Below are 72,089 nucleotides of genomic sequence, written 5' to 3' on the forward strand. Positions count from 1 at the left end.
TTAATAACACACTAGTTTATATAGCAGCAGCTTTGCTATATAAGAACTTTGATTAACTCTCAAAGTAGGTGAGATATAAAAGTATGTAAGTATGTATGTGTATATGTATATATATGTGTATATATGTATATATATATTATATATATAATATATATATATATATATATATATATATATATATATATATATATATATATATATATATATATATATATATGTGTGTGTGTGTGTATATGAATATATGTATTTGTATACAGGATATGTGGAAGCTGGTCAGAATTGCATTTCACCTTTGTAAACACATATTAATGACATTATGTAAAAAGACACATTGAACACTTTATGTAGGGCAGACGTAAATCTGTGTATTTATGTATTTCTGTATGTAGGTTAGATTAGCATTTTATAAGAACTATAATCACCTTCTGTGGTTGATTGTTCAATAAAACACTGAACTATATATCTCACCCTGTCCATGGAGGTCAGAAGAAAATGTATATATGCTGGTTAGCATTGTAAATGTGCGGCCACGTTTGTGGTAGAAAATGTAAATAAAATCGCCATGATTGAGGAAAGATGTATAGGTTTCGTAAGTAAATCTTTCATGAATCTTGGTCCAGTTTACGAGCTTGTGAAGGCTGCGAGGTGGTTCTGGGTCAAAGGTTACACAGGCCAGCATATGACTGGAATATCTGCTGGACGGGAGCCTTGCAGAGATGCCTGGCCTTAAAGCAGTGATTCTGACGTTGTCCTTGATGGCATCCCTTCCAAACCTCGGGCCATCCTCACGCGTCTAAGAACTCTCCACGCACCCCCAGCAAGACCAAGACAGGGAGTGTACACACCAGAGAACACTAGCACGTCGCTGTGAGTGAGCCGTGAGGGTCAACACCAGCCCTCCACAAGGACCTGGTGGGCGGGACACGCCCTCACTCACAACACACTCCGCCACACAACGCTGCCTCGCCAAGAGCGCCAAACTAGCTCGCTGCCGCTCCTGTCGTGTTTATACTTCTCGCCTGCCTGGGGTCCAGGGCAGGGTATGGTGCCCCTCGTGCTGTGGGTATACCAAGCCTGCCTGCCTGTGGCCCAGGAGGGTGTCCAGGGCAGGGTATGGTGCCCCTCTTGCTGTGGGTATACCAGGCCTGCCTGCCTGGTATACCCACAGCACGAGGCCCGTAGCACCGCCAGGAGGCCCGTAGCCCCACCAGGAGACCCGTAGCACCACCAGGAGACCCGTAGCATCACCAGGAGGCCCATAGCACCACCAGGAGGCCCGTAGCACCACCAGGAGACCCGTAGCACCACCCGGAGACCCGTAGCACCACCAGGAGACCCGTAGCACCGCCAGATCACAATGGAACAGGTAATGTCAATTCCAACAGCCTCACAAGCAACATACAATGGAAAACATAATATATAATTAGACTCTAAATCATAGGTCATGCAAGCAGCAGTGTGAGGCGGCATTAATCATGCAGCCCGTCCTCATAAATAAAGGCCAAGTGCTCGTTAATCCTCCCGCCAAACACCCTGTTTGTAAATGAAAAAAATATTTCACACACAACCTGTCCTCAGGCTGGACTCGGACGTGCCGCTGCTGACCACAAAGATATATTCGTCAGTGTTCATTTACCGTGTGCTCAAAATCGTTTATTTTTTTCTCATATACAGATTAACGTTATTATATATTTGACTTTAATATATGGTTAGGCGTGTGTTTGTAAGTGTAAGGGAGTGAGTGCGTGTGTTTGTAAGTGTAAGGGATAGTGAGTGTGTGTGTAAGTGAAAGGGAGCGAATAATTGCTACAAACTATAGATTATTGTTCTTTTGATCCCCCAAAAATCTGCAGCCAGAGTATATTAGTAGCTTTGTGTATGCTAGCCACGGCGGCCATAATATTCTGCAGGTGTGCTCTCACCGCCACACTGCCACAGTGGAGGGCTGGTGAGTAATAGTCTCCTGGAGGTATTACCCAACCGTTGCTACTTGGCTGCAAGCTTAGGCTCTCTACACTTACCGACACATACATTTAACCATGAGGATGTTTATATGCATCGTATGTGTACAACTGTGTAGAACACAGAGAAGATTCAAGCGTTCGGGAAGAGGCTACATGTTACTTTTTTTCGTTTTATTTGTAAAACAAAGTAATTACAGCATAAAAGGTACCGAAGCACACAAAAAAACGAGCACAAACTTCATACCACACATTAACAAACACCATAGTACAGAAATGCAACATAGAACAAACACAGGAACATCTCACAGAAAAACACAAAATAACAAGGAACACAGAATAACAATAACACAGATAACATGGCGCACAGAGCAATATAACATAAAAGTGAAAACAGAGCAATTAAAAATTACATAGGAACAAACAAGAAAACAAAAAAGTCGCACTACCCAAACGGGGCGTGCCAATGGTAGACAGTAACGACAAATATATACAAAAGAAAACACAATGAAGCCTAAGGTAAAAACAGAAAAAAATATTATACAACGGAAATCAAACATAAAACACACGCATCATGTGTTAACCCACACAACAGTGGACACCATACCACAGAACCATGAAACACAGCACAGACGAAAGAATACAAGCCACACTGTACACAGAAATAAAACAATATATCACCACCAATGGGAAAAAAGAATGAGATACATAACCGATAACACAGGAAGCAGAACATAGTATATATATAACATAGTATAAATAACACAGTAAATAGAACATAGTAACATAACACAGTAATATATAACATGGGAAATAAAATACAGGAAATATAACTCGTTGAAACACAACACAAAACACATAAACAGATAACCCGCACCACCCATACGGGGCGTGCCAACAGGAAACATAAAGGGAAAACACATAACACAAGACAGCAAATACATAATGACTGTGAGTACAAGCATACAAATTTCGCATCAACGGAACACACACGGCGGCTGCATGTTATTGTGGGCCGAGGAGGCTCGAAGCTGGTGCATGAGGCTACATCTGTAGCAACAGACTGTCGCAGCCAACTATATTTTTTTCTATAAAAACTGTACTATATATTTTGTCGCAGCTATATTTTTTTAATTGTCACAACTTATCCATAAAACTTTTGTGATTGTTATTCATACTTTTATGGTGCTTCGGAGCTCATAAATTGTTAAATAAATGTAAACAAAGCCGCCGAAGATTTAAAAAAAGATGAACAGGTTCCTAATTATTTGCGTAACTTCATGATGAATTGGGCTGTAATCAGCATGTAAAGAGGTTCAGAATTCTTTGAAATTTGAACCCTGTTAGTAGGAGGTTGGGGGAGGGGGGGGGGGGTGTGATGTGCCACAACCAATGAGAAAATTCGATCAATTATGACGTTATTTCTAGTAGCCAATGGCAGGCCTCAAATTTTTACCAAAAAGCCCGGGAGGCGACACTGAGGTTGGTGACAACTGCCGTCATTATGGAACAGTCGTATTTGACCAGTTACCGGATAATGTGACTGTGCGCTAAGAGGAACACGGTAGTACGGACACCGGTTATTTGACTCGTCATATATGGATTCTTTGCAGTACGTCAATAGGAACGTGGAGCTCCAGGACGTAAAGTGTCTTCTCAACGCGACGGAAACTGTGAATGATCGGAGAAGACTCGACGCTGGAGATATCCGGCTCGACGCTCAAGATATCCGGCTCGACGCTTATGAAGAGGTAAGATTTACAAAGGTGTTGTGTGAAGAGTCAAACCTTTTATGACTTTATTTGAGGAGTTGTAACGAATTTGGTGGTTGGTGATGAGGGGGGTCATCACCCCTGCCCTCCCCCTCCCTTGCTTTTTTCAACCATGGAAAACTTCAACCAAATATTGACAAAATTACCCCACGGGAATGTAGAGCAACGTAGTCCATGGGTGTGGTTGATGACCGCCACCCCACCCGTCCCCCCTCACACACCCCTTCGTCAGCCCCATCACCCCCTCGCCTACCCTCTTCCTCGTGTCTTCCACCTGGGTGAACTTAGTCGTTCCAATGGCTCATAATAGAGTGGCATCTCTTTATAATTACTTTATGATAAATCTTTGTTTAATTAATGATAAACTAAGTTTTTTATACAAATTTGTTATCTCTTACTTTCGTTGGTTTTTCTGTTTGAGAATGTGTTTAATGCTGAAAACATCATGTATATTGTGCACTTGTTTGATAAACTAAAAAATACGTAAGGTAATTATGAGGAGAACCGGCTAAGCCAATACGACCATATAGCATTGGGATGGGATATGACAGGGACCTGGGATAGGGTAGAGGGATGGCATGAGGCCTCATCACTTTGAGGCTGGAGCATTGGGAATTGAACACTGACCTGGAAGAAGTAGATCGTCGCTCTACCGACCAGTCTAAGTAGAACAAATAGTTCACGCACTCGGCTCGTTTGTTTAGGTCTACTGTCTGTATCCGACGCACATTTAACGGTGTGTGGTTAAGTTGAACTGAAGACCATTCGACTGAACTCGTTTTATATCTGTGAAACCCGTATACAGTATATGGTTTGGTTAAGAAGATTTAGCTTAGGTTTAGCAGTTAGGCTGGCTTGTATTGGGTTAGGTTAGATTGGATGCTATTTAACCCCTTGGGACATTCATCTTAATGTCCCAAGGGGTTAATATGAATGCCAAGAATGTAATCCCAAGATGAATGTGAATTACATAAATGAATATAAATGTTATAAATTACATAAATGAATATAAATGTTCGTGAAATGCCTGACATTTCACGAACGCTGTAGCCTGGATTCGTATCCTGGCCGGGGAGGATTGACTGGGCGCCAGTTATTAACTGTAGCCTCTGTTCACCCAGCAGTGAATGGGTACCAAGGTGTTAAACGATTTGGCGGGTCGTATTCTGGGGAAAATTAGAATTAAGGACCTGACCAAAACGCTATGCGTCCTAGTGACTGTACAAGAATGTAAGAACTCTTGTATATATAAATAAATAACTCGAGAACATTTACTATTCTACCCTCTGACCCCCTCAGCTTGAGCTGCATACTGATGGCCCAGTTCTAACAAAGTTATCTGGGGCCGGGAAGCTCACCGAGCAGTTTTCCTCGCCATCAATAGGCTGTATAGAGCATGTGTAATTAGGCACCTGTCATGCTAGTATGCAAATGTGGTCAATATCTAATTTGATCAGGCACGTGTAGGGACGCCTTGAATACTTAGGCGAGATGTTAGACTATGATTTGAGACCATGGAGGCATTGCTTCTATGTAGACGCCGCGGCATTCCTTGCACACGACGTAACTAAGACGCTATTACGTCTTAGAACGTCAATTAACGTTGTTACGTATTATGTTGAATCTTGTTGGGTAGGGCCGGATTTAAGCATGATCAATGCTAGTGCTTGCCCTTCTAGGTCCGGGGGCTGGGGGTCCGCGCCATCTGGCCTGGCGGTTGAGGTTAGTTACCCCCCGCAAAGAGTTTAGAAAATGAAAAATAGTATTCAAGGAAATGCTGAAGACTAAATAAAAATTAATTCAAATAAATATACTTTTAAATGATGTAAAATGTTTATTTTATTAAATCATTTTGTATATTATAAATTTAAACAAGACTCGATAGAAAAAAATTATTTTTTATTATAATTTTAGTTTTTATTATATAATGTATTCGAATTTGTAGAATTTAATAAATAAATTTACAGTACAACGTGAAAAAACTCTGTATCTGCTCATTACATTCAATGCTAAAATTTTAGACGCCCTTTAGATCGAAACGATCTTTAGGGTGGTAATAAAACTATATTAGGAATTAATTATGCAAAGTACGCCGCGTCTATTTCTGTATAACGAAGTAAATTTAGTTGCATATAAATATTGGTAACAGTCTTTCTTAAAGTATATGTTATCGAATTCTATTTTAATTGTTTTTCTTCACTTGACAAGTTGGAAAATTAAGTCTCCAAAGTTTATTTTAAAATTTATTATGACCTGAAGGTAAAAAATGCATATCTTAACCCTTGTCAACATTATCAGAGGCAAAGTTCTAGTGGACACAAGGTGATTGATGAGGATTAAGCGGGGCCAGGCACTGTAGCCTACTAAAGCCTCCAATTTTTGTAAATCGTTTATAGGTAAATAAGAATAACATTCAGGTTTTTTTTTTTAAAGATCTTGTTCTGTACTACTGAAACACTTGTTCACTAAGAATTGTAATGTATAATTGCCTTGTAAAACTTATGTACATGTAATTTATATTGTGTTTTCTTAAAGATAAAAAAAAATTACATTCGAACTTGTTCTTAAACAAAGCCTCGTGCTCTATACACTCCCTGCGCTCAGTACACGTCCAGCAAGGGCGGAGCGGTGTTGTTTCTTCCCCATAACCATTATAATTGTGTATTCTACCGGTGTCCGGAACGCTGGTCTTAATCTCATCCAAATTCCCTTTGCTGGTGGCATCCTGCTGCTGCTCTGTTGCACCAGATCAACAGCCTTGCACATGTTGCTGCAAGCCACACTGCCTGGCATGGAAGGATGTCTCCCTCCCCATTGTAGCATCTTGGAGTTCGTAATATATTGCAGAAAAGAAGATCGAAAATGATGACATTTTGACCCAAAGTTATATTGCTGTGTTATTTCTGTAATGAGCTGTCTGCAGAGAGGCAATGTTGTCCTCTGATGGTGTGTGGTGGTGGGGACCCTGCTCCTGCTTCATCCCCCCCCCCTTCCTCCTGCTGCTTCCCCCTCCCTCCTGTTGCTTTCTCCTCCCCCCCCCCCCTCCTGTTGCTGCTTCCACCACCCCTCCTTCTCCTGTTATTTTTCCCTCCTGCTGCTGCTGTGTAAACGCGTCTATATTTGGCCCACTTGTGTCGTTCACATTCACGGCAGGTACACTAGGGCAGGTGAAGAGCAGCCCAGGCTAATATGCTCTTATAACGAGACCATATTATAGGGAGAATGTTAGGGGGGGGGGAAGAGAGACTGGGGCAGGAGACGGGATAGTCAGGTAAAGCAAAGGATTTGGGAAACCACTTACGACACCTGTGCATCTTTCTTTGATAACTTTGGGTTTATTTACATTTATTAAATAGGTTACGAACTTGGAAATTTCACAACCCAAGGTTGTTGTGGTTATTAACAACCACGTTGTGCTTCGGAGCTCATAAGCTGTTTTATGAAGCCGCCATAATTGAGGAAAGATGTACATGTGTCGTATATGGTTGTGTAAACATTTGATGAATCATGGCCCTGGACTTGATGACGCACTGTACGGTAGGGTAAAGGTGTATCGTGATTGCTTCAACGTGACACACACACACACACGAACGTCTCGCGAGAATGCCGAGCACTGAATCTTCAACTTTGGAGAAATGTGGAGTAAAACTCACTACCAGTAACAAGGCTTGCTCGCATTAATATATCTTCGGTGAATAAGAATTACTTCCACTAATAAAGCTCTTTTCTGTGAATGAAGCTTGCTACCACGGATGAAGCCACAGGTCGCATCCTTTGCCTCTGTATTGTAATATTGTGTTACAGAGCTTCAAAAGCCTTCGTGGTAGAGGACCTGTGGATGTCTGTCAACATCTTAACTCCTGGGGATTAGCACTCAGCGTGCGCTTAACCTTACCTCAGGTACCCTGCTGAGGTACCAGGTGGACGGCCGGCCCACACACACACACACACACACACACACACACACACACACACAGGGAAAAATCCGAGAAGCAACAGAAGAATCCATGGTATAATAGGGCATGTATGGAAGCGAAGAAACTGAACAAAAAGGCGTGGAGGAACTTCCGGAATAACAGAACACCAGAAAGCAGGGAGAGATACCAGAGAACCAAGAATGAGTACGTCAGGGTGAGAAGAGAAGCAGAGAAAAATTTTGAAAATGATATAGCAAACAAAGCCAAGACCGAACCAAAGCTACTCCACAGTCACATCAGAAGGAAAACAACAGTGAAAGAACAGGTATTGAAACTTAGAACAGGCGAGGACAGGTATACAGAGAATGACAGAGAGGTGTGTGAGGAACTCAACAAGAGGTTCCAGGAGGTCTTCACAATAGAACAGGGTGAGGTCACTGTGCTAGGAGAAAGGGAGGTAAACCAGGCGGCCTTGGAGGAGTTCGAAATTACGAGAGAGGAGGTCAAGAGACACCTGCTGGATCTGGATGTTAGAAAGGCGGTTGGTCCAGATGGGATCTCACCATGGGTACTGAAAGAGTGTGCAGAGCCACTCTCCACTCCACTCCACTTGCCACTCTCCATAGTGTATAGTAAATCACTAGAGACGGGAGACCTACCAGAAATATGGAAGACGGCGAATGTGGTCCCAATATACAAAAAGGGCGACAGACAAGAGGCACTGAACTACAGGCCAGTGTCCTTGACTTGTATACAGATGCAAGCAAGGTACCATGCAAGGTGATGGAGAAGATCGTGAGAAAAAACCTGGTAACACATCTGGAGAGAAGGGACTTCGTGACAAATCGCCAACATGGATTCAGGGAGGGTAAATCTTGCCTTACAGGCTTGATAGAATTCTACGATCAGGTGACACAGATTAAGCAAGAAAGAGAGGGCTGGGCGGACTGCATTTTCTTGGATTGTCGGAAAGCCTTTGACACAGTACCGCATAAGAGGCTGGTACATAAGCTGGAGAGACAGGCAGGTGTAGCTGGTAAGGTGCTCCAGTGGATAAGGGAGTATCTAAGCAATAGGAAGCAGAGAGTTACGGTGAGGGGTGAGACCTCCGATTGGCGTGAAGTCACCAGTGGAGTCCCACAGGGCTCTGTACTCGGTCCTATCTTGTTTCTGATATATGTAAATGATCTCCCGGAGGGTATCGATTCATTTCTCTCAATGTTTGCGGACAATGCTAAAATTATGAGAAGGATTAAAACAGAAGAGGACTGTTTGAGGCTTCAAGAAGACCTAGACAAGCTGAAGGAATGGTCGAACAAATGGTTGTTAGAGTTTAACCCAACCAAATGTAATGTAATGAAGATAGGTGTAGGGAGCAGGAGGCCAGATACAAGGTATCATCTGGGAGAGGAAATTCTTCAGGAGTCAGAGAAGGAAAAAGACTTGGGGGTTGATATCACGCCAGACCTGTCTCCTGCAGCACATATCAAGCGGATAACATCAGCGGCATATGCCAGGCTGGCCAACATACGAACGGCATTCAGAAACTTGTGTAAAGAATCATTCAGAACTTTGTATACCACATATGTCAGGCCAATCCTGGAGTATGCAGCCCCAGCATGGAGTCCATATCTAGTCAAGGATAAGACTAAACTGGAAAAGGTTCAAAGGTTTGCCACCAGACTAGTACCCGAGCTGAGAGGTATGAGCTACGAGGAGAGACTACGGGAATTAAACCTCACTTCGCTGGAAGACAGAAGAGTTAGGGGGGACATGATCACCACATTCAAGATTCTGAAGGGGATTGATAGGGTAGATAAAGACAGTCTATTTAACACAAGGGGAACACGCACAAGGGGACACAGGTGGAAACTGAGTGCCCAAATGAGCCACAGAGATATTAGAAAGAACTTTTTTAGTGTCAGAGTGGTTGACAAATGGAATGCATTAGGGGGTGATGTGGTGGAGGCTCACTCCATACACAGTTTCAAGTGTAGATATGACAGAGCCCGATAGGCTCAGGAATCTGTACACCTGTTGATTGACGGTTGAGAGGCGGGACCAAAGAGCCAGAGCTCAACCCCCGCAAACACAACTAGGTGAGTACAACTAGGTGAGTACACACACACACACACACACACACACACACACACACACACACACACACACACACACACACACACTGGTCACTACTAGAGCAACAGGTAATGGTGTTTTGCCAGACTGTCTTGCCTCGCTCAACATGATCATTGGCCTCACCAGACCCCTGTGGTGACCCTTCACCAAGGTCTGAGATTTGTGCACCAACGCTTATTAGTTTCTTTTTTTTTTTACACAGGAGGGTACAGGAGCAGACGACTGCTGACTCCTGTTAGCTGGCTGAGAGCTTTCCCTTCCCATAGCTCATGGTAAGCCTTACCCTACTAGTTTTACACACAGGAGGGTACAGGAGCAGACGACGGTTGACTCCTGTTAGCAGGCTGAGAGCTTTCCCTTCCCATAGCTCATGGTAAGCCTTACCCTACTAGTTTTACACACAGGAGGGTACAGGAGCCGACGACTGCTGACTCCTGTTAGCTGGCTGAGAGCTTTCCCTTCCCATAGCTCATGGTAAGCCTTACCCTACTAGTTTTACACACAGGAGGGTACAGGAGCAGACGACGGTTGACTCCTGTTAGCAGGCTGAGAGCTTTCCCTTCCCATAGCTCATGGTAAGCCTTACCCTACTAGTTTTCCCTGGAACACGACCCGCTGATCGTTAACAACCATGTCCCAAATTACTGCTGGGTGAATAAGGGCGAACAGTTAAAGACTGGCGCCCGGGCAATCCGCCCTGGTTAGAACTCGAACCTAGAAGACAACGCTCTCGGGGCGATTGTGCTACCACTTCGCCACCAGGCACTTATGGTGGTTTCTTAGGCTTGTTAGGGTGATCGGGGTACCTTCAGCGCACGGCTGGTCATTTCCGAGCATGTCTGCTCACTGCCAGGTAACTAGCGGCATCGGGTCTAAGGAAGCGTTGCCCAAACGTTTCGACTCGACCGAGAATCAAACCCAGTCCCGATTCGCCGACACGGAGGACACGTTTGGTGGCCGAGACATGTGGCTCCCTCTGAGACCACCGGAGATGAACACAATACCATCATCAACACTGAATAAGATAGAGATAAACAGATACATAAAACAGTGTGGGCGAAAGATTAAATCGGAGCTCATTCAGGACGATAAAGCAGACGGGGAGAGACAGAACGCCAGGCAGAGACGGAGAGGGAGAGACGGGGAGGGAGATAAGAGACGGGCAGGCAGAAACGGGGGGGAGAGACGACATGAAATATTAGGCTAAAGAGGCGAAACGGATGAATGAAGACTTTTAAGTTTTACACATAAAAAGACAATGTACAAGATAATTCCCAGATAGTCTACATTGGGGGATCGAGCTTAGGAACAGTAGAGGCGCGAGGGTCCCCGGAACGCTGTAGGGACCGACGCACCTGCCCTACACTCCCCGCTGGAGGGCGAGTCTTCAGGTACTGTGTAGGGGTTGGTGCTTGCCTTTCATAAGCACTTGGTGTGGTGAGGACTCCCAGGGTGTCTTTCCGGAGTTTAAAGGTGTTTGGTGCTGTAGAGGAAGCAGTGTGTGGTGGTCCCGAGCGTCATACTGAGGGACCTACGAAGCTGGTCTCTTCTTTGTCCGTCGGGGAGATCTTCGCAGGGAAGCGGAGTGCGGAGTTTTGGACTGGCTGGATCTTCACTCTGAGGAATGACTGCGAGAGTTTGGACTCTCTACACAAGGAGCTGCATGGTCGTAACATCATTATTTAAGGATGTGATGGTTCACAAACGTGAGGTATCCACCATACTGCCCGCTCTCTTGACTTGCCACTCCGTCAGACAATCCAACCTCCTAACTTAACCAGAAACGTATGAACCCAAGACACCTCCCTGACCTATCGAGTCAGAGGCATTGAGAACGTGGATATTTGTGAGCTGTTGCATTTGTAACGGTTACGATAATGTTATAAATGCACGACCCGTCCGGCGCACGCCCCGTCCGGCGCACGCCCCGTCCGGCGCACGACCCGTCCGGCGCACGCCCCGTCCGGCGCACGACCCGTCCGGCGCACGACCCGTCCGGCGCACGCCCCGTCCGGCGCACGCCCCGTCCGGCGCACGCCCCGTCCGGCGCACGCCCCGTCCGGCGCACGACCCGTCCGGCGCACGCCCCGTCCGGCGCACGCCCCGTCCGGCGCACGACCCGTCCGGCGCACATCGCCCAGAACAAAGCCCCGACATAAGGACCACACAGGGGGCACAACACGACCAGTGCACGTCACGTGGTGCAGCTCCCGGCCCCCTGCCCATGTTAGTATAACATAAACATGGACACCGGGCACAGGGGCACCGGGCACAGGGGCACCGGGCACAGGAATGCCCACAATGTCACTCCGCGTTTTGAAATGAAGCCACAGCTGTGGTTGGCGTTAAATGGTAATCTTGTGTTTTTTTTAATATTAGTTTTCATCTCCACAAAGTTACATTCCTGCGATACTTTGCTTTTGTATGTTTGTGTAAATTGCTTTCAGTGGTCCTTAATATTTCTTTGTATTATACAGGTTGTAGTTAGGTATTAAAATTGTTTTGTTTTAATTAGGAAGAGTTGGTGCGTTGGCAGTTGAAAGATTTGTGGGTATGGGTGGGTATGGGCGGGTATGGGCGGAGAGTGGGAGAAGGTGGGGAGTGTGTGTGGGTGAGAATTAGTGTCAGGAAGCAGGGAGTGTGAGAGGAGGCAGGCGGGGAGGGTGTGTGTGTGTACTCATCTACTTGAACTCACCTATTTGTGTCTGCAGGATCGAGCATTGACTCTTGGATCCCGCCTTTCGAGCATCGGTTGTTTACAGCAATGACTATGGTCCTATTTCCCTATCATACATAGTTTTAAAATTATGAATAGAATTGGCTTCCACAACCTGCTCCTTAAGTTCATTCCATTTTTCCACTACTCTCACGCTAAAAGCAGCCCGTGACAACTGACTAACTCCCAGGTACCTATTTACGCATAGGTAACAGGGGCATAGGTAACAGGGGCATAGGGTGAAAGAAACTCTGCCCATCGTTTCTCACCGGCGCCCGGGATCGAACCCGGGACCACAGGATCACGTGCCCAGCATGCTGTCCGCTCGGCCGCCTGTGTGTGTGTGTGTGTGTGTACTCACCTAGTTGTACTCACCTAGTTGTGCTTGCGGGGGTTGAGCTCTGGCTCTTTGGTCCCGCCTCTCAACCGTCAATCAACAGGTTTACAGGTTCCTGAGCCTACTGGGCTCTATCATATCTACACTTCAAACTGTGTATGGAGTCAGCCTCCATCACATCACTTCCTAATGCATTCCATTTGTTAACCACTCTGACACTAAAAAAGTTCTTTCTAATATCTCTGTGGCTCATTTGAGCACTCAGTTTTCAGTGTGAGTGTGAGAGAGGAAGCAGGCGGGGGGGGGGAGTGTGTGAGTGTGAGAGAGGAGGCAGGCGGGGGGAGTGTGTGAGAGAGGAAGCAGGCGGGGGGAGTGTGTGAGAGAGGAAGCAGGCGGGGGGAGTGTGTGAGTGCGAGAGAGGAGGCAGGCGGGGGGGGGGGGGGAGTGTGTGAGTGTGAGAGAGGAGGCAGGCGGGGGGGGGAGTGTGTGAGTGTGAGAGAGGAGGCAGGCGGGGGGGGGGAGTGTGTGAGTGTGAGAGAGGAGGCAGGCGGGGGGGGGGAGTGTGTGAGTGTGAGAGAGGAGGCAGGCGGGGGGGGGGGGAAGTGTGTGAGTGTGAGAGAGGAGGCAGGCGGGGGGAGTGTGTGAGTGTGAGAGAGGAGGCAGGCGGGGGGGGGGGGAGTGTGTGAGTGTGAGAGAGGAGGCAGGCGGGGGGGGGGAGTGTGTGAGTGTGAGAGAGGAGGCAGGCGGGGGGGGGGAGTGTGTGAGTGTGAGAGAGGAGGCAGGCGGGGGGGGAATGTGTGAGTGTGAGAGAGGAAGCAGGCGGGGGGAGTGTGTGAGTGTGAGAGAGGAGGCAGGCGGGGGGGGGGAGTGTGTGAGTGTGAGAGAGGAGGCAGGCGGGGGGGGAATGTGTGAGTGTGAGAGAGGAAGCAGGCGGGGGGAGTGTGTGAGTGTGAGAGAGGAGGCAGGCGGGGGGGAGTGTGTGAGTGTGAGAGAGGAGGCAGGCGGGGGGGGGGAGTGTGTGAGTGTGAGAGAGGAGGCAGGCGGGGGGGGGGGGGAGTGTGTGAGTGTGAGAGAGGAGGCAGGCGGGGGGGGGGAGTGTGTGAGTGTGAGAGAGGAGGCAGGCGGGGGGGGGGAGTGTGTGAGTGTGAGAGAGGAGGCAGGCGGGGGGGGAATGTGTGAGTGTGAGAGAGGAAGCAGGCGGGGGGAGTGTGTGAGTGTGAGAGAGGAAGCAGGCGGGGGGAGTGTGTGAGTGTGAGAGAGGAGGCAGGCGGGGGGGAGTGTGTGAGTGTGAGAGAGGAGGCAGGCGGGGGGGGAGTGTGTGAGTGTGAGAGAGGAGGCAGGCGGGGGGGGAGTGTGTGAGTGTGAGAGAGGAGGCAGGCGGGGGGGGGGGGGAGTGTGTGAGTGTGAGAGAGGAGGCAGGCGGGGGGGGGGAGTGTGTGAGTGTGAGAGAGGAGGCAGGCGGGGGGGGGAGTGTGTGAGTGTGAGAGAGGAGGCAGGCGGGAGGCAGGGAGCATAAACTGCACATGAATATGGTCAGCAACAAGGTAGAGTGAAAAGACTAATGAATACATTTGCATGCCATTTATATTATCATTCCCCAGTACCACTGTACATACACCTGGTCCTGTGAAGTGCTGGTTGCTGCTGGGGATGGCTGCTGGAGGGCGGTGGTGCTTCTTATATGTTGCATAATGTATTGTGAATGATGCATGTACCATTCATATTTTTTTCCTATTTTAAATATATATATATATATATATATATATATATAAATATATATATATATATATATATATATATATATATATATATATATATATATATATATATATATAATAAACCGGTAAATATAGCTCGACGGGAGTTTCCCATGAGAGAATCATATCTCTCACATTTACTGCCAATTATTTACACTGGAATAAGGTCTATGAAGTTAATATTCACAAAGAATTGGTTTACTCTCCAGCAACTACTGACCTGGTGTCACCGCTGCCAGTCTCACTGAGACAAGCTCATTACAGCAATTGGGATTTGGAATTTTTTTTTTGTCCTTGATATACAGAGATGAATAGTTGTGGCGCTCTCAGATGGAAGATCCGTAATTCACTCTTGTGCTCTTCGATGGCGACACATACTTCATTCTTTTGCTCTGAGACTGAAATATATAGTTTGTTCTTCCGCTGAGAGAAGTAGAGCAGCGGGGTATTCTTCTGGCAAGATAGGAAGTGAGAGAGATTCCTATGCTGCCAATGGGTTGACTGAGGTAAAGTGTTCTGCTGAGAGAAGTACGGACAGAAAGACAGTAAAAAAACTGCTATACATGACAGCGACCCAAGACTGCGACTAACAGGAGAGCTTGGTCACTCTCCCCCACACCGGTCAGGTCACGACCAAGACCAGGAACTCCCTCTGTGTACAGTAATGTTGGCCGTCACCGTCGCCCCCTCCTGCAGCACACACGTACTGTACAACCCCTTCACCGCTGAGCTTATGAGTACACCAACCCCAGGTGTGCAACAGGTGTAGCATGTGTGTAGTGTGATCTGTCTGCACTACTCCCCCCTCCCCGTCCCCACCCTCTCCCCCCCGAGCTGCCAACCGGTGTACTTCTGTAATGTGTTCATTTCGGCAAATGTATTCAGGTTGAGGAGGGCGACCGCTGAAGCGTCTATCGGGGCCCGGAGGTCAGCTGTGATGCTCGGCTTTGTTCTGCCGCTCTTATGGTAATGGGAGGAGGGAGGGCTTAGGGCTGGAAGATTGAGGGATAGGGAGGGCTCAGACCCAGAAGATTGAGGGATAGGGAGGGCTTAGGGCTGGAAGATTGAGGGATAGGGAGGGCTCAGACCCAGAAGATTGAGGGATAGGGAGGGCTCAGGGCTGGAAGATTGAGGGATAGGGAGGGCTCAGGGCTGGAAGATTGAGGGATAGAGAGGGCTCAGGGCTGGAAAGATAGGACAGGTGGAGCCCAACAGTTACCTGTCCAGTGTCTAACTTCACTGTCAGTGTTCCATAGACAGGAGGTGAGGGTTTGACTCGTGTGTTGGGTCTCAGCAGTGTTTTACGTGTGAATTACATCATCTTCAGCCGTGTTAAATCTCATTTGTAGTCTGGTTTTGGTTTCTAACTCTTCATGGTGTTGGTCAGTGTTCCAATGCTCCTCTAACTCTGAATTGTGATAGATAATAATAATTCATGGCGTTGTGGGACAGAGACTCAGTGTATATATACATTGTTTGTATGTATGTATGTATATATACATACACTAATATATATTTGAATATATATAATTAAATATATATAATTATGGGTCCCGGTATTACAGTCGGGTTCGTTCTCGACTCGCAAAGAAGAAATCCAGGTTCGTATCCCGGGCGGGCAGCCCGATATACATAACCAAATACATAATACATAAACAAAGACCCCAAAGTCCATTCCATCGACCCGCCAAACCCCCTGTTTATGAATGAAAAACGGTTTATACACGACTCGCAACTGATGACGTCCGAACATTTCCGGAACAAGTGCTTCACTGATGCCTTTTGTTCGAACTACAACGCTGTAAATGCTTCACTCGCTTGTCTGGCGGAGGTTCGGACACACAGGCTGTGTGGTCGCCTACCGACGATACCGGTGATAACTTATCAACTAACACGGCCCACCAGCCAATTAACTGTTCTGTGATACGAAAAAATCCCTGAAATCCCAACCTCCTGGCCCCCTCCCCCCCACCACAAGGCCCAGAGGTACCCCCTCGCCCAGTATCTCCAGAGACCTGCGGTGCATAGTTTCGGACGACCACAAGAACCGAAACTCTGCCTTTATGAAAGGGCGCCATCAGTGTGTAACCCTTTGTACCTGATTAGATAAGTTTTCTTTCATGCTAAACTTTACGTAACGATCACGTGGAGGTCACAGCTGCGTCGAGGGCTCCTGGTGGCGCGTCTGGTAATTGCCGTTTCAACACAACCCAAGAAAAAATTCACTGATATCTTTGTTGGCGACGGAAGGGTCTTTCCTACCTTATAGGACGCGGTCGGTGAAGCGGAGCGCAGCTTGTCTCAGCCTTGTTCCATACACACAGGAGGGTACAGACGACTGCTGACTCCTGTTAGCAGGCTGGGAGCTTTCCCTTCCTATTGCTCATGGTAAGCCTTACCGAACTAGTTTTTACGCACAGGAAGGTACAGGAGCGGACGACTGCTGACTCCTGTCAGGAGGCTGAGAGCTTTCCCTTCCTACAGCTAAGTACTCTGTACTGTGCCTGCACTACTGACCTTCAACCCTCCTACACATCACCCCATGTTCTCTACCCCACGGCACCTACACGTCACCAGTCTTGAGGAAGTGTTGACAAGCTAATGAGACAGTTAGACCTGTGCCTAAGGATCCCCTTGTCTTGCGAGGCTCTGGGCTCCGCTCATCCCGTCTTCACTTGACCCTGTAGGCCCTGTCATCCATGAAATACAAGGGTATCCAAGTTGAGTCTAGTCTCCGTACCCAGCATGCCGAGTGTGGCCTTCTATAAGGGGATTTCAATGCAGATGATGATGATATCTCAAGCTGTAGGTATTAGTGTTGATCTCTATACAAATTTGTTGTCGACAGAGAACAAAATCACTAAATATCCAATAAATTATTAAATCTTCCTTATTGTCGATGACAAAATGGATATAAGAATAATTTAGTCATGAGTAGTGAGGAGAACCTTGAGTGAGCTGTGTGGCTCGTCCAGGCGGCTCCAGCACCTCACCGCTCACCAAGAAAGTCATTCACCTGTCTTCTACACTAATTAATTAATGCAGCAGTCTTCACATTGAGGAGTCGGCCTGAGCCACGACTCAGGCCGACTCCTGGAGTCACCAGGGCAAGGTAGACGGCGCCAACGGGGAACAAGGCACTTACAAGGTTATCAGTGACAGCTGACGACGCGTGACATTGCATATTTACAGCAGTTATGTCTGTCAGTGGTAACCTGTTTTGTCTCGCTGCGTGGTGCAGCGGGGGACCTGCAGCTAGGGGCCCCTCCGTGCCTCCGACCTCCTCGGGGACACCCGCACCTCAACACTACCTCATGACCACCACTGAACACACTCACGTTACTAGAAGGAGCTCCCTAGGGCCCTCGTGACGACCCGGGGGGCCCTCGTGACGACCCGGGGGGCCCTCGTGACGACCCGGGGGGCCCTCGTGACGACCCGGGGGGCCCTCGTGACGACCCGGGGGGCCCTCGTGACGACCCGGGGGGCCCTCGTGACGACCCGGGGGGCCCTCGTGACGACCCGGGGGGCCCTCGTGACGACCCGGGGGGCCCTCGTGACGACCCGGGGGGCCCTCGTGACGACCCGGGGGGCCCTCGTGACGACCCGGGGGGCCCTCGTGACGACCCGGGGGGCCCTCGTGACGACCCGGGGGCCCTCGTGACGACCCGGGGGGCCCTCGTGACGACCCGGGGGGCCCTCGTAACGACCCGGGGGGCCCTCGTGACGACCCGGGGGCCCCTCGTGACGACCCGGGGGCCCCTCGTGACGACCCGGGGGGCCCTCGTGTCGACCCGGGGCCCCTCACAGTCTAAGGTTGCCGCAAGATAACCAGAGCGTGTCGACACTTGAGCCTAAGTAAGCGGGAGATCAAGTGACCAGAAGGTTTCAATGTCATCTATAAACCGGTTTGTAGAGTGTCATTCCAATAAACCTTTCGACTCCTCCTTAACTGAACTAAATTTGTCACCTTGGAGAGTGTACGAGATTGGTGTTAGTGATGTTTAGGGCCACTTAGTGTCCGGGTAGATTAACAGCTTATATTAGACTGGTCTTGAGTTGTTGTCTGCGGCCCAGTGGTCTGTGTCCGTGACTCGTAAGCGAGGGAGTCTGCTTTAATCCCGCGGCAGGGCAGAAACAGATGGGCATGTTTCTTTTTACCTGATACCTCTATGTGCCTAAATAGGTCCCCGGGAGTTTGCCAATTGTGGGTTGTGTCTTGGAGAAGGTCAGGTGATTTGACCTTAAGGGGGAAGTTGTTACAAGCGTAAGGACAGGCTTCCTGTCCCGACAGTGGGAGTTACATACGGTTTGTACAGCCCAGGATGACCAGCGTCAACACGTTGAGTTAACACGCTTGGCGCAACTCTCTGCTCTTGTTGGTAGTCACGGAACTGGGAGTCGAACCCTCGCTCTCGTATAGTTCCTGCTCGGTAGACCTCTACTCCAGCCCACCTCAACCACAACCTCCACAACCACCATCAGTAGTCCAACCTAAGCATTGTACTGCCCAATCAACAAACCAGCCTCGGATACAATAAAATATTCTTCTCAACTTTTCACTTGGAACTTAAGGCTTCCTTTCACAAAATTTCGGTTCTTGAGGATGAGAAAATGAGCGAAAACTTTAAGCCATGTTCCTTATGACGGAAGCCACGATAAAAACGATAAAAAAATCACATGGAAAAAGGTAAAATCTATGGAACATGATCCCTCTGGAGGGAAGGAACCGGTTTTCTGAAGTGTATGGGAGCCCAGAGTGAGATGGTTGGCGGGGTGGAAGAGTAGGCTGCAGGGAGGCTGAAACTTTATGAGAATTTCCTGCCCACCTAACCTATCAGAGGACCCTTAACTTACTGTTGTTGAAAAAAAATATCAAATTTATTTTCATTTTCAAATTACGTCCATATTCGGCCATAAGGGCCAAAAGCGACGTTCTTTTTAAGAGGACAGGTTGCCCCGGTAGGCTGCAGGGAGGGTGGCGGGGTGGGAGGTAGGCTGGAAGAGTAGGCTGCAGGGAGGGTGGCGGGGTGGGAGGTAGGCTGGAAGAGTAGGCTGCAGGGAGGGTGGCGGGGTGGGAGGTAGGCTGGAAGAGTAGGCTGCAGGGAGGGTGGCGGGGTGGGAGGTAGGCTGGAAGAGTAGGCTGCAGGGAGGGTGGCGGGGTGGGAGGTAGGCTGGAAGAGTAGGCTGCAGGGAGGGTGGCGGGGTGGGAGGTAGGCTGGAAGAGTAGGCTGCAGGGAGGGAGGCAGGAAGGAACACAGGGAGGGTATTAAGGAGTTAAGCATCACGGTGAGAGATGGAGAGGCTGTGTGGTCGAGACACTGGTCCCCGCCTCCACCACTCGACTCTCCCGTCCAACAATAACGTCAGCATTTAAGGACATCTCGCTCCTTAACCCTTTCACATTTAATGTAACATAAACATGTATGAGAGTTGAAGACTCTTCCCTATCTCAGCGAGTCGGGGAGTATGCCACTTGTGGTCACCATTCCGTCATTGTTAGTGAAGGGACGTGTGATGTCCTCTGCCACTAGTTTAGCATGATTGGTGTGGCATTGTGTTGGTGGAGGTGTGGTTGGGGAATATCATAGGTTTATAGACCCCTTAATGGAGGGAGATGGGGGCGTGGCGCGGGGGACAGGTAGACCGCGGGAGAGAGAGAAAGACAGGCGGAGAGGGGGGGGGGGGCTCCTGGAGGATGGTGGGGGAAGCTCCTGGAGGATTTCGGGGCTAAGCGTCCCCGCGGCCCGGCCCTCGACCAGGCCTCCTTTTTGTTGCATCCCCCCCCCCCAGGAAGCAGCCCGTAGAAGCTGTCTAACTCCCAGGTACCTATTTACTGCTAGGTAATAGGGACATCAGTATGAAAGAAAATTTTGCCCATTTGTCTCCGCCTCCACCGGGGATCGAACCCGGAACCTCAGGACTACAAATCCGAAGCGCTGTCCACTCAGCTGTCAGGCGCCCTCCACAGTAGGACCACCACATTTAAGACCGCCACAGGGGCATGACCAGAGCACCACGGCGTCGACCACAACAGGATACAGAATATCGACGTCGACGCTGGCTACGACGAAGTAGCAATTACCTGGAGGTGAACTGGAGGCCAGTGATTACCCCCTCCGGGTCTCTACCCCTTCACTCCCCCCCCCCCCCCCCCCCCATCTTGAGACAGCACAAAGGACTCTGCAAGAACACACTCAAATCATAGGAGCACAAAAAAAGGAAATAATTTGGACTATTGGCACCGGGGATGACAAAGATTGCCTCGGGTAATCATCTTTCCAACTTGGTGATGCGTGCGTACACTCTGGCGTATGTTCTCTTCCCAGAGGTTCAGAGGTCACTGAGGGCTTCGCTGATTTGTCAACACTTGACTACTGTCTCCAGAGACCTCTGGCGGTCGCAAGCACAACCATACATTAGCACACTTGGTCTCCAGTCACCCAGGTGTCAGCGCTCAGCAGCTGCGGCTACAAGTGTGAGGCTTACATGCCAGCTGTCTGCATGACTAGCAGGAATATATCTAGAAATTCATGTGCTGTTAAATAACACTAAACCACCAAGCGAACACGCATGCATGCTTACCTTACCTTATGTAACCACAAGGGATCCAGGGATCAATGTCCTCGAGGCCCGGTCTCTGACCAGGCCTTTCGTCTGGTCAACCAGTCTGACGTATTTATAACAGCTGGGTTGATCAGGTTTCCTTTAGAGATGTTTATCAAGTTCTCTCTTGAACACTGTGAGAGGTCGGCCAGTTGTGCCCCTTATGTTTATAGGAGACAGTTGAACAGTCTCGGGCCTTTGATGTTGATTAGAGTCTCTCAGTGTACCTATTGCACCTCTGTTTTTCAACGAAGCTATTTTGCACTTCCTGCCATGCCTTCTGGTCTCATGTGATGTTATTTCCGTGTGCAGGTTTGTAACCAGTACCTCTAATATTTTCCAAGTGTAAATCATTATGTAGCTCTCTCGTCTGCCCTCTAGAGAATACAGATTTTGATATCTTTAGCGGTTTCAATAATTTAGATGTCTCTTAGCGTTAAGCCAAATAAAATAGCAAAATGAACTTAGCAGCATCCATGGCCTGGTGGGTAGTGATGTCCAGATGTTTTTCAGACCCGAGGTAAGAATAGGGTTTGAACAGCGGGATTATGAATAGTGAGGAAAATAGCGGGGTAAGAACAGCAAGACAAGAACAGCAAGGCGAGAACAGCGAGGCAAGAACAATTTGATTGATGAAGATTAAGCCACCCAAAAGGTGGCACGGGCATGAATAGCCCGTAAGTGGTGGCCCTTTTGCGCCATTACCAGTATCAAGAGCTGATACTGGAGATCTGTGGAGGCGCGACTGCACCCTGCGTGACGGGAGATGTCTCCCCCGTGGCAAGAACAGGTAAGAACACTCGCATATATAAGGGCGGGGTCGAGGAAGGTGACTGGCAGGACTGAAGGGGCTGGTGTTCATTGCCTCTCAGTAAACGGACTAATATATATTCTCTGAATATATAATTGCTCAATAGCTTCTTAAATAATGACTTGCAGATCCGCGAAGCTGTCTCCACTCTATAAAAAATATATAATAGATGTAATTGAAAATTGACCACTGTTAAGTTTACACTTGTAATGGCCAAGACGCGTTTCATTAGGTGCAACTTAGCGTCTTCAAAGACAGCGGGGGGGGGGGGGGAGTTAATGCATACGTGATGATTGGCTAATCTGTAGTGCATTCTCATTGGTCGGCAGTGGGTACTTAGTCGCTTTATTGGTAGCACTTAAGTGTAAGCTGGCTGTTGATGGGATTGTTTGATGTTAAGTGCTTCTGCTATGATAAACGATATACCAAGACGCCCAACACGTTCTCAGGACTAAGAGTAGTTCGCCACTAACACTCACAAAGTTAATTGCAATTTTGCCTAATCTTTATTAATTTAATTAGGTTTTATTAGAGAGGATGATGCTCTTATTCACAAGACAGAGGATCACACACACAACAATTGGTCTAAACTGTAGGCTGAAACACATATATCATAGTTACAATTAACTACATTAGTATGCATATTTCAATTTACAAAATTTGTAAATCCAACTTTCTATTGTGCACTGCCACACAAGGGCAGGGATGGTTCATAAGAGATGCAGCTTAAAAATTAATAAATGTAGGATAAATTGTTAGGATGTCGTCCAGTGCACCAGACTCTATGAAATAGTTACAGAGCTGGTGGTACAGTAGTTACAGAGCTGGTGGTACAGTAGTTACAGAGCTGGTGGTACAGTAGTTACAGAGCTGGTGGTACAATAGGCCAGGAGGTCTTAAAGTATTTTACGGTTTCACATTCAGTTCACATTCAATAATAGTGTTCTAGTGAATGCCTTAAAGGTTTGTCACAGAGTTTTACGAACTGAATATTCTGGTATTTTTTTTTTGTATTAACAAGCTTTGGTATACACAGCAGTGTGCTGCTACCCTATTCTGTATGCAAGATTACACAGTGTAGATAAAACACTAGCTATAATTTCATCTAATATTCCCCATCACACAGGTTGGTTAGTCATACATGGAATCAAGAGAACATGAAATGTATGGCTGATCTATTAACCTCCTCTAGCAAAATCTGGGTACAGCACAAGAATATATTACACTGGTTACTCCTGCCAGCCGAACAATAGCCAACGCTTCTCAAAACTGGCGAAAACTATTGTGAATCCCATACTTGCAACATGGACTAATATTGCATCCTGCAACATAATCTATTTGTTGATTGGGCTGAGCTGTGTGCAACGCTTGACACCGCGGTATTGTCAATAACATACACATCAGAGGTGGGCAGAGGTTAAGCAAACGCTTTGTTTATCTGAGCTGCACCGGGTCGTGCTTGTAAGTGAAGCTTTGGCTCGGTGCGTTCCAGTATATATACTCATGATGATCCAGGAGCCAGCTACACCTGCCCTCAAGCACATGATGGTGATCAGGAGCCAGCTACACCTGCCCTCAAGCACATGATGGTGATCAGGAGCCAGCTACACCTGCCCTCAAGCACATGATGGTGATCAGGAGCCAGCTACACCTGCCCTCAAGCACATGATGGTGATCAGGAGCCAGCTACACCTGCCCTCAAGCACATGATGGTGATCAGGAGCCAGCCACACCTGCCCTCAAGCACAGGATAGTGATCAGGAGCCAGCCACACCTGCCCTCAAGCACAGGATAGTGATAAGGAGCCAGCCACACCTGCCCTCAAGCACAGGATGGTGATCAGGAGCCAGCCACACCTGCCCTCAAGCACAGGATGGTGATCAGGAGCCAGCCACACCTGCCCTCAAGCACAGGATGGTGATCAGGAGCCAGCCACACCTGCCCTCAAGCACAGGATGGTGATCAGGAGCCAGCCACACCTGCCCTCAAGCACAGGATGGTGATCAGGAGCCAGCCACACCTGCCCTCAAGCACAGGATGGTGATCAGGAGCCAGCCACACCTGCCCTCAAGCACAGGATGGTGATCAGGAGCCAGCTACACCTGCCCTCAAGCACAGGATGGTGATCAGGAGCCAGCTACACCTGCCCTCAAGCACAGGATGGTGATCAGGAGCCAGCTACACCTGCCCTCAAGCACAGGATGGTGATCAGGAGCCAGCTACACCTGCCCTCAAGCACAGGATGGTGATCAGGAGCCAGCTACACCTGCCCTCAAGCACAGGATGGTGATCAGGAGCCAGCTACACCTGCCCTCAAGCACAGGATGGTGATCAGGAGCCAGCTACACCTGCCCTCAAGCACAGGATGGTGATCAGGAGCCAGCTACACCTGCCCTCAAGCACAGGATGGTGATCAGGAGCCAGCTACACCTGCCCTCAAGCACAGGATGGTGATCAGGAGCCAGCTACACCTGCCCTCAAGCACAGGATGGTGATCAGGAGCCAGCTACACCTGCCCTCAAGCACATGATGGTGATCAGGGGCCAGCTGCAGCTGTGCACAGTTAATAACAAAAGATCCTAGAACAAGTTTGAGAGATAGTGGGTCAACAAAGCCACCTCCATATGGTTTGATCGGCTGCCGGACATCCATCATCCTGTCATCAGGTGTGGACACAAGCATCTCTGACGCCCAGTCATGCCCCAGAGCCTTCACTCTCTAGGACACACCAATTGGGCTTTTATATCGCTGTCAGTGATTTAAATTGAGGTTAATATGAATTGTATTTCGTTTTTTTTAATTAAGATTAATTTTTCAAGTTTACATTGTTGATCTTAGAGGTATATAATGAAGACCTGGACACTGTCTCGACTACTGTATCAGTCTTGAGTCTTGCAGAAAATACAAGATGGTGGAAAGTGGTGTACACAGCCTATGTGTACACAGCCTATGTGTACACAGCCTATGTGCACTCCGTCATAAACCTTTGCTGCACCAGTTTTGTGCACTTATTCTCAAAGCGATTTGAAAAAACTAACTTACGACTTTAAAAAAAAAGTAGTCTTTTTTTCCTTACAGAGGAATTCTTTGAAAATAAATTTGCACAACCACTCTGTCCTGCCTTGGAATCGAACCCGGGATTCCAGATTGTGAGTCGAGTTCAAAGGCAGTGGGGTGTGTGACGTCACTATGACGTTTTGATAGTGATGAAGGTACAGGTTTTAGACTGAACTTCTCCGAGGAGAGGAGGGGGTGGGGTGGGGAGGGTGGCGGACCTTGTCATCCACTCTGCGTGGTGCTGACCGTCCGTGATTAATTCTCGGGACGCCTTCCCGAGGTCCTACTCCACGGGGTAATTGTGTTGGGTCTGTTTGGTATGATTTATGGAGGAATAACTTGAAGAGGGAGGAGGAGGGGGGGGGGGGTTAAAGCGGCTGATTGCACGTTTGTAATGGTGTATGTGTGTTGATGTCTGTGGTGTGTAGGAAGGTTCCCCTTGGATAGTCGGGCCTTCTAGGTAAGGTAGACAAGGACCCAGCACACACACACCCTCGTCTAGTCGGGCCTTCTAATCAGCATAACTAGATTTAAAATCAATATATTTTTGTCCTCGTCTTTCCGACATCTATTTAGGTGAAGGCACTGAAGGCGAGGCCTACACGGCGCCCAGACACGGGGCGCGGGATTACATCCACACAACCAATCCTTCAACACCCGGGCTGGCTCTCACAGGACCCAGTGGGGCATAATACCCAGGACGGGCCTCCCAGGGCACACAATGCCCGACTAAGTGACCCCGAGACCACAAAGGCTCCGACCCTCCATATATTAGACCATTATTGACGTGTATGGGTCATCTCTCACACTGAAATTCACAACTGTGCTCCCTACTTCTCCAGTAAATAGAGGTCATATCACCCTCTGATACACTGACATGGTCATTCCATACGGAAAGAATGTGATTTAAAGTTCAGTTTATTTCAACTCATAAAAATGTGTGTTTGAATATTAATAAAAAATATATAAACATGATTTTTTAGGGGTGACAGAAACTTATATGGAATGAAAACTGCACAAATGATGACAAAGGGAATTATAGGCAAGTTAAATATTTACAGAAGACGAACGCCAAGCGTTGTAGTAGACCACAATATAGCAATTGAAACAATTAAGACGTGGTGATAACAGAGAATAAATAGGTTGAAGACAAAAAAGAAATACTATTTACTAAAATAATCTACCAAACGATCATTTTAATTGAATGAGATTCCATCGAATTAATAACTGACATAAATGGCGCTCCTCTGCAGAAATACTTTAAAAAACTGAAGATTGAGTGTCTTGGGTGGAGGCGTCGTTGAGGTGATCATTGTGTCACAGGCTGCTGGTGACCCTGCTAATACACTCGGTAACTACCTCGTTAGTCCTTGAAGATGCTAAGCTAAACTAATTTTGGGGTTCAGTTCCCGAGCCCATTATGTGCCTCTATTTCCATTACCACCCACAGGATGGGTATGGGGACCACTACCACCCACAGGATGGGTTTGGGGTCCACTACCACCCACAGGACGGGTTTGGGGTCCACTACCACCCACAGGACGGGTATGGGGTCCACTACCACCCACAGGATGGGTTTGGGGTCCACTACCACCCACAGGACGGGTTTGGGGTCCACTACCACCCACAGGATGGGTTTGGGGTCCACTACCACCCACAGGACGGGTTTGGGGTCCACTACCACCCACAGGACGGGTTTGGGGTCCACTACCACCCACAGGACGGGTTTGGGGTCCACTACCACCCACAGGACGGGTTTGGGGTCCACTACCACCCACAGGATGGGTATGGGGTCCACTACCACTCACAGGACGGGTATGGGGTCCACTACCACCCACAGGATGGGTATGGGGTCCACTACCACCCACAGGACGGGTATGGGGTCCACTACCACCCACAGGACGGGTATGGGGTCCACTACCACCCACAGGATGGGTATGGGGTCCACTACCACCCACAGGACGGGTATGGGGTCCACTACCACCCACAGGATGGGTATGGGGTCCACTACCACCCACAGGATGGGTATGGGGTCCACTACCACCCACAGGATGGGTATGGGGTCCACTACCACCCACAGGATGGGTATGGGGTCCACTACCACCCACAGGATGGGTATGGGGTCCACTACCACCCACAGGATGGGTATGGGGTCCACTACCACCCACAGGATGGGTATGGGGTCCACTACCACCCACAGGATGGGTATGGGGTCCACTACCACCCACAGGATGGGTATGGGGTCCACTACCACCCACAGGATGGGTATGGGGTCCACTACCACCCACAGGATGGGTATGGGGTCCACTACCACCCACAGGATGGGTATGGGGTCCACTACCACCCACAGGATGGGTATGGGGTCCACTACCACCCACAGGATGGGTATGGGGTCCACTACCACCCACAGGATGGGTATGGGGTCCACTACCACCCACAGGATGGGTATGGGGTCCACTACCACCCACAGGATGGGTATGGGGTCCACTACCACCCACAGGATGGGTATGGGGGCCACTACCACCCACAGGATGGGTATGGGGGCCACTACCACCCACAGGATGGGTATGGGGTCCACTACCACCCACAGGATGGGTATGGGGTCCACTACCACCCACAGGATGGGTATGGGGTCCACTACCACCCACAGGATGGGTATGGGGTCCACTACCACCCACAGGATGGGTATGGGGGCCACTACCACCCACAGGATGGGTATGGGGTCCACTACCACCCACAGGATGGGTATGGGGTCCACTACCACCCACAGGATGGGTATGGGGTCCACTACCACCCACAGGATGGGTATGGGGTCCACTACCACCCACAGGATGGGTATGGGGTCCACTACCACCCACAGGATGGGTATGGGGTCCACTACCACCCACAGGATGGGTATGGGGTCCACTACCACCCACAGGATGGGTATGGGGTCCACTACCACCCACAGGATGGGTATGGGGTCCACTACCACCCACAGGATGGGTATGGGGTCCACTACCACCCACAGGATGGGTATGGGGTCCACTACCACCCACAGGATGGGTATGGGGTCCACTACCACCCACAGGATGGGTATGGGGTCCACTACCACCCACAGGATGGGTATGGGGGCCACTACCACCCACAGGATGGGTATGGGGTCCACTACCACCCACAGGATGGGGTATAACGTGTATAGTAAACGATCTAAGCCAACAAACTTATAGACAGGAGAAGGTTATGAGGTAAGGTTAGGTAATTATGAGGAGAAACCGCTGTCAGTATAATTACATAATACTTGGAATGGATATGAGTGTGATATGGAGCCAGGGAAGAATGACCAAGTTCCTAGGGATTCCCTCTCATGTTGGAATGTGTGGAACTGAGCAGATGTGCTTGGCAAAAAGATATCCAGAGACATTGCAGTAGCCATACACAGACTCAGACTTGGCTACAAGTGCTGCTGGGAGGTAATGAACCCAATAGTTAAAGAGTGTCACATCTGTGAAACTGAAGCAGAGGCGCCACTATTGCACTACTTACTGGAATGTGAAGCTACTGAACCCCTGCGCATCAAACTCAACATTAATCTAACGACAGCAGCTGCATTAGATGCACATTCCACCGCGACTACAATGATTAGAAAAGCTGTTGAGGAATGGGACTCATTAGTGAGCATTCTGCATCTACATCCGCCACCAAGATAATGTTAATAAAACAAGATTAAAACCAGTGCACTAAAACAGAAGCGATAAATAAGCAGGGAAAAAGGAGAAGTCCTCTCCTCCATTTTAAACTTAGACCCAAATATCACAGGAAAAAGGTTATCATGTATAACCAAACTCAATTACGGGCTCACCATAGCCCGTGCTACATGGACACTTCGTCCTGAGTAGCTAAATCTTTAACAACAACAACAACATCGGGGATCGAACCCCGACCTGCAAGAATCAAGGTAGTCTCTCCATCGACCAATAACTTCGACCCACCCGACCGCTTATGCTGTTAATAAGGAAATACAACACTCCCAAATTACTTAACCTTATTTACAACATGTATATATTGGATAGCAAATCTTGATTTATTTATTTGTGTGTCGGGAAAAAACCATGTGCCAAGGGTGTTGGTCGTTTACAAACTTCCCCTCACTCAAACATCCCCCCCCCCTCCCCCTTCCTGATACCTCACACACAAGCCGCCAAATTAGTGGTCGTTGGTATAAATTAGTTGTGTGAGGGGTGGAGGACGGCTTGACAGTGTACAGTCACTCTCCAGCCTTGTGGGTCAACCCAGCAAACAAACACCAATAATTAATTCATTGGTAGAGTCGTTAATCAGACGAGAATCAGGTAATCAGGAGGGTGCCGGAGTGTTTGTGGAGGGTGGGCCAAGTGTGGAGGCCAGGGTGGGCCCAAGTGTGGAGGCCAGGGGTGGGCCCAAGTGTGGAGGCCAGGGGTGGGGCAAGTGTGGAGGCCAGGGGTGGGGCAAGTGTGGAGGCCAGGGGTGGGGCAAGTGTGGAAGCCAGGGGTGGGCCCAAGTGTGGAAGCCAGGGGTGGGCCCAAGTGTGGAAGCCAGGGGTGGGGCAAGTGTGGAAGCCAGGGGTGGGGCAAGTGTGGAAGCCAGGGGTGGGGCAAGTGTGGAAGCCAGGGGTGGGGCAAGTGTGGAGGCCAGGGGTGGGCCCAAGTGTGGAGGCCAGGGGTGGGGCAAGTGTGGAGGCCAGGGGTGGGGCAAGTGTGGAGGCCAGGGGTGGGGCAAGTGTGGAGGCCAGGGGTGGGGCAAGTGTGGAGGCCAGGGGTGGGGCAAGTGTGGAGGCCAGGGGTGGGGCAAGTGTGGAGGCCAGGGGTGGGGCAAGTGTGGAGGCCAGGGGTGGGGCAAGTGTGGAGGCCAGGGGTGGGGCAAGTGTGGAGGCCAGGGGTGGGGCAAGTGTGGAGGCCAGGGGTGGGGCAAGTGTGGAGGCCAGGGGTGGGGCAAGTGTGGAGGCCAGGGGTGGGGCAAGTGTGGAGGCCAGGGGTGGGGCAAGTGTGGAGGCCAGGGGTGGGGCAAGTGTGGAGGCCAGGGGTGGGGCAAGTGTGGAGGCCAGGGGTGAGGCAAGTGTGGAGGCCAGGGGTGGGGCAAGTGTGGAGGCCAGGGGTGGGGCAAGTGTGGAGGCCAGGGGTGGGGCAAGTGTGGAGGCCAGGGGTGGGGCAAGTGTGGAGGCCAGGGGTGGGGCCAAGTGTGGAGGCCAGGGGTGGGGCCAAGTGTGGAGGCCAGGGGTGGGCCAAGTGTGGAGGCCAGGGGTGGGCCAAGTGTGGAGGCCAGGGGTGGGCCAAGTGTGGAGGCCAGGGGTGGGCCAAGTGTAGAGGCCAGGGTGGGGGTATAGAAAGGCGGTGTCCAGGGTCTAATGGCTCGATTCTGCAGACTTAAATAATAAATTCGTGTCGGTGGCAGCACGGACAACACCAGTACAACCAGGAGACGGTGTTAACCACACAAGGTGTAACCTTATTACAGCCAACACACGCGTCCTTAACACTTAAAATCGTCTAGGTAATACTGAAATGAGTAGCACTTGGCCAGCCAGAGGCTTGAGACCCGCGCAGGAATATCCCTACGAAAACAAAGTACAACCAGGTTATAGCGACTATGAGGGCCTGCGGGCTGCTCCAAGTAACAATCTTTTTAGATCAAGCTACCACAAGTCAAGGCTGACCCCAGGCCGGGCTTGGAGAGTAGAGCTCTCAAACCGCCTCCAGGTATACTACGGGTATACTCTAGGTATACTACGGGTATACTCTAGGCATAATGTTACCAGCGCAGGCAGGAACTACGGAGGAAGCGGGGCCACTTGGCGGGGAAACTTACAAGGAGTGTGGAAATAACCTGTGAGACGCGGCTCAGGTGAGTTGTCAACAGTTTACACCTCGTGTACACAGCTCCTTCCTGTTGGGTCTTCCTATATACTCCCCCTTTCCTCCCTATCCACCCTCCTTCCTCCCAGTATCTCCTTATCCCCTATCCCCCTCCTGTACCTCCCTCCATCAGTACATTATATATCAAGAATAACTTGTGTGGTCACTTCACGCCGTCTCCAACACTATAATGAACCACAATAATATAAATAATAACAAATTCTCATGGCGAAGCATATTCATTGATATTCTAGATTTTGCACTAAACATATACAGGGATCGCTGTTAATCAGTTGAGTGCTTACCTCGCGTTCCCCGTGACGGTAGTTAAGTCCTTCATCATTCCTCAAGGAAAAAGCCAGTTTCTTGCGGCGTCTCGCATGTTTGACGCATCAAAAGCTTATCTTAGAAAATGGATCCAATACAGCAGAAATACAGTAGATTTCTTCCAAGAGCTCCCGTGTCATCTACTCTCATAACTGTGAAACCAGCCACTGTGGCCCTCCAGATCCAACTGCTAAGCGTAGGAAGCTGGAACATAGATGGCGGGTACCAGAATGTGGAGACAAAAATGTATGCGAGACAGATAATGGGAAGCAATGATAGGAAAGTTCATCGTCAGTTAACACGGAGCACTGAGGTCAGTACACCATTAATGGAATGTTACTACCATTTCTCAGGACTCGGGACAAGATATCCCTGTCCGGATCATACGTAACAAATTACTAAACATCCTGACGTAACTCTGTCGTCAATAGCAATTTCGTATATATAACAGTTTGTCTAGATGTTATGTGATTTGTTACGTAGATGGATCTGTAAATCAATACACGGAAGTATTGGAAGTAGGTGGGAACGTTGAGGTTGCTCACGTCCAACAGCCTGGTTGACCAGTCCAGCTACGAGGAGGCCTGGTCAGAGACCGGGCCGCGGGACCCCTGAGGCCCGGAATCATCGCAAGGTAACCGCAAGGATTGTCTAACGTGCTGGAAGGCGGACATAAACAAATATTCAATGTGTCAGACTATGAGGAATGAGCATCTAGGTGACCATTCAGTCTTCTACATATCGCCATACCAGCACCACCTCAGCACCGTCCCAGCACAACCTCAGCTCCCTGCCCTCACATTATTACTCTAAAAATATCCTCCCTATCCTCCGTGTTCCTGTCTGAGAGTTACCCACCACCCGTTTTACCTTGGCAAGGAATTTCTTGCTGGTGTTGTGTCCCAAAAATGTAAACACAGGCGAGATGATGTTTACACCCATGGCCGACGTGATGTTACCTCCTGCCCTTGACTCAATACCGTTCATACCCCGTCTCTTGCTTACCTGCTATCACCGTTCATAGCCCGTCTCTTACTGACTTGCTATCACCGTTCATACCCCGTCTCTTGCTGACCTGCCATCACCGTTCTTAGCCCGTCTCTTGCTTACCTGGTATCACCGTCCATACCCGGGAGATATAGCCAATTGTTGTGGGTTGCATCCTAGGGAAGGTATAGTCAGCCCCTGGGGGAACCTCGGTAAGCCTACCAGACTTCCTGTTCCCCTGATTAACGCTAAACTATGTAGTCTCTTGACATTTAGAGAATGACCACCTGACCTGATTTCTGATACCTAATAATTCACCTAAAATCAGCGGAATCGACCAACAGGTTAAAATTGGGACGTTTTAGTTAAAATTATAGCACCGTCATATTGACGTATTTTATGCCTCGGCTTCTATAGGTTATGTGAATTGGGACGTTTGTAGTTAGGTAAAACATTGTCCTACATTGTGGCTTGTAGCTGTTGCCTTATGTATGCATTACATTTGACCTATTTAATAAATGATCTAAAATAATGTCCTCATACTTATTCATTATTTTTAAAGGTCTCGATGAGAGCAGCCCTCTCGTATCTAGTTAGCAGTGTTGTTAGCCCTGTGGCCTTAAACTATTACTGGTATGAGTTGAATTAGCTCTGGGATGAGTTTCACCGCAATGTTGAACTTTATGGCAGATATGTCCTTTTGAAGGTGAGGTCTCCATGCTCGGATATGGTACTCCAGATGATGTAGTATTGCTGTTTTTCACTTAGTCTACATAACAATATTTAGTTTAGTTCATTTATTATGTACCCCATACGCATCCTGTTGTCAGCAGTGGAAACAGTTAAGAGGCACATAATGGACTCTAGGGACTGAACCCCATTATGTAGCATTTATCCACATTGAATTTTTGTTTAAAGTTAATCTATATAAAATAAGCAAAGGTCGTTTATTTCTTCTAGTAGCTTAGCATCTTTTGTTAACATGAATTCCTTCACATAATGTGTTAGTAGACAAGGAACAATAATAATAGAGCCTTGAAGGAATTACTGACGTATCTCCAGTCTCAATACATTGCATTATCACTTCTCTCGTATTGTCGTTAGAAAATGTGCTAACTTCCAGAGCAACCGTTTACGCAAGACTATCACATACCGTTTTTAGGTCCTGATAGAATCGACCCAACTTTCATAAATGTATCTCTGGCTCATTCATTCATATATATATTTGTCTACTTGTCCAAAGTTGAAGGCCAGGTGCTTGGGGCTACTATCAGCTGACTTTTAAACCATTATACATTGCTTCCCATAAAGAAATATTGGCTACTACCCACCCCCCTTCTGATTTTTATTGAAATTCATTTTTTTCTTATTTCTGGTAAATTTTTCATCTTTTCATATTACATTTTCTGGCAGACGTGTGCACACACACATACAGTATTGGTGTGTGTGTGTGTGTGTGGGGGGGGGAGGGGCATGATCTGGGCACTGCCAACTACTTTGCTCCACCTAGTGTTACACAAAAAAATATACTGAACCGTGCAGCTCTAAAGCGATACTGCTTATGTTATGCTCTTTTCGCTTAGGTTATGCTCTTTTCAAGATATTCTACTTTCTTCCATTACAGTACTTTAATAATTTGGTTAATACAGTTGATACTGGTCTGTAGAGTAAGTAGTGGATCTCCACTAAATTCTTTGTATATTATAATTGCCTTATTTCCTTGTTGCTAGCAGTTGCCTGTAAGGATACCTTATCTGGCTCTACTTGATTGTCCGACTCTTAGCACATTTTTTATCCCATTTCTCTAAACACATCTAGGCATTAAGTTATGCTCTAAAGAACAGTGAGTGAGCAGGTAATTTCTTTTCCTGGTTACCAATGCATTTCTGTTTCAGACATGGACACGAGGAATAAACCGTTTTATTCAAAGAAAAAATTAAAATCAAACATTTATTGAAAAGGTTGCTTTAAGCACACATTTAATGCTGTCAAATTTAGTAATTTGTAACTACTGTATATGACAACAAATGTCACTACAGTGAAATGATTTTCAATTAAACAGGATTTTTTTTATTGGTTTCATAACTGTATAAATTTGCATGTTGCTTGATACTGCACTGGATAAAAGCATTACAGTATAATTGCTGTATACATATTATAATTAAACATTTGCAGACTGTTCCAGGAGCCTTTCACATTTTTTTCTGAAAGTTTTGATCTGGTGTTTAAGTTTAGAGCCATCCTTGGAGATGAGAACACACACCCTAGTACCTGTATCAGAAACCACATTACATGCAGCACCCAGTAATGCCATTGACTTTACATAAATGTATGGAACATTCTTTTCTTTACACAATTCTGGCATCTCTTCCACAGGTTCGTAGTATGGTCCATTTGCAGACATGATGACCAGCTCGGCATTTCCTTGGTTAAGAGCCTGAAAAATTTATATGGCATTACAAAACTGAACGTTTCTATTGCACGAGTAGTTAAGGAAGGTATTCCCAGTCCAGCACATGACATGAACAGGGAGTATGAATACTGTATAGGAAGTACAGTATAAAGACAGGATGCTTAAAGAGGAAAAGTATTAGAAAGAGGTGAGTGTATTGTAATATTCTTGTGGTAGGGGTGGCAAAAGGCTAGGAAAGTGGAGGGGGGGGGGGGGGTAAATCTTCATAGTGCCAGCCTAGGGGGGCCATTTATGGCTATAAACTAAACTATCCATTGCATGCTAGATTTAATACCAAGGGAAAAATCGGTATGAAAACAGCAAAAGGTTGAAGTAGTTTACATCAAGTCCAGAATAAACCTGTGTCAGGGTAAAGAAGAAACCCTTTATGGCAACCAGAATGATTATAGTGCTTAAAACACTGCCTTAGGAAGATATCCTTGTATTGCCAATGAGGAGCCGAGACGATAGTCCCAAGGCGACTTTATGGGTATATCCGGCAAGGAAGCTTTTGAGGAAAAGGTGAATTGGCTTGGAGACCAAAAAATAATGCAATTGGGTCAATATATTATACCTCCAGGTAATGTCAAATGCATTCCCATCCTTGGAGATGAGAAAACACACCCTATATATATATATACATACATACATACATACGTACATATATATTATAAAAAAAAAAGGCATCAACAGTTCCATAACAAAAATTATGAATAGGCTTCCAAATTGACCAGGATTTCAGTTATGTTGCAACACTTCCAATAAGGCTTCTCGACCAGGAGCACAACAGCATCAAGCCAAGGCTCAGGCCCTGACAGTGTCCCAAATCTGATTAATAATACAAGAGAAGGTGGAGGATTTTATAATGAATATAGTATCATTGGAGCTGGCTGACATGGAGTGGTAAAGGGACAGTCAAGTTCAGAAAGTTGCAAAATCATTGGACTATCAAAACTGTGTCAAATACCAAAGACAGGGATTCAGCAAGGAATTTTTGGCCAAGGAAGGTAAGCAAGAATCAAAACTAATGGCTTAAGAGATAGAAGCTGAGCTGAGAATCCTGGAGATGAATGATGGGCACATCAAAAATTAATTTGCCAGCAATCTTACAAATCTTCATCTAGATAAGGAATGACATTTGGCAGAACAAATGAACCTGTAGGTCACCATTTCTAGTCTTAATGTTTGAAGCTGATATGCACAAATTTTTCAAGGCATCACAGATGTCTTGTACGTTGAAGGAAATTAATCGTATCACTTAAAACTAAATTGTATTCCTTCTGAAGTAATTATCAAAAGAAGGCACCAAGCCAGGAAAACTAAGTAGCATATTCCTTTGGAAATATGTAATTACTCCTATATGAGGACAGGAGTATTATATTTGCTAGAATATATTTTGTTATTTTTCCATTTACAGTACAACACAACCCCCACCCCCAAATCTGAATTAAAGTAAATACCAAATTTCTTAGAAATTAATTCAGTTTTCTCAGCTTTCCTGTAACACATTACACACAAATTTTAAATAACCATAAAACAAAAAAACTTACACCTCATGTACATCATATGTACTTACCCTGATTACTCTTTTAACGCTTGTCAGAACTTCTCTACGGCCAGCTGCTGCATTGATCAAATTCAGCAGCTTATGGTTAAATGCACTGTCAGCTAGTGGGACAGCACTTCTTTTTTTCTTTTTGGCCTTCTTTTGTGGTTGCTCACCACCCTAAAATATTAAAGATATTCAGACAGGAACTATCATATAAAACTAATTAAATAGTGTAATTATAATATGTTCTGCGAGACACTGAACAGCATAGTAAGAGTATTATCCTGATATACTAGAGCACATGGGATGGACACACATTCAGGTTATATGAACATTTGGGTTACCCAAATTGTAAGAAAAGAAATGTTTATTACTTAAGTTTTTTTTTTAAATGCAGAACAATTTTAGGGTACAAAGTATAAAATTAAATATAAAATAATTTTTCTATAGCTTCACGGAGGCAATTTTTTAAATTGACAAAAAATTATATATAACTTTGGCCTGTCTCATCCATAATGATGAGGAGTAACAGTGCAAGGACAGTACCTTATGGGAGCATGTTATGGAGTTTGCAGAAGGCTGTTAAATACTGTGAAAACTTCTACAAAGAAAGCAGTGCATGTGCAAGAGTTAATAATATAAATGAGTGGTTTAATATTAATGTAAGTGAACTTTTTTTTTTTTTTTTTTTTTTTTGTTACCTTCATGATACAGTGAAAGCTAGAGTGAAGAGCACTTTGAAGTGTACTATATGGACTAGGGTTGTTCGCATGCACCCCACAATCAGGATGGGGTGACCCTCGGCCAGAATATCTGGCATATAACTACCTATGCAGAGTCGTTACCAAGGGCACCACTTCCCTGAATTGTTTCTCACAGAAGAGCAGATGACCTGGCTGGAGGGACCCGCATGCGCATACATGACAACCCTCCTGCTCCGGGGCCTTTGAGGCGCTTCCGCTACAAATTATATTTTCTACGTATGCTGTTGTCAAGTCACCATACCTGCCATTTAGGCAGCCTGTTGTTCTGCCTTCAGCTCATTCTCTTTAATATGCTGTGTATTCCTCCCTTTGTGTGCCTTGTCTTATATAAGAAAAACAAAATACAAAAGAATTTTCCATAGTACTAACCATTTTTATTTTTCACCTTAACTCCTTTCAGAGATATACCATCTAACCATTTTTATATATTTTAGTTTGTGTTGTTAGGGAACTATGTATATGTGTACTTAGGGGTACATGCCTCTCCCCATGCCTAGTGGTTGGGGGGAATGGGTGGCCTGAAGCTATATAACTCCCCCCCCCCCCCCACTGAAGTGGTAAAAATTACTGGCTAAAGATTATGACTTAAAGATCCTTGGCTATATGACTTACATGTTTGTAGTTGTTACCCTTTCTATCTACCTCTTACCTACTGTATCTACTCTAACCCATTTTCTTTCATTCTAAACATTCCCTTCTCCTAACCACTCATCACTCCTCCCTTCCACCTCACTCATTCCCATTCCATGCATTAATTACAGTCTTTCTCCATTTTTCTGATATGTTACACAGCTAAGCCACAAAAAACATAACTTGACAGCAAGGGGGAATAGAAGTCTAAGTTATCTGTATTAACCCCTGAATTGCACAGCTACTTAAAACTATCACATCAAGGTGCGTCTGACAAAGTAATAATTAAATGAAATGGGAAAAATTGCATATGGCAAGTGGAAGTTTAAGGGTTAATTAACTAACTAGACCTTCACTATACACTTAGCAGTCCAAGTTTATTTCTTCCTAGTAATTCAGTTAATGTGTCTGTTACTACTGTCATTGAATGAACAGGTGCAAAAAACAAAGACATTTGTCAGGAGTTACAATAACATTGTGGTTGACCACCGAGCACAACTGGGCGGTGAGGAAGGCGTGCTCAGGGAAAATGCTTATTATAATGTAATGCCAAAATATGTCATAACCTAAGCAACTCTAGCATCTACAGCACTTTTCCAGCACCTATAATGACTGCATAGATGACTTTAAAGGTAGTGCTGGTGCAATAAGTCATACTACCTGACTGTATAGTCCTGTTATAACATAGATGTTATGTTAGGTAGCTACTGAATGGGATAGCTCAAAAATATAAATTAGAATACAAGTCCAAAAAGGAAAAGTTAATTTTGTTAGTACAGTATTGTAATCAATAACGTTAATCACACAGCAACTTAAAATGTGTATACATACAGCAACTTCCATTTCCTCCTTTTTGTCAGTGTCATTTGCAGAAGACTCTTCAGGGACCTTCGCACTATCATTCTCTGTTGACGCCGATGTTACATCCTAGAAAACAAGTAACAATGTTACAAACTAGTGCTTTTATCAAAACAGATCATGTTAGAGACTGCAGCTCACTCTGCCAGCAATATATAACAAAAACAATCTTTGTAGCAAGAATATTTCATAGTACAGTTCAATAAATTATCCCAACAAAATTAACTGTTTTGTAAATTGTATTGCTAAATAATGATTATTACTAGACTAATTATTTTTTGCATAGTTGTGAAAAATCACAAGTTAATTTTAACATTTATGTCTTTCATACAAATCTATATGTAGAGATGGGAGGACATGGAAAAGAAAATGGAAGAGAGGTGAAGGAGATGGAAGAGTGGGAGCTAGATGTAGTTGGTGTAGTAATAATGGCAATTTATTTAGTTTTCTCACTAATGACAATCTCCACTGAATCATTTATGCAAGGTTAATATTTTTAAATTCATACTCTCTCTAAAAATACATTGTAAACGATTCCTTAAAGGTTACATTTTTCAAATACGAAGTAAGATCAATTGTATAATAAAAAATACTCATTGTAAATTTCAACTTTCACAAAAATATTCACCTTACAGTACCTTTGAACGATTCCAGGAATCAACACCCCGTGGCCTGGTTGGTGGTCTCTATGCGAGCAAGCCCAGAAGCAAGCTTCTGAGTCAACCCAGAAGCAAGCTTCTGAGTCAACCCAGAAGCAACCAATTGACCACAACTACCTATGTGCCCAAATCGGAAGGGGCAGCCCCCAAAACCACCCAAGCCTCATCCCAATCAAAACCCTGCCCTGACTCTGAACCCCTCAGACGTTTGGGAACTGGGAACAGGGCGAACCATGCCCACCTAGGAAGGAATAGGGGGCCTGGACAGAACCAAGGTCGAAGTGACCAACGCCCCCAAATCAAAGTCCTTAAACCCCCCCCCCCGCAGGACAGCTCCGGGGCCTCCAACCGGGCAACCAACCTAGCCCATTGCAAGAGGGAGAAGCAAGAATACAACCTGGTTGCTGTCTGATCCCCGAGATCATCAGATAAAGGATAAGTAAATTGAAGCACAAGTGAGGAATAAATCCCGCAAGACTCCAGGTCGTAGGTGTCCCTGACCTAACAGGCAGTACAGATGATTGTTTCCGAGGCAGGGGCGACAAACAACCTTCAACTTCGCACAAGGCAAAAATGGGCTCGGAAGAAGTATCCATAGTACGACTGAGCCCACAGTAGTTTTCCAGGGCCTGTAGGGTGAATTAACCCTACGGGAAGCCCAGGTACTCGGACTAGCTAAGCTGGTAAAACCCTGTCTGTTAGCAGGCAAACTGACCACCAGTAGCAGCCATGAAACCTCGAGGGCCACAGCGCAGAACTACCAACACAACCTAGGCTAGCCTAATCAGAAGCTAAGCAGACCACCTCTGTCGAAACAAGGCGAGAAGGCTGGAGAATGAAAAACAAAAACAAAGACACAACAAACTGGCAATCGGGAAAAATGTCGGCCGCCACTGTTGCAAGCTGCGCCAGCCGCAGTGCGCCCCACCCAGCCAAAACACTCCCCTACCCGTCAAGGCAGAAAGCCCCAAGAACCATGACACACCCCAATGGCAAAGACAACCTCAAGCAAGAAAGCCCATTATGGGGAGTGAATCCCGAATGCCCGAGGGAAGATAGCCCTGAAATTTAAGGGTAGTACTTACAGAGCACCTAGGAAAGTAACCCTAAGTACATGCAGCTCCAGTACACCAAGATGCCTGGTCACCACACCACACACACACACTGCTGGAAAAGCCACACCAAGCAAAAATCCTGCTAACACGCAGGAGTGCTAGTTGCATGAAGTTTGGGCTAGTTGCCCGAAACGCTATACGTATTAGTGGCTTTAGGTATTGTATGTACTATCTATAAATCCAACATTATGTTTGTAAATCAAGTATGTATGTACTTTCAATGGCAATTAGGACATACTTTAAATAAAAGTGCTTATAGGCCATTGCTCCCTGTGTCTCTGAGGGGGACTAGGGTCTGGCTCATAGTCCCCGGTAGGCAAAGGATTCTGATGACTGATGACCCCAAACTAATAAAGCACTGTATCAGTTCAGATAGCATCAGGGAGCCGACAGGGCTCCCCACAGTCTGTATCCCATTACAGACATGCACACAAAAACACAATCTATTAATAATCAACAGGTCTCATTATCGGATTACCTTTTCATCACTTTCTACTGCAACAGGTTCTGAGGAATCACAAGGCTCGCCATCTTCTTCAACCTCCTGGAAAGATCAATAAATGTGTATCTTAATACAATATTAGTACTAGAAATGAAAGGAATATTAAACCTGAGTTATGCGCACTCACATTCAGCCAGATAGCCTTCTAACATTTGTTGTATCAAATTTTGATAAATTACCTGTAATTTTTGCACTATACTGGACAGTACATGAAAATTTTGTTAATTCCCTCTTCTAAAGAAACTTCATATCTTGCCACCCTCTAAAGTTACATTACTCTCTGTAGTATAATTCCATTACAGTATAATATTTGCGAATAATATATAATTATAATATTAACGTCAATTACCGTGTATTAGTAAATAAGTTTGTTGAATAAATTGTTGATTGTTTCGAAGTGTCTTTTCGTCAACAATCTTTAATAAGTACTGCCCCATTATTTTGCTTTGCTACAGTTACATCTGTGTTCTTGAATTTAACTGGCTTAAGCTTGTGGATCAAGCCCACAGCTTCAAACACTAAATACTAAATTTGGTGTGAGGACCCCTCAGTTACTCTTTAGATTTATTTATTCAGTTGAGGAGCTAGCAACCCAGTGACAGGAGGTTCAATTAGTTGGACTTCAACGTTTGCTCTCGCCTACTGGGTTGGGTTGTTTACTTAATCAACCCCTCCTTCATACAATAACTCATATACTGGCACCCAGCTGAGAGCTAAGAGCCGTGCACGGGTTTGTTTATGGTACAGGAAAACCCGAAGCCCCACATTCTGGCGCCCAACGTTGGGCCACCGAGTGTATGTATGCACCAAAAATTTCACCTAATGGTATGCACATTGTATCTATTACCCGTGAACAATTACTTATCAGACTTACCTTCTCATCACCATCTTCTGTCATGTGTTCTGAAGAATCACAGGGCTCTTCACCTTCATCAGCCATCTAGAAAGTTCAATAACTGTACATCTTACTTTAATACAGGGCACAAAGAAATCACACTAACATTATGAATCAATTAGAAAATTAGTAGGAACCATGAGGAGGATTCAAACCTCACACTGGGTACTCACAAGCACACACTTTAAACCACATAACCATGACATGCTCAAAAGCAGAGCAATCTGCAATTCAACCGAATCCTCGATAAAACAAAAAATAAGCTCGGTAGCATTAGAAATACGTATGCTCAAACTGCATAACTCTCAGAAGTAGAAACGATTGAACTAAAGCTACAAGAATCATACAAAATCCAGGAGAGGCAAAGAGAGCAAAAGGCCATTAGTGCATTAGTGAGAGAGAGAGAAATCCAAAATATATTTTCTTTTCTCCTATGCAAGTTCAAGATAAAAAAACATCTAGTAACGAACCCCTGCGAAAAGGAGATGGAACGTTCACTGATGACAACAAAGAAATGACCGAAATACTACCGAATCAGTAAGACTGTTTTCAGCGTGTCACTATACAGATTGATAATCTGTTTAGATTATCAATCTGATGATTGATAATCCAAATAAATTTATCATGGATATGATACCAATATCAAATCATATCAGATGTTACCCAATCCCCACTGGATTTTGAAGAAGCCATAGACAGTATGCCTATGCACTCTGCACCAGGCCCTGATTCTTGGAACTCTAAATTCACCAAGAACTGTAAAAAAACACTATCGCAGGCCCTTCACATTCTTTGGACAGCCTAGTTACTGCCGTTATCCCTGACATACAATACTAAAAACAGCAGAGATATCACTACTCTATAAAGAAGGAAATAAGGCAGAGGCAAAAAATTACAGACCGAGAGCCCTAACATCACACACACATCATAAAAATCTTTGAAAGAGTGCTAAGTAAGATCACAAAATACATGGAATCACAGCATCTCCATAATTCTGGACAACATAGTTTGTTTCAGAACAGGGTGCTCTTGCCTATTACAGTTGCTGGACCACTAGTAGTTAGTAACAGTTGAGAGGCGGCCCGAAAGAGCAGAGCTCAACCCCCACAAGCACAACTAGGTAAACACTATGACATGGCACTGGATGCAATAGCAACACCCACACTCCAGCTGCCACACACGTCTCCAAATTGTCAAACTAGTAGTTACGTAGTTTGACATCATGCCAAACATCAAAACAAACCCTTGAAATATTTTATAGTCCAACTTTCATATGGAAACACATTACATACACTGATATAAAGATACAAAATATATTTGGTCACTTAAACGTTAATGACATTATATTTATAAATACATTATAAATTATAAATGTCTATATATTTATAAATGACAGTAATTATACTACTTCATTTACAAAGTTAGGACACATTATTAATACTGGTATGCAGTATGCAGGTTCCAATCCTCCTCATGACTCCTACTGATTTTCTCTAATACAAATTTTATTACTGCACAAATATTATTAATTCTAATACAGTATTATAAATATTAATACAATATTAATACCTGTAATACAAATCAAGTATTACTGCACTAAAATGGAAAATGTGCAATGGGATAACTAGCTAAACAAAAATTAATGAGTCACTGATATAAATACTGTAGCTCAAATGTCATGTTAATGACAGTTATTCAGTTTGAATGATTAGCAAAACCTACACAAATATATAACAACATTCTGAACAAGATGAATAAAAGCTACACATCTACTTAAAACAAACAAGCCTCATTACTTATCAGATTACCTTCTCATCAGTGTCTTCCAACACTTGCTCCGAAGAATCGCAAGGTTCACTGTCTTTATCAGCCATCTGGAAAGATAAATAATGTTATATCTTGCTTCAATACTTGACCAGACAGATTTGTATCTAACTTTCTGCAACAAATGAAGTTCAATTACATCCAAAGTATACAGTATTGCAATTTGCTACTGTATTTAACACAAACATTATTATGCATTTAATATTGCAAAGAATTAACATACATTTGTGTACATTTTAATGCCAATTTTTTTCAAAGCTGAATTCAGGTCTATCTTTAGATAAGCATGGGCTTGCATAAGCATAAAGTTGCATAAGCAACCCCACAACAAGCCGAGTAACTCCTGAGCACTTACTCACCTCACTGCTAGGCAAACAGGGGGCCTTAGGTGAAAGGAAATTTGCCCAACCATTTCTCTCTCTCTCAGGATTAGAACCCGGAATTCTCGATTATGTGTCGAGAATGAACTAGACTGTACTACGGAGACCCTTTTTATTTGTACTGTATATTTATATAATGTATATACATACACAGGCTTCTTGTCCCCCAACAAAACAAATTATTTAATTATTACCTGCATAGCAATAATATCACACTGGTGAAAAACTAAAAAAGCAAACCATTTTGGTTTAGTAACAAAATTCATTACAAGGACAAAGTTCAGTATGATAATTTTATACTGTGCAACCACTTAAAAGGAATGTTCATACTACACCACACAGATAGTACACATGATTATAGAGAAGCTTCATTGGATAAAAGTAACACAAGTAAATACTCAACAACCCACACTTGGGTAGTCAATGTCTTTGCATGCATCATAACTATGGCCACAAGCATAGATTGGTTAATATCTCCTTTAGTATTACATCAACAAGCTGTATCATATATTTATTTATAGATCACCATTTTCTCTCATATATTTTCCTAAACTATGTTTTTTTTTTTTTTTGAGATTTGAGATATATACAAGAGTTGTTACATTCTTGTACAGCCACTAGTACGCGTAGCGTTTTGGGCAGGTCCCTGGAATACGATCCCCTGCCGCGAAGAATCGTTTTTTCATCCAAGTACACATTTTACTGTTGCGTTAAACAGAGGCTACAGTTAAGGAATTGCGCCCAGTAAATCCTCCCCGGCCAGGATACGAACCCATGACATAGCGCTCGCGGAACGCCAGGCGAGTGTCTTACCACTACACCACGGAGACTGTAAACAACAGTCTCACTCGACAGCAAGGGAAGCAATAACCAGGGAGCCCGGGACCAACAGTTTCACAGCATTCTGGTTCAGAGGTACAGTAACATCATCAAAATTACGATGCCAGTGCACAACAACCCAAACATCTCCACTTTTAAATTATTCATGCACTTGTAGGTTAGGCTTAGTTTTTCTAGGGTAGAGTACATTTGTTTAGATCAAAGAAATAATGGGTAGCCAACTCAACACAGCCACTTTTCACTCAACTCAGAATGTTAACATTTTCTTAAAACAAAAGTTAGTGGATATGTTTAGTGCATTGGTCCTCGTTAGTGGTGAGATCTGTGCTTTCCTTCACATATATTTCCAACTTTATTGCTGTCTATAGTAGACCGCTGAGGATTCGATGTGTGTTTGGCTCATTGGGACTTCACTAGTCAAGAGTGACGCAGGGTCACCCATCCAGTGCTAACTTAACCTAACTGACCGTGCAGGGTGCACCACATCAACCACTAACCCGCGTTAACCTCAAGGTTCAAAATACCCTTCGTAAGGGAGGGTGAACATAGAGTACAATAGCCCAAACACCATGTGCCAGGCCCCAGGGCCGCACACATACACCACTGCCACTGTGTAAACATTATGAACCTACACTAGCTGGCTCCACGATCAATGTACCAATACGTGTTTCACAAGAGCACCAACACTGCCACAGTTCCCCAAGAAGCAGCAGCAGCAGTTACACACACACCAGTAAGCTTACCGCAGTAAGAAGAGAGGAGACGCAGGTAGTAAGAAGGTTTAAACAGCGGTGTGTGTGTGTGTGGTAGCGAGGGGTCGGGCGGGTTGTGGCCGCCTCCCTCCACGCTCACACTCCCACCAATAAATAAATAAACAAATAAATTTTTATTCGGGTAAGGTACATACATACAAGGTAAGATACAAAAGTTGATGGATTTATAGATAGAACTAGTACATGCAATGCCTAAAGCCACTATTACGCAAAGCGTTTCGGGCAATAACAACACAAATCTCCCATATATCTCACATGTCATAACCCTATCAAAAATGTATTTTTTCGTTATATAATCGATGCCATTTTGGTGTTATGTAGTGAAATTATATATATATTTGTGTCAATATATTTTGATCTGTTTTTTAACCGTCCGCCTGTCCCGGACGCGCCACTCCGTCTCCCAAGGGTATACTTATATGCACCGTCCTCAACCTTTATAAACTCATTTGATACGTTATAGCTTGTTATTTCCGTTCAGAAGATTATTATGACTTAATTTGTTTCCACCAGATGCGCTTTTCATAATATTAATGAAATTTGGCGCCATTTCCAGCGGATGACACGCGGTGGGCAGCCGACGCCGTTGCTGAGGCCCCCCCCCTCACCCCGGGAACACTCAAGGAATGATAACTCATTTCCTAGGGTACAGCCAGCCTGTGTATATATATATATACGATAGGCTCATATTGAATTTCGAGGACACCATTTGGTCACCATTTGGTCACCATTTGGTCCGGGAGACATCTCCCGTCACGCAGGGTGTTGTCGCACCACCACAGATCTCCAGTATCATCTATTGATACTGGTGATGGCTCAAAAGGGCCACCACTTACGAGCTATTCATGCCCGTGCCACCTTTTGGGTGGCTTCATCTTCATCTTAATACATTCACAAGGGAGACATCTCCCGTCATGCAGGGTGCATTCGCACCTCCACAGATCTCCAGTATCAGCTCTTGATACTGGTAATGGCTCAAAAGGGCCACCACTTACGGGCTATTCATGCCCGCGTCATCTTTTGGGTGGCTTAATCTTCATCAATCAATTGAATTTCCTCCGCAGATCCCCAGTACCAGCTATTGATACTGGTAATGGCTCCAAAGGGCCTCCACTTACGGGCTATTCATGCCTGTGCCACCTTTTGGGTGGCTTAATCTTTATCAATCAATCATCGAGATCTCTAAGACACCACTTCAAGATGTTTACACGACCAAAGATTACATTCACTCCAAACTCATGCCCGTGACATCTCTTGTGGTGCCTTAATCTTCATCAATCAATAGAGATCCTCCCCCCCCCCTAAGGTCGAACTACTGACTTTCCTCAGCATGCAACAAGCTGAATAACTCCTGGGTACCTATTTACTGCTAGGTGAACAGGTGCATTAGATGGAATGTGCCCAACATTTCTGTCCCGTTCGGGTCGAGAACGAAATGAAAATTAAAGCCCTCTGCATTGCACTAGGGTGTTCAATAACTAGCCAAATGAACATAGGCATCAGATGAATGAAATCGTTACCCAAGCGTTTTTGTCCTGCTGCAGCAATGATATCGGGATCTTTCGCCTGTGACTGCACTGAGGTCCATGTGGGGGCACAGCCAAACATGTCCACAAAGAGTTAACCATGACATGCACCTGGGGCTGAAGGCTTAACTGAAAAGTGACACCCAGTGAGCTCAGTATCAAAGCAACGCTGAATCATCAACATTGAATTTACGTTGATTAAATATCACCGAACCAACACCACTCTTAGATATCGTGCCCACTGGTTAGTTCCTTTTTTAAATCTTGCTTTCTTTTAATTCGATTGCACTGCAATCGATTTAAAGAAAAAATCATTGCTGACTTGATTGCACAAGATTTTGCTCAACAGTCATTCTTTACTTCAAGCTTGGCACCAACTTGTGTTCTTGCAGTACAATGCAAGGGAATCCAAAACAATGAATGACTGTCATTATGCATCCACATACACCTATATCTTTTTTCACTAACTTGATCGAATTTGATTGCAAGCTGGAGCTAGTAACGAAGAAAGTAATTATCAAAAGAAGGCACCAAGCCGGGAAGGCTATGTAGCACAAGTATCGAACAAGGGAGTTAATTTAGTAGTCTTCTGCAGTTTATTTTGCTAACTAATTTCCCCTCAGCTTTGCTCTCAATCTGGATAGTGTGATTAGAATCTGTTTGAACAGTAGTTTTTCAAAATAATATTTAGCTTTACTTACTAATGCCGTGATTCCGTTTGTTAGTACAGTGATAAGCCAAATTTGGACCAAGTTCAGTGCTTGGAGAGTAGTTAAGGTGGTCTCGAGTTCGCGGAAATAAAGGTTATCAACAAATAGTACCGGGGTATTGACTTAAAAGTGTTGCATGACATTTGGTAGGTCATCTATATCTATATAGAGAATGTCTGTTCAAGATTGGTAGGAAGATGCTAGTGGCTAGCCTCACCAAACTATGTAGTGACTGGAGACGACCAGGGATGGTAATAGGTGGGTCGGGGTCGAGCCAAATGATACTAAATTACAATCTTGATACAGAAGACTCCACACTTAGAATCTACAATATTATTTTGTACATCATTAAATGAAGACAATTTTAGTGGAAATGGTTACAGGGATGAAGAGAAAAGGTTGTAGAGGTGGTGAAAGATATGGAATGTAGTAAGAGTAGGGAAGATGAAGGGTAGGGAATGAAAGAGAGGAGTGGTGGTGAAGGGAAGTTTGTAGACAGGAAACTTGGGGTAACCTGCTCGGGTAGCAGTGATGGTTACAGAGATGAAGATAGTATTGATGATGGTTACATTAATGAGGACAGTAGTATGTTGTATAGTAAGGATGGTTACAATAATTTGTAATTTTAGTGAAGATATAGTTATAATAGTTGTGAATAGTGATAGTACTAATGAAATACAGTACTGTACAGCAATTATAAAATCCTTAACCTAATTACTTGGGCATGTTTATTTTTATACAAAGATTATTTGTAAAGTATTTGTAGTTACTTAAAAAAGGCACCAAGCCAGGAAGAATATTTTAACACCTTTTGTGCTGCAAGATATTCAAGGTTCTAAATATCATTAAGGATACCAATACGAAGGTTGGACGTAATTGAATGGGTTGTCTCCACCTTAATGCAGGGATATCAAACCACAATAATGGTAAGAGGACTGCATTCAAAGTTAATAGTTTCAGTATCACTGATTTTTTGCTATGCCTAAATTAGTCGACTCACTGCCACCAGTAAAGATTAAGCAAACTAGATTAAATGTACTGTCATTGAAAAGGAGAATAGAAATCCCCCCTCCCCAGTAGAAAAGTCGATTTTACAAGTTGCTAAAAAAAAAAGTATCGGGTCCGCAAAAAAAAAAGATTATAATCTTTGCATTTTATTAACAAATTAGATGAAAATCAAAAAACAATAACCAATATTTTCAACATACAGTACTTGTTTTCAAATTAGCTTATACATTTTTAATTTAATAAATGATAAATAACAATATTAGAGCATATATTATATATCATTCATATATATATATCATATATATAATTCCGCTTTGACAAAAAAGGTATAAACTAATACTAGTACAGTACATGGAAATTAATTTGCAAGATGATAGTTCATTCAAAATATTGCAGAAACTTAAATTATACACACACATTCATAACCTAAACAAGTAGTTTCTCAATTTCTTGATGCATAATTGTGATTTGGGGTTTAAGTTGCGAGCCCTCATTTGATAAAATGGCACATGCCATGACAGCACGTGACACACCACAAGCACGACCGAGGGCTGTCTTAGATCTTACAAAAACATATGGAACATTCTTGTCTTCACACAACAATGGTAAATGTAGCAAAATTTCAAGGGGCTCTGCATCTGCTGCCATTATGATCATTTCGGCAATACCTCGGTTGAGAGCCTGAAGAAAGAAAAGATAATTACATTATTAGTACAAATGACTACAGATGCAAATATATGCTAAAGATTGTGTTTTCAAGTGGCTAAAGTCATACATTCAGGCCAACTTTCTGCAAGTTATGTTTAACATCTAGCATGAAAATTCACTACATGCATGAATACGGTGACAAAAAATAGGATACTTGAAAAGTAATAAAACAAAACTTTTGAAGGATGCCAAGGCAACTGGTTAAGTAAACCAAAATGTTTTAAGTCATTAAATATGAAGCAAATACTGTATATTTACATTTACTTTTATATTATTAGAACTATGCATTTACAAATAATATGCAAGTGGTACAATTATAATTTAAGAGTTTTAGTGTTATAATTTGGAAGCTTGGAAACCACTGCCTTTTGGGTATACTGAAACTAAAAGAAAATCATGTAAAAACCATCATATATTACATATTTTATCACATTTCAGCATCCCTAGGACTGAAAACATTCAAACTAAAGACAAGACTACCTATTAATATCTTCAGGAAAATCTACTAGCGTCAACTATTATGTGCACCAGTCTATAAAGTGCTCCACAACAATCAGCACACTATATAGTGACTCAGTATGTCAAGAAATGCGTTTCACACACATTCAGGTAAACTACAAAAATGCTAAGCACAACATTCCATCAAATAACTTCTGTATTAAAGGTTTCCTGGTCTTCCTTGAACCATTTTGTCAGCATTTGCCAATGCAATGTTTGTATTTATTGCCATTAAAAATGTGTAGATCATTAGCTACAGTATTTTACACTTAGTTTCATAAAAATATAAAACAATCAGATTAATTAAATACAAGTTACTGAAAATTATATGCAAAATAAATTATATAATTTAAAGGGATATTGTTCAATTTATGATGCTGTATTTTTGACAGGAAAATTCAAATTTCACTATTTTCAAGTTTTTCTTGCATTTCTATGCTAGCTTTAATCAAATTATGAAATTTTCACATTGTAAAGCCTGCTGATATGGGCACAAAGTTTAAAATTTATTTTTTGAAAGTTATTATTATGCAATATATTTTGTATAAAAAATTTTGTTTATAAAACATGCATGAATATTAATATTTCTTTCATATACTATAACTTTTTTATTTTATTTTCAATGATACCAAGAAATGCTCTTGTAGTTATATTTGTTCAGTTTACATTTTTTCTAACTGTTAATAGTAACCATGCTTAGGTTTTAAAGGCTAAATGTCACAGAATATAACTGAAAATGCAAGCCTGGTTCAATGGCCTTAACAGTGAAGGGCAGGTTTAAAGTAAAGTATTGAATACAATTTAATACTTAATTTAAGAACAAATCGTGAACTCTACATGCCTTTGTCGCTTCATTAGCGCCCTTCTTAAGTTGCTGGTAGTTTGACGCCTGATGCACCAAATTTAGAAGCTTTTGTGTTAATGTGGCTTCGGCCAAAGGAAAGGCCTTTGGATTCACCTCACCATCACCCTAAAATATCAAACCAGTAATTAAGTAAATAAAAAAAACAGGTAAAGTGAAGGTAAACTATAAATAACAAATTTTGCTTTATTTTATTAGTTAACTGTGGATATCTACTGAAATACAATTGAGAAAATAAAGGACAAGATATCAATCCACATTAGATTAGGCCTATACCAATCCATTGTTACCAGAGCTGGTCAAGTGTAACATTGTTACTCTTGACCAGCATTACTCAACTGGGGTTCCACAGAACCTGAAGGTAACTAGAGGGTTCCACAAGTGATAAATAGGCCTGGGGGCCTACCTGGAGAGGGTTTCAGGAGTTCTACTCCCATGAGCCAGGCCTGAGGCCAGGCTCGACTTGCCAATTCTAATCATATGCAAATTCAAGTTTTTCTTAATATTTCTCATTTAACCAGTATCAAGAGCCAAGACAGAAATCATCTCCACAGTATCTTGCTTAGGAACAGGAAAAGGCAGGACACCCTTGTCAAACAAATTGCAAATAGTATTGTGTAGTAGAGCAGACTGCTGAGCACATCCCAAAGACATTGGTGAAGGGGGGGAACAAAATCCACCAAAAACCTTGAGACACCACTAAGTGCTTAAGCATCCCAAGACCAAGAATGTCAAAAAGCATTTAAATGTCCTCCACCACACCATCAACAGGCACACTATAAAAGGACTGGGAGAAGGAACCCCGCCAAACATGGCCAAGCGTCAAGAATGTCCCCAGCAGCAAAGATGAAGGAAAAAACCACATACGCATCGACAACTGGAATGCCAAAACTGCTACTTCAGCCAGGAATCCAAGAGACAGACACTTGACTGCGGAGAGTATGAACCCGAACCCGAAGCCACACCCAACACATGGGAAGCTGCATACAAGTTTATTGCTGCATCCAACAGGAATGGAGTGAACATCAACCATAAGCTGTGGAAGTAAACCACAAGGCAGAAAAAAACCAGCGTTGAATGTAATGAAACGCCATTTTCTGGGTGAGTCCCGGAGGTTCCCCGGAGCTATCCCAGGCTGATATGCTAATGTCAGACTTTGGCATCAGTCATGTGTATGGAGTTCTTAGGCCTACCGGGGACCACGGCCAGAACCGGGCCCCCTCAGAGAGGCAAGGGGAGCAATGGCCTATAGAAGCCCCCGTGTAGTTGGAAGCATTCTATGTCTGCCATCGACCGGAACAGGCACCCAGAAAGGTAAGCGCCCCAAAACAAACCCCTATTCTGGTTAAAATTGCTACCTAATACCGAACTAATGGATAGAACTCCCCAACCGAAAACAAGCAAATTAGTGTGACGTCACACACTGCCGCGCCGCTGTCTGCGCAGCTCCCCCCTCCCCGGGAGGGGGAAGGGGGAGCCCCAGACCCCCCGCGCCGGCTACCCACACCTCAGTTCTTGAGGCTGGATGTCAAAAACGCGAAAAACCGCCGACCGGAGGGAGGGAGGGATGCCGGGGAGCCTCCGGGACTCGCCCAGAAAATGGCGTTTCATTACATTCAACGCTGGTTTTCTGGGGGGAGCCCCGTCGGCTCCCCGGAGCTAACTACCCACAGACAGAAAAAGAGGGACTTACTCGGGAGGCGGTCGTCGCTCACCCCTCAACTCGAAGCCGAGACAACTGGCTGCAACCGCCGACCCAAAGCAACACAGGCCCGACGAGGGCCAGGGACATTCACAAGGTAACGAGCAGCCAGGACCCTGTTCGACCGCCAAAATCCCCGCGCCCGAATATCAGACCAAGACATATTCCCAAAGACGGCAGCAAGAGCCGCGAACTTACAAACGTCATGGGCACGGGGATAGACCGCAGGCTGGCTAGACCTAATAACCCTGCGGACGACCTGAGAGACCCGAACCCGCGAACAGGGAAGAAGGGAAACCGGATCAACCCACAGCGCGTCCCCGGACACAGAAGCTGTGGCGCGCAAATAACGGCGAAGCGCCGCAACCGGACACAAAACATGATGCACCCCCGGCCTGACCAACCAAGCATCAACCACCCATGGACCCCTCCGGAACGCAGCAGTCTCATTCTTCGCCAGAAAAGAAGGAGACGGCTGCAAACGAACAAAACTATCACCACGACCAAAAGAGCAGAAACCCCTGCGCCGGAGGAGAGCATGAAGCTCCCCTACCCGACCCCCAGAGGCCAAAGCCAACAAGAAAAGTGCCTTGGAAAAACAATCCTGGACCGAAGGGGCCACAACGAAACGAGGAGATGAAAGGAAAGCGAGCACTCTGTCCAAAGACCAGGACGGCTCAGGCGACGCATGAGCAGGCCGGAGGTGAAACAATGCACGAGACAGCTTGCGAAACGGCGCAGACGTAACATCGATACCGAAAGCAAGCTGAAGCGGCTCCGCCAGCGCCGCACGATACGAAGCGACAGTGTTAGGCATAAGATGACGGTCCTGAAACAACCACGAGAGGAAGGACAAGACCACCCGAACAGACAAGGAGCTAACACGACGAAGACGCAAAAAGAAACGGAAGGACCGCCAGGAAACTTCATACTGCCGCCGAGAAGAAGCCCTCAGGTGGGACACCAACAAGGAGGCCACCTGATCACCATAGAGATGATGATAGACTCGAGTCAAAAAAACCATACGCGAAGACTCGAGGAGAAGATCGAACCAGCTACGTGACGTACCGGCCCGATCTGTTGAAAGAGGCGGAGCCGCGGGAAAACCCTCGGGTTCGGACACCGAGCAACCAGCGCCTGAAACCAAGGCTGGGCCGGCCACCAAGGGGCCAGAAGGACAACTCTCCCGCGGTAAGTCTCTAAGCGAGTCAGGACCTGGAGCAACAGCCGAACAGGGGGAAAGAGGTACAGGAACCCCCACCTCGACCAGTCGAGCCGAAAGGCATCGACCCCGACGGCCTCGCAATCGGGGAAGGGCGCCGCATAAACGGGAAGACGCCGCGACCACGCCGACGCGAAGAGGTCCACCTCGGGGCGCCCGAACGTCTGGCAAAGCCAACGGAAGGACTCGTCGTCGACCGTCCACTCCGTGGAGAGGGGAACGAAGCGAGACAGGGCGTCGGCCAAGACATTGGACACGCCCCGTACGTGAACCGCCAGGAGAGCCAAACCCCGAGAACTCAGCAGACGAGTCACCCGAAGCGACCAACCCCAAAGAGACAAGGACCGCATCGAACCCCCGCGGTTCAGGCAATGAACCGCGGTTCAGGCAATGAACCACCGGAGAGCAGTCCAAATGGAGCCGAATCGTCGATCCGCGGGCCACCCGAATCCTCCCCAGAGCAAACTACACTGCCGCGAACTCCCGCACCGTACTGTGAGCTCGACGGAAGGACGGATCCCAACGCCCCTGGCTGGCCTGGTGAGCACTGGTCACAAAACCCCAGCCGAGAGACGACGCATCCGTGTACACATCGAGCGAGGGCTCGGGTAGGCGCCAAGGCACTGAACCCCGAAAAACCCGAAGAGGAAGCCGGTGACGCAGCAACCGACGCAAGTCCCCCGGGGGTCGAACTCTGCGATCGCGAGAGAGGCGGAAGGGGGAACCCTGAAGGAACCAGAACAGCCGTCGAAGCCAAACCCGACCCGGCGGGTAGACCACCATCGCGAAGGTCAGGCTCCCGCACAGCCCCTCGAGCAACCGCCGGGTGACCCGAGGGCCCTCCAGAAACAGACGAAGGCGGGACCGCAGCCGCAGGAGAGACTCCGGAGGGAGAGACAAGGAGGCGGTCCGAGAGTCCCACACGAGACCCAGCCAAGTCCGAACCTGAAAGGGAACCAGATGGGACTTCCTCCAGTTCACCAAGAACCCGAACCCGGCGAGCTGGGAAAGAACCAAAACCCTGGCTAGCAAGCAAGCCGACTGGCTGGGAGCCCAAACCAGCCAGTCGTCGAGGTAGGCCAACACCCGAACACCTAGGAGACGCAAACGAGCCACCACAACCCGTGTAAGGCGTGTGAACACGCGAGGTGCCAGGTACAACCCGAACGGGAGACAACGAAAGCGGTAACTCAGACGCCCCACTACAAAACCGAGCCAGTCCCTGAACCGCGGATGAATCGGGACATGCCAATAAGCGTCCCAGAGGTCCAGGGACACCATCCAAGCACCCGGCTCCAAGAGGAGCCGAACCTGAGACAGCGTAGTCATCCGAAAGGAGGGGCAATGAACCCAGGGTTCAGACGGGACAAGTCCAGAATGAACCGCAGGTCCGCGCAGTCCCGTTTCGGAACCGGAAACAGACGGGAAACCCATCTGAGGGACGACGTCGTTTCGACGACGCCCAAGCGTACCCACTCCAAGACGACTCGACAGAGCGCAGGGGAAGAAGCCTGCCCCGCCAGCCCCGACCCCCCAAAGGGGGGAGGGGCCACCCAACGCCACCGCAGGCCGCGAGACACGACCCGAAAGGCCCACGAATCGTGGGACCAGGCGCGGGCGAACAGCGCAAGCCGCCCCCCCCCATCGCCCCGTCAAAGGGGCAAACCGCGAAAGGGCCGGCGACCCTTACGAGACCCAGAACCCCGCACAGCGCGAACACCGCGCCGACCAGACGAGGGAGGGTCCGCAGGAGGAGCCAACCCCAAACCTGACACCAGAGGCCTACCACGACGAGAGGAACCCCGAGCCCTGGCACGACCTTTCCGGGAAGACCCACCCCGGGACCCCCGGAAAACCAACAAGTCCGACATCGGGCGACAAGCCGCCGACGCAGCCTGAATAAACTGCGCCACGGCCGACTCCCCAAACAGGAGAGGACAAAAAGGTGAAGAACGCCTAAGAGCCAGAGCCCAAGCAGATTCCACGGAGGAACCCAGCACCGCCTGCCGACACGCGAGACGGGAAGCATAGAACAGGGAAACCGCATCCCGCAAAATCGGCGTGAACAGCTTCAACAAGGCAGCCGACGAACGCGCAGCCGAGGACAAGGTGCCGGACCCCGGGACGGACCCAAGCGTCCCCACATCCTCCACGAGCCAATCCGAAGACAACTCCAGGAGGGAAAAGAACCGCAAGGCCGAACACAAAAGGCCCCGAGCGCGCAAGTCCTCCGCCACGAGCGCCGCCGAAAGGGAGGGAACCTGCACATGGAGCTGAATAACGCCCACATCGCGGGGAAGGGCAGGGGCAAACAAGCACTCATTCAGGTACTCAAGTTCACCCCCCAGGAAAACCTGAAGCACCGTGGAAGCTTCCCGCCACTCCAGCGTGCGGGAACGACAGAAGGAATGCCAGGAATCCAGACCAAACAAGGGGCAGTCTGCTAGCCAGGACGACTCCGGAACCTCGTAACGGAGCCAGAAAGGGAACGAAGTCCCAAACCTGAACGTGGACGGATCCAGTTCCGAGGCATAATCCGGGTCACGCAGGAGGTAAGCTGCAAAGGCCGCGCGCACCACACCAGGTTGGATGCGATAAGCCGAAAACCTCCGGAAGGACGGAACCGACGTACCCGGGGGAACACGGAACCGTACCCGGGGAGGGGCCGACACCAAAACCAACTCGTACGCAGAGGGGGGGGAAAGAAAAACCCACTCCTTGTAACAATAAGCCCCGCTCAGTGGGAAGAAAAACCCAGGCGGGGTCCAGCGGGGCCCAAGGCCCCCAAGTCAGCCCCTCCCCAGCCTCGAGGTCCGTCACCACAGGACCCGAGGCCGAGTCCTCTCCCCAAGCCCCGACCCCACAAGACAAGGACGGAGCAGCCGGAAAAGCTGGAGGAAGGGGGGCCCACTGGTCAGACCCTGAAGCTTCGGCCGGGAGACAAGACTCGAATGCCTCTGCTGCCCCCCCGGAAGGGGCAACCCCCGAAGCTGCCCGAGTCTCGAGATCAAGTAACCCCGGCTCCGACCCCGAAACCCTCAGACGCTTCGGGGCCGGAAGCAGGGGCGGGGGACCAGAACGAACAGAAGGGGAAGGACGAGGACGTGCGGACTGAACCAGGATCGAAGCTACCCCCACCCCCAAGTCCGGGTCTCGAAAAGCAAAGCGGGGCAGCCCCGGGGCATCCGGGGAAGCAACCAACCGAGCGCGTTGCAACAGACGAAACCTAGACTGCAACGCACGTGCCGCCTGTACCCGAATAGAATCAGAGGATTGGGTAAATTGAGTCACAAGCAAGCAGCAACACTCACAGGACTCAGGGTCGAAAGTATCACCGACCCAACAGGCAGCGTGGCAGAGGCAAAAACAATGAGGGTCACCCTGAGACAAGGGGACCGAGCAACCCTCAAACTCGCACACAGCGAGTGGGGACTCCGGGGTCACATCCATCGGACCCACGCGCCCCCTAGGGGATTCCCAGGGTCCCGAGCGTTTACTTTAAGAGGACTCGCGCTCAGGTAGTCCCAGGCAGGGTGCTGCAAACCGGCGCCCAAAACTACCAAGCAAACTTCTAAAGCTGAACCCCAGGGACGTGTACACTCATGGGGACCTAGCAGGGGGCGCCACCGAGGAGAACAGTGGAAGGGCAAAAACAAACTGAATAAAATGACAGAACCCCCCACCAGGCAAAAACAAAAAGAAAAACAAAACCCCGCAAGAGGACAGCGAACCCCAAGGAACAGAGCCGGCCGCGATGTCGGGAAATACAAGCTGAGCAGCACCCAGCGCCCCTACCAGTGCAAACTGCCTCTTACCTGCCGGTAACAAGGGAGAACAGAACACCCAAGAGCCCAACAGGCGGCCGAAAAACCGAAAGGTAAAACGGACCAGCAGAGGCAGACCCCGAGGAGCCTGTGGAAGGCGGCCCCAAGCCCCAAGGGCAGTACTTACAGGGCACCTAGGGAAGGCAGCCCTAGGCGCATGCAGCCCGAGTACTGAAGATAACTCCTGGCTCTCGCACCCATAAAACTAACACCACACTCAAAGCACAGTGCAGTAGCGACACCGGAGCCAGAGCACACGACCATCGCCTATAGCATCAGCCTCAAGAACTGAGGTGTGGGTAGCCGGCGCGGGGGGTCTGGGGCTCCCCCTTCCCCCTCCCGGGGAGGGGGGAGCTGCGCAGACAGCGGTGCGGCAGTGTGTGACGTCACACTAATTTGCTTGTTTTCGGTTGGGGAGTTCTATCCATTAGTTCGGTATTAGGTAGCAATTTTAACCAGAATAGGGGTTTGTTTTGGGGCGCTTACCTTTCTGGGTGCCTGTTCCGGTCGATGGCAGACATAGAATGCTTCCAACTACACGGGGGCTTCTATAGGCCATTGCTCCCCTTGCCTCTCTGAGGGGGCCCGGTTCTGGCCGTGGTCCCCGGTAGGCCTAAGAACTCCATACACATGACTGATGCCAAAGTCTGACATTAGCATATCAGCCTGGGATAGCTCCGGGAGCCGACGGGGCTCCCCCCAGAAAAGTGTCACTAAAGAGCAGATTGATTCTCAACTGCCCTAAGAGGACCTCTTGCACTACACAGAAACAGACCCTCCATCAACCAGGTGCACCTGGAAAGGGAGCTTTTAAGCCACACCCCCACAAGGAAGGGTAGGCACAAACAAACAAGTAAGAAGGGGCTCCGTCAAGGTTGAATGACAAGGTGGCGGTAACGCATCAAGTGGTTATTCAAAAAGCCATGTGAAAAAGATCATTACCAACAGAACAGAAACTGAAAAAAAATGTAAAAGAATGCATGCCAAACAATCTTGTGTGTCATTGTGAAGACTGATACAGATGCTACACCAGAATAATTGCAACCTGCCTCCCTATAAGTGGCGGTACAATAGGCTACCTGAAGGGCGAGAGAACCTCAAACCATCGAGATGCTTGTTAAAAATTGAGAGTTGTCTGGCAGCCTGGCCTGGGTTCATGTTTCCTTAGCGATTGCTTGATCTGCAAAGCTGTCATCATGGCTAATACGCACACAAAGTTTTTTTTCCGGAGACGGCAAAAATAAGAGGACTGAAGTTAACAAACGGAATGCACTAGGAAGTGATGTGGCAGAGGCAACCTCCATACACAGTTTCAAATGTAGATATGAGAGCCCAGTAGGCTACGGAACCTGTACACCAGTTGATTAAAACCAAAAAGCCGAAGCTCAACCCGCCAGACACAATCAAGTGACAATTTGATGCATACAGCAAAGCTGATACACTAACTCCTGCTGAAACTTTTTGAATTCTCTCTTGAAAGCTTCCATTGTTGTTCAGGTTCAAATTCCAACCTCTTAACAAGCAAAGCCTTTGGAAACAAAAATATATGAGAGCAAGGGCTGGGAACCAGGGCTGAACTACTCACACGAGAGCAAGAAGAATACACAGGCCTCCAGCCAGCCATGAAAAAAATATTAACTGGAACCCTGTGCAATTTCATTATTTACGTACTACTAGATTGCATTAACCTGCTGAGTACCTAATTGAAGACCTCTTTCTTCCAGCAATATACTGTAGTGTCTCTTACCTCTGCTGGTAAAGGTTTCAATTAGTTATGAATCTGATCACCAGTGAATGTAACCTCAACTCATTAATAACAGATATACATCCTAATACAAAAGTACTGTATTTAAGTTTTAAATTAATACAATTTAAGAGTTCATGTCATCTGGAACCAGGACAGTTTTGACAGAAAACAGCAAATTATGCAACACCTCTCCTCCCCCTTAACCACAAGAGGCATCATTCGATACAAGCAGACACAGGATAAATAAGCAAAACACATCAGTGCTCCTGTTTGGGACAAGCACACTACCTAGCCGTGCTAGAAGGTCGTAACCACGTCAACTCCCTAGTTACGACCTTCTAGCACGGATAAGTCAGTGAGCAACTCTTGCAGCATGTATATTTTCTTAATAAATTTGGAAGATCATGTGCTTGAGTTTTAAAATGCCTGAAATTTTAACAATTTTGCAAATTTTTATAACCTGCAAAAAGATGTTAAGGATTTTAATATTTTAAGTGAAGCCAAATTAAAAAAATTAATAAATAAATGATGCAACTGTGAGGAGCATGACAAAAATAAATGCAAGACAGCACACTGCATTAAACAAGGTGAGAGGTCCATAGAATTACCAAAATCCCCTTTTGAATTACATAAATAAAGTCCAGATGAAATCAGTTACTGTACTGTAATACTGTACTGGTAAGTAATGTAGCATTAATGTTTAAGACTTTTTTTAAATTAAATAAGAGCAAAAATGTGGCATATATACATCAAACAAAATTGTCAATGCAGACATACTGTCTATTACCGCTGATGTCATGGAGCACCTATTTTCATCTTACTTCGTTTATATTCAAGAAAAGAATGTGAAAAACATTCTCCATGTGTTAATAGTATTACAGCAGCAGCTTTCATTTGGAATTTGTTTACATACCATAATAAAAATTCTATTTACCCAAAGGAGAGTTGATAAGCTGAAGCAAACATTAGGATAAGAGTGCAAAGTTTTAGAAGAAAATATAAAATGAACTACAGCATATACGTATACTGTACTCATGACTGCTTGAAGGTTGTTAAGTATCCGAAAACACCTTGCAATTCACCCCTCTAATGTTCGAGTGGCTGCTGCTTCCCTTGATATCCACGATATCTGGATATCGTGTGTATATGTGTTTATATGTGTATGTATGTATATGTGTGTTTATATGTGTATGTATGTATATGTGTATGTATGTGTGTATATATATATATATATATATATATATATATATATATATATATATATGCAAACAAGCCTGAATGGTCCCCAGGACTATATACAACTGAAAACTCACACCCCAGAAGTGACTCGAACCCATACTCCCACAACTGGTATGTACAGGGACGCCTTAATCCGCTTGACCATCACGACCGGACATAAGGAAGTGATAGCCGAGGCTATATGAACCACTTCCCCGCCGGCACTCGGATGGTAATCTTGGGCATAGCATTTTATCAAATCACCTCATTCTTTGGGGCACACGTGAGGAACACAAATGCAAACAAGCCTGAATGGTCCCCAGGACTATATACAACTGAAAACTCACACCCCAGAAGTGACTCGAACCCATACTCCCACAACTGGTATGTACAGGGACGCCTTAATCCGCTTGACCATCACGACCGGACATAAGGAAGTGATAGCCGAGGCTATATGAACCACTTCCCCGCCGGCACTCGGATGGTAATCTTGGGCATAGCATTTTATCAAATCACCTCATTCTTTGGGGCACACGTGAGGAACACAAATGCAAACAAGCCTGAATGGTCCCCAGGACTATATACAACTGAAAACTCACACCCCAGAAGTGACTCGAACCCATACTCCCACAACTGGTATGTACAGGGACGCCTTAATCCGCTTGACCATCACGACCGGACATAAGGAAGTGATAGCCGAGGCTATATGAACCACTTCCCCGCCGGCACTCGGATGGTAATCTTGGGCATAGCATTTTATCAAATCACCTCATTCTTTGGGGCACACGTGAGGAACACAAATGCAAACAAGCCTGAATGGTCCCCAGGACTATATACAACTGAAAACTCACACCCCAGAAGTGACTCGAACCCATACTCCCACAACTGGTATGTACAGGGACGCCTTAATCCGCTTGACCATCACGACCGGACATAAGGAAGTGATAGCCGAGGCTATATGAACCACTTCCCCGCCGGCACTCGGATGGTAATCTTGGGCATAGCATTTTATCAAATCACCTCATTCTTTGGGGCACACGTGAGGAACACAAATGCAAACAAGCCTGAATGGTCCCCAGGACTATATACAACTGAAAACTCACACCCCAGAAGTGACTCGAACCCATACTCCCACAACTGGTATGTACAGGGACGCCTTAATCCGCTTGACCATCACGACCGGACATAAGGAAGTGATAGCCGAGGCTATATGAACCACTTCCCCGCCGGCACTCGGATGGTAATCTTGGGCATAGCATTTTATCAAATCACCTCATTCTTTGGGGCACACGTGAGGAACACAAATGCAAACAAGCCTGAATGGTCCCCAGGACTATATACAACTGAAAACTCACACCCCAGAAGTGACTCGAACCCATACTCCCACAACTGGTATGTACAGGGACGCCTTAATCCGCTTGACCATCACGACCGGACATAAGGAAGTGATAGCCGAGGCTATATGAACCACTTCCCCGCCGGCACTCGGATGGTAATCTTGGGCATAGCATTTTATCAAATCACCTCATTCTTTGGGGCACACGTGAGGAACACAAATGCAAACAAGCCTGAATGGTCCCCAGGACTATATACAACTGAAAACTCACACCCCAGAAGTGACTCGAACCCATACTCCCACAACTGGTATGTACAGGGACGCCTTAATCCGCTTGACCATCACGACCGGACATAAGGAAGTGATAGCCGAGGCTATATGAACCACTTCCCCGCCGGCACTCGGATGGTAATCTTGGGCATAGCATTTTATCAAATCACCTCATTCTTTGGGGCACACGTGAGGAACACAAATGCAAACAAGCCTGAATGGTCCCCAGGACTATATACAACTGAAAACTCACACCCCAGAAGTGACTCGAACCCATACTCCCACAACTGGTATGTACAGGGACGCCTTAATCCGCTTGACCATCACGACCGGACATAAGGAAGTGATAGCCGAGGCTATATGAACCACTTCCCCGCCGGCACTCGGATGGTAATCTTGGGCATAGCATTTTATCAAATCACCTCATTCTTTGGGGCACACGTGAGGAACACAAATGCAAACAAGCCTGAATGGTCCCCAGGACTATATACAACTGAAAACTCACACCCCAGAAGTGACTCGAACCCATACTCCCACAACTGGTATGTACAGGGACGCCTTAATCCGCTTGACCATCACGACCGGACATAAGGAAGTGATAGCCGAGGCTATATGAACCACTTCCCCGCCGGCACTCGGATGGTAATCTTGGGCATAGCATTTTATCAAATCACCTCATTCTTTGGGGCACACGTGAGGAACACAAATGCAAACAAGCCTGAATGGTCCCCAGGACTATATACAACTGAAAACTCACACCCCAGAAGTGACTCGAACCCATACTCCCACAACTGGTATGTACAGGGACGCCTTAATCCGCTTGACCATCACGACCGGACATAAGGAAGTGATAGCCGAGGCTATATGAACCACTTCCCCGCCGGCACTCGGATGGTAATCTTGGGCATAGCATTTTATCAAATCACCTCATTCTTTGGGGCACACGTGAGGAACACAAATGCAAACAAGCCTGAATGGTCCCCAGGACTATATACAACTGAAAACTCACACCCCAGAAGTGACTCGAACCCATACTCCCAAGATTACCATCCGAGTGCCGGCGGGGAAGTGGTTCATATAGCCTCGGCTATCACTTCCTTATGTCCGGTCGTGATGGTCAAGCGGATTAAGGCGTCCCTGTACATACCAGTTGTGGGAGTATGGGTTCGAGTCACTTCTGGGGTGTGAGTTTTCAGTTGTATATAGTCCTGGGGACCATTCAGGCTTGTTTGCATTTGTGTTCCTCACGTGTGCCCCAAAGAATGAGGTGATTTGATAAAATGCTATGCCCAAGATTACCATCCGAGTGCCGGCGGGGAAGTGGTTCATATAGCCTCGGCTATCACTTCCTTATGTCCGGTCGTGATGGTCAAGCGGATTAAGGCGTCCCTGTACATACCAGTTGTGGGAGTATGGGTTCGAGTCACTTCTGGGGTGTGAGTTTTCAGTTGTATATAGTCCTGGGGACCATTCAGGCTTGTTTGCATTTGTGTTCCTCACGTGTGCCCCAAAGAATGAGGTGATTTGATAAAATGCTATGCCCAAGATTACCATCCGAGTGCCGGCGGGGAAGTGGTTCATATAGCCTCGGCTATCACTTCCTTATGTCCGGTCGTGATGGTCAAGCGGATTAAGGCGTCCCTGTACATACCAGTTGTGGGAGTATGGGTTCGAGTCACTTCTGGGGTGTGAGTTTTCAGTTGTATATAGTCCTGGGGACCATTCAGGCTTGTTTGCATTTGTGTTCCTCACGTGTGCCCCAAAGAATGAGGTGATTTGATAAAATGCTATGCCCAAGATTACCATCCGAGTGCCGGCGGGGAAGTGGTTCATATAGCCTCGGCTATCACTTCCTTATGTCCGGTCGTGATGGTCAAGCGGATTAAGGCGTCCCTGTACATACCAGTTGTGGGAGTATGGGTTCGAGTCACTTCTGGGGTGTGAGTTTTCAGTTGTATATAGTCCTGGGGACCATTCAGGCTTGTTTGCATTTGTGTTCCTCACGTGTGCCCCAAAGAATGAGGTGATTTGATAAAATGCTATGCCCAAGATTACCATCCGAGTGCCGGCGGGGAAGTGGTTCATATAGCCTCGGCTATCACTTCCTTATGTCCGGTCGTGATGGTCAAGCGGATTAAGGCGTCCCTGTACATACCAGTTGTGGGAGTATGGGTTCGAGTCACTTCTGGGGTGTGAGTTTTCAGTTGTATATAGTCCTGGGGACCATTCAGGCTTGTTTGCATTTGTGTTCCTCACGTGTGCCCCAAAGAATGAGGTGATTTGATAAAATGCTATGCCCAAGATTACCATCCGAGTGCCGGCGGGGAAGTGGTTCATATAGCCTCGGCTATCACTTCCTTATGTCCGGTCGTGATGGTCAAGCGGATTAAGGCGTCCCTGTACATACCAGTTGTGGGAGTATGGGTTCGAGTCACTTCTGGGGTGTGAGTTTTCAGTTATATATATATATATATATATATATATATATATATATATATATATATATATATATATATATATATATATATATATATATATATATACAGTGGTACCTCGGAATGCGATTGTCCCTGTATGCGAGGTTTTCGGAAGGCGAGGTGTATTTACTCCAAAAATTTGTCTCGGAAGGCGATGGTTACTTCGGGAGGCGAGTTTGGACGCGAGTTTGTTGATACGCGTACAGCCGACCTAGCGCGTTCGTCGCCCCTCCGCCCCTCAGTTTATTATTGTCTCGCGCTCAGTGACTACCCCCACATCAATTCTTCTCGCGGATTTTCAGTGTTTTGTTGGATTTTTGGTGATTTGTCTATACAATTTGTTATTATACATCTTTGTCATCTCACCATGGGTCCCAAGAAAGCCAGTGGTAAGGATAAAGGCCAGAAAGCTCATGTGAGGATGACAATAGAGGAGAAACAAGAGATCATTCGGAAGCATGAGAACGGTACACGTGTTGTTGAACTTTGTAGGCAGTACAACAAAGCCACATCAACAATATGCACTATACTTAAGAAGAAAAATAAGATTATGAGTGCTAAAGTGGCAAAAGGAGTAAGAACATTAACGGCACAAAGACCACAAATACTTGAAGAAGTGGAAAAGTTGTTATTAATTTGGATACACGACAAGGAGTTGAGGGGTGATAGTGTTTCGGAGGCCATTATTTGTGAGAAAGCCAGGGTGTTGCACGAAGACCTTCTAAAGAATACCCCTGCAACGAGTGATGCAGATAAGAAAGAGTTTAAGGCAAGCAGGGGCTGGTTTGAAAAATTTAGAAAGAGAAGTGGTATCCATAGTGTTACAAGGCATGGGGTTATGTGATGTGATTATGGAAGGGGACTCCCCTTCCAAACAGTAACTCCTCTCCTCCTCCCCCCTCCTCACCATCTTCCATACGCCTACAGCACTCGACAGCAAGGTAAGTAATAACTGGAACACAGTTTTGTAGGTTTATTTAGATGAATTAGGTATAAAAATTTAGTTTGATGTGGGGTTTTTGGGGTAGTCAGGAACGGATTAATTCATTTCCCTTTATTTCTTATGGGGAAATTAACTTCGGAATGCGAGTTTTCGGAACGCGAGGCGTCTCCAGGAACGGATTAAACTCTTATTCTGAGGTATGCCTGTATATATATATATATATATATATATATATATATATATATATATATATATATTATACAGTATATTATACAGTATATATATATATATATATACTGTATATATATTTTTTGGGGGGGGGGGGTATACAAGAGTTTTAACATTCTTATAAAGCTACTAGCACACAGCATTTTGAGCAGGTTCCTATCACTGTCCTGGCGGGTGACTCGCATTGCACCAGAAAGTAGGCCGAGCATTACCGATGTGAGCTGCAGTGTCAACTGAACGGTGTCAGAGTTAAGTCTCCGTCTCCGTGGTGTAGTGGTAAGCAGTCTCCGTGGTGTAGTGGTAAGACACTCGCCTGGCGTTCCGCGAGCGCTATGTCATGGGTTCGTATCCTGGCCGGGGAGGATTTACTGGGCGCAATTCCTTAACTGTAGCCTCTGTTTAACGCAACAGTAAAATGTGTACTTGGATGAAAAAACGATTCTTCGCGGCAGGGGATCGTATTCCAGGGACCATAGGATTAAGGACTTGCCCGAAATGCTACGCGTACTAGTGGCTGTACAAGAATGTAACAACTCTTGTATATATCTCAAAACAAAAAAAAAAAAAAAAAAAGTGGTTAAAGCCTACCTAACCTAACCCAGCTTAGCCCAAACTAACCTGAGGGGCCTCGTAGCCTGGTGGATAGCGCACAAGACTCGTAATTCTGTGGCGTGGGTTCGATTCCCGCACGAGGCAGAAACAAATGGGCAAAGTTTCTTTCACCCTGAATGCCCCTGTTACCTAGCAGTAAATAGGTAACTGGGAGTTAGTCAGCTGTCACGGGCTGCTTCCTGGGGGTGGAGGCCTGGTCGAGGACCGGGCCGCGGGGGCACCAAAGCCCCGAAATCATCTCAAGATAACCTCAAGATAAAAACTTTAACTGAACCCAGCCTTACCTAACAATAAGATTTTAAAACACACCTAACCTAACTCGGCACAATCCAAGCCGACATAACCTATCCCAGCCTAACCCAACAATAAGCAAATTTAATAATTAGGATCACTAACATACATATATTTTCGAAATAAAGTTATTATTATTGTTACAATATTATAAAGAGCTTTGTAAATAAGCCCAAGTACTAGTTGACAGTATCCAATCTGTAACATATCACAATCCTTTTCATAGATAAGGATTTATTATTCAGACAACTTACAACTTAGCCATAAGAAAGCAATGTAATAACATTTTTAGCATTTATTTATTACATTTATAACATGCCTAGCATTTCGGGTAAGTCCTTAATCCTAATATTCCCGGGAATACAACCCTACCAAATTGTTTAACAACCTGGTACTCCTTTCACTGTTGGGTAAGCAGAGGCTACAGTTAAGGATTTGCACTCGGTAAATACTCCCCGGCCAGGATACGAACCCAGGCTAAAGCACTTGCGAAACGCCAAGCGAGCGTCTTACCACTACGCCACAGGGACTGCCCGAGCATTATTTTGTTAGACATTTTTAATACGGTTCCACTTAAGGGGGCGTCTGGTTGGCATCTGGGTCCAAAAATGCAAAAAATGAAAACTCATTCGATTTCAATCAAACTTTTTTGACAAGTTCTATATGAAAAGTGTTTCATCTGGCCCAAGTTTCAGCATTGTAGCATAAATAGGAAGGGAGAAAAAAAATATTGAAGTAGTTGTGAAAATTATGCAAAAATGGTCAAAATCGATTATCAATCAAAAGTGTCAACTGAAATCATAACTACAGCTCTTTGCTATCACAATAGCATATATTAAAGAAATATTATTATTAGTTTAATTGGAAAAAAATTTTAAGGAAAAAAAAAAAAAAAAGTTTTTTTTTCTTTTTTTTTTTTAAATATTTTTTTTTTTTCATTTTTTTTGGGGCGATTTGCATCAAACTTGCACACCTGACTGTACGTAAGCCTATCTGTAAGGATGCCAATTTTGGGGAAAATTGGTTGATGTCAACCCCAGCCACAGATTTTAGAACCTTAGACTTTATTCATTTCTGTTTTTTTTTCAATTGACACAAACGTTTACAAAACTCATTCTTTTTTTATTCAGTTTACATGAAACTTACACAGTATATGTGGAGGGCATGTCTCTACATTGGGGGGCTTTCATTTTTCTCTAAGTTCATTTATTGATTTTATAATAGCAATAAACATGCCATATTTGCAAAAAAAATTTGGGGAACTTTGAACATTTGTATTAGGAAAACTAAAGATGTTTTGGAAATTCTAAATCCCCAAATCCTTTATTATATGCTAATGTGTCAGAAAAGTGTCACAGAATAATTTTATCTGAAACGTGTGTTCTGAAGTGTTGACTTGAAAATGTGTAAAAAATGTTCAAAAAAAAAAAAAAAAAAAAAAAAACAACTCCCTTTCTATTTACGCTGCAGTACTGAAACTTGGGACAATTTAAGCACTTTTCATATACAACTAGAAAAATAATATTGGTTGACATTGAACAACTTCCATTATAATAACCAGACGCCCCCTTAAGGCTTATCGAGATTACCCTATCAATGACATGAACACAGATCACATTTATCTGAATTTACCCGAGGGCCACCATCTCTCTAGTGACCTCAGTGAGGACAGAAAGCCGACGACTGGTGAAAGCAGTGGTCACCCCCATTTGTCCCGATTTTATTGAGCTTGAACTTGAATTGCTGCAATGTTTTGGCATTTATGGCTTATTACCTCAAAGATTTTTAGTTGCATTAAAACCTAACTAAAACAATAATCCAGCATACTGTCACTACAGGATGCAACCCACAAGAGATGCAAACCAACAGCATTAACCACTGTGCTACAGCTCACTTATATTACCAAGTTCACTCATGGTACACAGAAACATTCAACACGGCTACTAATGACAGCAATCTGGGCAAAATTATGTAAACATCAATACAGTACTATTCAATATAAGCCTACTAGACATTCTTAATATTTTCATGGATTAAGTTGCATCATACCATACTTGGGCGCTTCTTGCCGAGCTCGTTATGCACTTGAAAATGTTGTGTATATATTGTCATGTTGGGGATTTAAAAGCCACCAGCAGACATGAAATCAAAATCAAAATGTTTATTCAGGTAAAAGATGAGTTACAAACAATGTTGGACATGTTTATGAAGTGATTTCTACTCGACTCCTACACACTATGATGTCAAAACTCATGTATAGCAACTGACCTAAAATGATAACCAAAACAAGAAATGGTGTTAAAATTAGAAGTGACGGAGTGAAGTGTTTGAGAGGGAAATGCCCGTCGGCATCTTGGTACCGCGTGTGCGGCGGCACCCTGGCATGGGCTGCCTCTATACACCACTTAATTTCAACCACTACCAATTACTGCCTCGGAGAAAATACCCGACAAACTTACTCGTCAACCCATTAGTTCCAAAAAGCATCCCTAAAGCAAGTAAATAATAACCAGAATTTATTTTTCCCGCGTAGCGTGGGGTGACTAGGAGCAGAGGCTGGGTGTGCACAGGTGCTGGGGGGCCTCAACGAGCACAAGCACACAGCAGGTGAACACGTACTAACAAGCCTACCATTGTTAAGAGGCGATGGGTCGTGGAGCAGGGAAGCAGGAGAGGATGTGTGGAGCAGCAGCAGCAGCAGCAGTGGTCGCGTCCTGTTCCTCACGTGGCGCCTCCACTACCCCCCTCCCTCGCAGGGTTACCAGGTCTAAATTGCTGAAAGTAGCGAGCTGACGGGCTAAAGGTAGCGAATTGGCAATAAGAGTAGCCCAATCTTTTTTAGTGAATGATATGGGTTTCAAAGTAATATATTTTGATATATAGAGTACACTACACGATGTTAATTGTTTTATTACTATCACTTGTTCCCTTGTAACTTGTAACTCACTTGTAACACTTATGTGCTGTGCTTCCTATTTTAACCTGCTATGTTAAATGAGATTCTTGTATTGTGATTTGTGTATTTGTACTCATTGAATTTGTGCGCCCCTTGAGGGACTTGAAGTAGAGGGGAGTAGAAATAGCTTAAGCTACTCTATCCCTTTGAGATGTATTTTTTTATTGTCTCAATAAACATACTTGAACTTGAAGTGGACTTTAATGTTTTTTCGGCAGCTTTATTTCCTTTGTTTCCGAGCTGTTTTCTTTACCGTGTATGTTGTAATAAACTATTCCTATATTTACAGTCGCTTCTTCCTGTGAAGATTATTAAACAATGGTGATTATAAGAGCGTGGAAGTTCAGCGTGGCCAGGGCCGCCAGCAGCCCTTGGGCCCGCCCCGGCAGCACCCAGTCTTTAATTTGGCACCTTTGTGGCACCTTTATGAGGCCTTGGTATAAGCCAAACATGTATATATACACTGGCTGCCTGTCCCCCTACACAATGATTTATTATCACTTATTTTATCATTTAATTTAAATATTAAATAAAATAATTTATTTAATTATTATAGTAAGTATTTAATAATTTAATAATAAGTAGTAAGTACATAAAAATGATTAAAAAGTACAGTTTAGTCATAGGAGATTCCTAGATTGGAATTCACTACTAAATTTCAATATATCCAAGTATTTTTAGTGTGAAATGCTGTTATTATATGCATAAATTGTTGTTTTAATAATATTACGCTTAACCACTTGGGCTGGACGGTATAGCGACGGTCTCGTTTCCTACAGGTCCGCGTTCAATCCCCGACCGCCCACGAGGTTGGGCACCATTCCTTTCCCCCGTTCCATCCCAAATCAGTATCCTGATCCCTTCCGAGTGCTATATAGTCGTAATGGCTTGGCGCTTTCACTTGATAGTTCCCCCACCCCCCTGAATAATATTACGAGAGCAGTATTTACGGGCTATTCATGCCCATGCCACCTCTTGGGTGGCTTAATCTTCATCAATCGAGAGCAGTGCGTCCTAACCAGACGTTATATGATGATATCCTGAACAGTTGATAAATAAAAGTAATTGCGTAACTCCAGTTATCTAATACTTATCATAAATGGTATAAAACCTTATCATAAGCCAAGGGATTTGTAGATCAGTGTTCAAAGGGAATTCGGAAGTAATAATAACACAGCTGATGCCATCTGTCGGCAGAAGAGAACACTATCAACTAGCTGGTCAATATATAGTGGCCATAAGATACAGCTTACGCCATCTGTTGACATCAAATTACACCTATAACAAATTACCCTGCAAAATACAACTAACGCCATCTCTGTTTTTTCCAACGCACTATAAATAGCCAAACAGCAACCCATAAGGTGGGTTGTTGTGCTCGGGTATGAGGTTCCAAGCTCCGCCCACACACTCACACAACAGCCAATCACAGGAAGGGATCAACTAAAGGCTCCATCCACTTAATAAATCATCTTTATTCAGCACACCATCCTTGCTTATGACATTCTGCTACAACTTTAATTTACCTAGAAAGTGAAATGTTAAGTATTTAAAAGTATTAATATAGTGATAATTAAATATTGCAGGATATAACAAATGTTATATAAAAATGGGCTGGCTACCTAACTTGTGGCGTTATTATTGGGGTTGCCTTGACACAAATAATGATACACTGCTCTGCCCTCGTATTCGAGTAAATTATTCAGTTAGATGGAGATTTCTGTCAGGTGTAAAACAGAAATTGTTGTTCTTTTTCACAACAACCTTGTTGTTGTGCACAAGGACCTATTTCTTAGTTTAAATTTTATTCATAAAAGAGTGTTGGTATTCCCCGCAACTGCCAATCACAGGAAGGTATTTCTGGAAGCTCGGCCTCCTTATGGACTCAGCACATCGCTCTAGCTCATGGCTCGCTGTTTCATCTCTTGTATATACAAACTATGTCTTTTTCGATTACTGTTATAATTAATGAGATATAAAAGTTTTTACACAAAATGGCTAAATTCTGCCATTAAATGGACTTTGTCTGGTATACATACAAACATACACCAATTTATTACCATTCATCCATTATTAATTTCATATGTAATGTCTAGTCTAGTTTTTTTCCTCTCGCCATTACTTGGTGCAATATTTGAAGGTTGTCTGTTTATTTATCGATCTATCTATTATCTTGTATTTATATTTACAAGTTTCTGTGCTTGGAAGAAAACTCTACATTGAATTGGGACTAATTTATTAAATAATATTTAGTATTAATTAATATTTACAATTATTTATAGCTTAGTTACTTTCATGTAACTCGCAATCGTACATTCTTAACTTTAATAGCCCAAATTAGCACATCTTGCTTTTAAATTAGCCCAAAAAATAGCAAGTAGCTAAATTAAAAATTTGGGAGCGCGGGGCTCTCAAAAGTAGCCTAAATTGCTGAAAGTAGTGTGCTGACGGTCTAA

The 72,089-nt window shown here is 45.7% G+C and overlaps 2 protein-coding genes across 2 annotated transcripts; both read right to left on the reverse strand.

Annotated features, from left to right (window-relative positions):
• Positions 1–29,397: 29,397 nt before the first annotated feature.
• LOC138358125 (uncharacterized) lies at positions 29,398–32,254 on the reverse strand. The gene is made up of 2 exons (XM_069315628.1): positions 32,138–32,254; positions 29,398–30,429 (listed from the first exon to the last, which is right to left on the reverse strand). Exons 1-2 carry the CDS (start codon positions 32,252–32,254, stop codon positions 29,398–29,400), a joined length of 1,149 nt encoding a protein of 382 aa, XP_069171729.1.
• A 1,936-nt stretch (positions 32,255–34,190) lies between these two features.
• Positions 34,191–45,377, reverse strand: LOC123764312 (H/ACA ribonucleoprotein complex subunit 2). Its single transcript, XM_045751911.2, has 7 exons — positions 45,355–45,377; positions 43,487–43,552; positions 41,658–41,723; positions 40,760–40,825; positions 38,481–38,576; positions 36,283–36,432; positions 34,191–34,691 (listed from the first exon to the last, which is right to left on the reverse strand). The coding sequence occupies exons 2-7, from the start codon at positions 43,550–43,552 to the stop codon at positions 34,416–34,418; spliced, it is 720 nt and encodes a 239-aa protein (XP_045607867.1). The 5' UTR covers positions 45,355–45,377; the 3' UTR covers positions 34,191–34,415.
• Between the last annotated feature and the right edge of the window lie 26,712 nt (positions 45,378–72,089).

This window comes from Procambarus clarkii, chromosome 82 (assembly GCF_040958095.1).
Source record: "Procambarus clarkii isolate CNS0578487 chromosome 82, FALCON_Pclarkii_2.0, whole genome shotgun sequence".
In the NCBI taxonomy this organism is placed as follows: Eukaryota; Metazoa; Arthropoda; class Malacostraca; order Decapoda; family Cambaridae; genus Procambarus; species Procambarus clarkii.

Coding starts and splice junctions, on each gene's coding strand:
- LOC138358125 (XM_069315628.1), bottom strand. CDS start 32,254: ATGAACGGTATTGAGTCAAGGGCAGGAGGTAACATCACGTCGGCCATG. Junction 30,430..32,137: donor GCAAGAAATTCCTTGCCAAG/GTAAAACGGGTG, acceptor TCGAGCCATTAG/ACCCTGGACACCGCCTTTCT.
- LOC123764312 (XM_045751911.2), bottom strand. CDS start 43,552: ATGGCTGATAAAGACAGTGAACCTTGCGATTCTTCGGAGCAAGTGTTG. Junction 41,724..43,486: donor TGGAAGACACTGATGAGAAG/GTAATCTGATAA, acceptor TGAACTTTCTAG/ATGGCTGATGAAGGTGAAGA. Junction 38,577..40,759: donor CAGTAGAAAGTGATGAAAAG/GTAATCCGATAA, acceptor CTTGTTTTCTAG/GATGTAACATCGGCGTCAAC.